Raw genomic sequence first — 55,772 nt, forward strand, 5'->3', positions numbered from 1 at the left:
AAAGTAATAGGTGGATGACTAAATAGGTAGTTTATCCCAAAAATAAGTTAACACAAAATTAATTAATTAATAATACATATGAATTAAAATGGCTTGAACAACTAGGGATGGGCATAGGTCGGGTTCGGGTTTTTGGTCCACCCGACCCGAAAACAAAGGAGCCTCCACCCGAGGCCCGACCCGAAATAAAAAAATATTTTTATTCAATAAAAATAGTGACTTAATTGAAAAAAATTATATATAGAGGGGTATTATTATAATTATTCCTAAATATATAATGTAAAATTATATATTTTTTCGGGTCGGGTCAGATATTTTTCACCTTAAACCCGACCCGAACCCAATTTTTTTTTAAAAAAAATCCAACCCGATCGGGTCGGAACCCGTCGGGTTCGGGTTGAGTGCCCATCCCTATGTACAACTTAAGCTCTACGAATAAATAATTATATAAAAATATCAAGAATACCCAAATGAGTTTACATATACATATTGTTAAAGAAGGATTATAAGTAGGGACGAATGCATGATTTCAAGTTAGGGGAAGTGAACATATAAAATTAAGTATGTGAGAAGTTATAAATTTTTAGGGGGCAAAAACATATATTCAATAATAAATACAAGAAAATATCTAAAATATATAGGAATTTGAAATTTTTAGGGGAACGGCCGCCCCATCCGTCATCCTCTAGGTCCATCACTGGTTCTACGAATAATACATGTCAAATTAAATTGAATTAGTACAATATTTAGAAACAACATTTGTTGGAACTCTAACAAGAATGTTGATCTATGGACTTAAATGGAACAAAAAATCTAATCACATGCGATGAGATAACATCAATAACACAATCATTGTCAATCATTCAAATTCATTTCTTTTTAATTAAAATGATACTGGAAGCTTTTGTGATCAATGTAGATATAATCTTTTTCTCTATAGAGATAATAACACCAAATCTTTAACTTAAAGATCATTGATATGTTAATTTATTGTTAAAATTTTAAACACAAATAATCATTAAAGTATGCTGAAATGATTTTTTATCACTAAAATTTTAAAAATTACAAAATGGTTATTGAACTTTTCAAATAAATATAAAATAGTCATTAAACTTATCAAAATATTACAAAATAGTATTTAAACTTATCCAAATTTATCACTATTTTATAATACACAGTGACCATTTCATAACCTCTAAAACTTTAATGGCTAAAAAATCATTTCAATATACTTTAGTGACCATTTGCATACTTTACCCAATCAAAAATGTGAAGAAATGATAAAACGAATGAAACGTGGACTCCACGCGACAACCATTCAAAAAGGCTCCCATTCTTATCCATTTCGGCGCGAAAATTTCAATTTTCCCAAACCAAAATCGAATCACGAGGGAAACCCAATCGGAAAAACAAATCTAAACTCCCAAATTTTAAAACCATTTGTTGTTTCTTTGATCACCCTATATAAGTCAGGCTTATGGTAACTCTTTTTCTGCAAGCCTGAAACCTGTTCGACGAAATTACTTAGAGAAAAAAGAGAGAAGGATTAACAATGTATGTGATTAAGAGAGACGGGAGGCAAGAGACAGTTCATTTTGATAAGATAACGGCGCGGTTGAAGAAGTTGAGCTATGGACTCAGTATCGACCACTGTGATCCAGTCCTTGTGGCTCAGAAGGTCTGCACTGGTGTTTACAAAGGGGTTACTACCAGCCAGTTTGACGAATTGGCTGTTGAAACCGCCGCCGCCATGACCGCTAACCACCCTGATTATGCTTTCGTAAGTTTTTTTTCTTTGGATTAACAATATTAAAAAAACATGTGGAACTTTTACTAATTAATATGTGTAATCACCATTTTTACTTCTCCATTCCAACAGCTCCACATTGCATTTCCAGCAGCTGCAACAGCCCCTCCACACAGCATTTCCAGTAGCTTCCAGCGACAGTTGCCCATCCACGTTGAAGCTATAGGGTGAGTCACCACCATAGTTTGGTGACTCACCGAACTCCCCCCCTTATTACCCGGTCCATGGAGAGCTTTGTGGTGGCTATAAAAGCCACCACCGAGCCTGCAAAAAAAAAAGGAAGGGAGGAGGAGAATCAACCAAACCTGCGAAAGAGACGAAAAAAATGAGATATCCAACAGCAACCAAACTACCAAAATATCGAAACAAAAAAATACCAGAAGCCTTACCAAAGAAGCTGCGACGCCACCGGAGTCCATACGCAACCGTAGAAACAAAAATACCGAATGTATTTTTTGTAGATCTATGTAAATAAAAGGTGTTTTGTGGGAAAAGGGGTTTAGATTCGGTATTAGATCGTCTCGATCTATGTTTTTAGAGATTTTAGTATTTTCCGACCGCCTTAGTATTTTCTGACCGCCGGTGACGGTGGCCGACGGTAGGGTTGACGACGATGATCAGCGTCGGATTCCCTCCGGCGAGGGAACAGAGAGAATTATCATCTCTCTCAAATATAGAGAGAATGAGAAATTAGAAATGAATAAAATGGACTTAATATCATCTATAATAGGGTTTAAATACCCTCACCAAAACGACGTAGTTTTGGTGAGGGTCTTTGGGTAATTTCAAATATGGTTTAATCCTTCCCGCCACCTTGTAACTTTGTAACCTTACATTTTAGTCACTTAAATAAAACTTCGAACATTTTAAATTAGTCTCTTAATTTTATTTAACTTATAATTTAGTTATTAACATAATATATATATATATTAGACTATTAACCGATTTAGTACTTTAATTTTAATAATTAATATTTTAATCCCAAAAGCATGTTTTAATTTATTTTAATTTAATATTCAAATTTAAGTATATGTTTATTTTAGTCACTAAATTTATAAATAGGTAAAATATCATGTTTAGCCCCTGTATTATTAAATAATTAATTGTGAATTAGGTTATTTAATTTTAATATGTTATAATTTAGCCATTTTCATTTATTTTAATTACAAGTTTTATTACTTTTATGTTTTAATATTATTGTTTTAATTTTATTTATTTTAGTCACTATTTAGTTATATTTTAATTTAAATATTAATTATTAATATTAATATATATTATAAATTATTTTAATCTTGTTTTAATATTTATTTATTTTTCAATATTAAGAAAGGACAGTCTTAAAACAACTGAATGTCCATTTTATGATATTTTTAAATAAATAAATATATTATTTTTATAAATTATATATATATATATATATATATAATTATTATAAAACTGTTTTAATTATTTATTTATGTTTTAATATTGAAGAAAAGAGCTGTCTTAAGGCACCTAGAAGTCCTTTTATGATATTTCTAAATAAATAAATATCTTATTTATAAATATAAATTAATAAATTTTATTAAAATTATAGTATTATTTTTGAAATAACAAGATTATAAATTAAATATATCTTTGAATTTTTAAAATTCTAATAATAGAGACAATTTATAATTAATAAGTACCAATTTTGGGCATTATAGGGGTGCTAATACTTCCCTAAATGTAAACGACCACGAATCCTTTCTTTACTAAAATTTTTGGTTATACGCAGATCAGTTTATCTTTTAAATTATGTTTTCTTAAAAATTATTTTAAAAGATAATTTTTAGGTATTTGATCTACCTAACCCAAAAAGGTCAATGGCGACTCCCAAAACATTTTTAAATCAAAATCATTTTTTATCCACATTATTTTTCCCGCCAAGTAAAAAATTCGTGCCCGGACGAAAACCGGTTACGATAGCTTGGTGACTCCACTGGGGTCTGGTCATGCTTTGAAATTAATTATAAATTGTCTCTATTAATTAGAAAAAAATTCATATATTTAATTTATAATTCTTTCTTTTCAAAATTTTTATATATACTTATTATTTTCATAATATTTATATGTATATTATTTTATTTTCAAGTATTAAATTTTATTTATTTGTTTGTCAGAGGTTTGAACATTTCTCCTCACACACAACACTTGCATTGCATAACATAAGCTTTCTAATCAAGCTTGTCCCTTTTTAAGTGGGAGTGAAAGCGACGTCTTCGTGAGAATTTATTCTCCGTGTCAGACCTAGCAAGTAGCTTTCGGGGTCCATATGCTCTATGTCTTCGTGAGAATTTATTCTCCGTGTCAGGCATAGAGAAATGTGTCCCCTCGAATTGAACTCGATCCGTTTAAAGTCTGTAGTGGACTAGGATTGAGGGTTGGCAACCCAAGGGGGCATCAACAAGGACAGTTCGAGTACCTTTACTCCTAGAACTGAAACTTTGCATATAATAAACCCTAGAAACTCTCCCGATCTGAAACCATGCCGAAATTTTGTCCAAAATAGGTGTACACAAAGGAGAAATAAGTTCTAACTTTTGTTTTTTATTGATTTTTTTTCATGAATAAATGCATGTGAATTGGTAATCATGTGGTTAGGTTAATTTTTCCAAACAAAGCATTGAACTAGAAAACATGAGGTTAGGATTTATATACCATGATAGATAAGATTTTTTCCTCTTTTTATTAATTGGTACTAACCAGTTTATTTTTTTCCTTTCTCATTTTTATTTTACATTACTCTAACCTGTTTACATTGATTTGTTTTGTTTGAATTGCATGATCATGACATAACCAAAAGGTGTTTACTTGAAAGACTGTTCATCAAATTGGAAAGAAATCGTAAATGGACAAAAAGTTTTATGATCAAACAAAATATGATGCGGCCAAGGAAAGACATCCTGAGGAAACTCTGAGGATAAAAGCAAGCAATGCACACAGAGAGCCTGTTATATTAATACCAAAAGTACTCCACAAAGATCCTGCCAGATTGATACCAAAAGCAGTCTATAGTAAGAGTATCAGTCGAGACACGCAGAATAGAGGAGGTTTTTATGAAGCTCAAGCATGTTGTTTAAAGGATCAAAACAAAAAATTGAGCACAAAAATGGAAGCAATGCATGAAGATTTCCAGAAGATCAGTCAAGCCTTTCGAAATACTGGCATAGGAAACACCCCAGAAGAGTGGATCACAGGGGTCACCAAGCTGAAAAAGAACTGCAACATATATGAAGATCTTGTTCAAGAACTTCTTGGATAAAAAGGTTCTCTTACAAGGGAAAATGAGCAACTCCGAGAAATGACACAGAAGATGAAAGAGAATGTCATGGAAGAAGTTGCAGTCTAGACAAATAATATGGTTCTTAAGTGATAGATTTAACTGATTTTACAAGGAGATGAAGCAGACTGAACACTCAACTTTTTGAGCATGAATGGAAACTAACTGGGCTTTGGAAAAGTTAGGAGTGAAAGATATCCTTATATGTAAAGTTTTGTTTGATGTACCGAAACTTTTGTGTTCAATGAAATCTGTTCTAAGATGATCACTCTTGAGTAAACACCTTTTCATACATGCATTTGCATTTTGCATCTTTGCATTTTTCATTGTGCATTTATACTTTTATATTTGCTTTTGTACTATACAATTTGTATTTTTATTGTTACATTCACATATTTATATTTGCATTTACATTTGCATTTTTTACGTTTGTATTTACATTTTCATTTTTACATAATTACATTTGGTTTTAAACTATTTTACATACATTTAAACATGAGAACATGAGAGTAATTCATGGAGGATTCCATGACAGAATTTCTGAAATCAAAGTGGAGCTAACTTGGTCTTCCTAAACAAGGATAAGAACCATGAATGAGATTTTAGCAAGGGTTGGTAGAATTGAGAAACTACAAGAGCAACTTATCAAGCCTCAACAAGAGATGATTGATCAAGTAAAAAAATCCCATAATGATTCAAAAGAGCAAATGACAAAACTGATGGACCTGATAAATGTTGTACTCCATGGAGAGAAACCCTTAAAGGATCCCGCTGTGAAGGCTGTGAATAAGGTTCTGAATGATAATGATGAGTTCGATGTGATAGTGTATGATGATCAAGAACCTATCAGAGAGCATGGTAATTCAAGACAGATTCAAGATTTGGTCCCAAGGGGCAATCTAAGGAGTCTGGTGAACACTACCCCAATTATAGCTGAAATGAGCACCCAGAACCCCCTCGATAACATGAGAGCATTCAGTCGTTCAGAATGATCAAAGAAGGTGATAGCATCGCGAGCGAGAAAAACTCTGAAGGTGTTTCAAGAATCTATCTCAGACATGTACCCTCATTTGGTTAAAGGTCAATATATTACACCAAGATTGGTGAAGGTGTCACCAAAGCCTTATGCCCATTGCTATGATCAAAATAGCTTCTGTAATTTTCACTTGGGGGTATCTGGACATTCAACAGGGAATTGTTGGTCACTGTTAAAGGAAATAGAGACGCTCATCGACAAGGGAGTCTTGACACAAGAAATGATCAAGAAATGGGGGGCAAATAAGGATAAAAATCCTGGGCTAAGTACACACCCAACATTAGAGGAGTAATGATGCAGAAACAAGTGGAAGTGTTATCTACCACTGTAGTACTTTCTATTTTCAGCATCTTGTTTGAACTTGTTTTTTGTTTCTTTTCTCCGCTTTTATGCAATAAATAAATGTGTGTTGCTTTTATGGTTATGAGCAAGGAATCAATTTTTAATCTTTAGATTATTGAGTATCAAGTAGATTAAATATTCTTTTAATTTTTCAAGAATTATATATCTTTGGCAAGTGATAAAATTATACCTTCCATCCAATGCCAATTACTTGATCCTTACTAAAACCAAATTTTGACCGTACATTTATCTGAGACTCTGAAGAAATGTCTCTACCTGTTTTTGAGACACCAACTCTAGATGTTTACCTTCTCGGATAGAGTTGGTTGGTTTATGATATTACCCCTTCCACTATATATATGACCTCAAAAGTCACACATTTGACCTTCCAAATATAATGCCATCATAAAAAAAACCTCAAAAGAACCAAACTTTCAGTTATCCGTGAATTTTCCTGCAAGAAGAGATGAGATGAGGCATCATGGACCAACTTATCGAAAATGATTTCAAGTGATTGGGACATACTCAAAGAATAGGTGATTGATTGAAATAAATATATCATGCATTAATTACATTGTTTTCATGTAAATAAAGTTAATCTTGAATATTCATCCCCCCTGGAGATACCTCTTTTTACAAAGGTTTCTGTGTATGAGATGACAAACGGCATTGTTTCATTTATCCTTTTAAATATATATATATATATATATATATATATATATATATATATATATATATATATATATATATATCCTTTGTTGTCCCCACTTGAGCCTGAATGATTTTTCTTCTAATTCAACCCTAACCAAGGATCACCCTCCACATTGGGGGGAGGGGGCAAGGTAAAGGATATTGGCTCACAAGAATAAAGATTGTCAATACAGTTTTATTACGAAGACAAGTTTCCATGAAGTCAAGAAAGTTTTGAACTACAAGGTATGTCAAATATAAAGTGCTTGAATATCAATCCAATCAAGAATAATGGAAAATTTCCAAAATGCAAGAAGAAAAGGAGGTGCTCGAAGCAATTGAAGTCCTATACTCATTAGGTAAAAAAAAGGAAAAAAGGAAAAAAAAAAGAAAAAGGAAAATTGAATCAAGATGGGTGACTTATTGAGCCTCAAGTTACAAGGTTGATCAAGTACAAAAAAAAGAGCAAGAACTGCTGAAGATATGAGAAAATGGAAATGAATCCAAAATTTGGCAGTCTAGAGGGATCCAGATGATGGAAAAATCCCCAGCAAAGCAGATGCAAGTCAAGCAAGGCAAGATTAAAGGCATCAGAATTGATCCTTGGTTTAATTACCCTTAAACACTTGTTTGTGCCTTTTTATCCCTTTATTTCATAACCATGAACCCTAGCCTACGTTACATACCTGAAAAGTCCATTCTAATCATACATGGATTTCTATGTGAAAGGGACTATCTTCAGATTTCATTCCGCCTCTCAGGATTGATTTTTATTTACAATTTTTTTTAAAAAAATCTTTAATGCATGATATGAAAAATGATAAAAAAGGGGGGGTTCAAGATATAAATTTTTAAATATCATCTTGGAACCAAAGGAGGATTCGAGTTGAAAACCTGAAAAGGTGGCTCGAATATTGAATGGTGCAACAACGACATAAGAGACGATCTTAAGCTCTTAATGAAGCACTGCACATCCCAAAGACGTTCCTGATATTCTGGAATCAAGATGTATCTCTACGAGATGAGCATAACAACCATTTCTTCAAGTTAATGGAAGCCCAAAGAGACATATATGCTGAATTAACTTGAGAGACCTTACTTTACCAGAACTAACCTACACCTTAAATCAGTCAATATTTTTGACACTTGCTATAGGACTATGATTTTTGAATGATTTAAAAGTGTAGTTGATTTATTTGATATTCATTAAACTCATTGTTTATGATTTGATTCTATTGTGAACTTGAGAAGTGCATTACTTTGCAAAATTCTTTCATTCTTCGATAAAGAAAGGAGAAAAAACATTTTCAAACAGGATAGTCTCAAATGAGGAAGGTCTTTGAAGCAATTGTTGCTTATTTTACCTCTGTTGTAGAAAAAGAATGAACGAGGCCAGAATAATGAAGCACTTCACATTTTTGAAGGCAAGTGGTCCAAGAAGCCAGAAAGTCTGGAGAATTGAACTTGTGACATTCTCCTATGACATTATTAGCAGCTCATCAAGAAAGATTGTCGTTTATCTCATGCTGAGGTCGATAAGCATCACCAGACAAATTATTTTCCCCAGTCATCAATCCATGTTCTCTAGAAGATTACATCATAGAGCCATGAACAAGTCACTACCTGCACTCTGGTTATACCGTGATGCTGGCTCAAGTCTTGATACATCATTGCTACTTCTTCCATGCTGATCATTTTCCTTGCCAAGATTATATCCATTATGTTATTCAGAAGATTGCTGAACTTGAATTTGAGAACTTATGGCATTGGAACATATTCTACACTTATAGACCTTTCATACGAGGGTGTGATATATCTTGGAGCAACAGAAGGGACAGTTGCTGTAGTGACCATTGCATGAAAATGCACCAACAAAAATCTTCTAGTTCATCTTGATGATGTTTATTTCTTCCGGTAAGGTTGTTACACTGGATGTCATCGACAACAAGATTGAATCCGCCAAATCTACTCATCAATTGCTCCAACTGATCACTATTCAGTTATTGCTCATCTGTTTTCAAAAGTATTGCAAGACAATAGAAGACAACCTCTGCATCACTGATCTCAGAGAAAAGAGACATGACATAGAAACCTAGAAGTATTTCCACCTCATCTGGTTCAAGTTGAACAAATTTATTCCTTCCAACCCATACCAAATTCCATTTTCGGTATTCATTAAGAACATACTTTTGGACACTCGAAGGTGACTCATCGTCATAAGCTTCAAGAGCCTTATGAATCCTTTCTGTCAATTTGGCACTTCCTGTACATGTTTGTAAACAATTCAATTTTTTTCTCAATTGGCAGATTATGAATATAGCCCCTTTTCCGTGCAGCAGCATGAAAATACTTCGAATCTACAAATTCTGGCTCTACATCAGTACTGTGACATTTCGGTCCAAGTACCAACTGGAGCAAGTGCTAATTTCTCATAATAGAAATAAGGAGGTCCAATAGCATCTTCTGGAAGTGTTCCTTGAGTTATCTGATCGGTTTGGGGTCATTGCATAATGACTTCTTATCTTTTACTGGAAGAAGTGCGTCAGCAGCCTTAGCCATTTGAGCAGCACATATAAAACCTGTCAACTCTGCAATTGATGAATCCGGATGACATCTCTCCATGGTTATTGAAGTCTCAGCCTCTTAGTACCCCGTTTTCGTCGAGTACCAATAGTTTATTCTCCTCATTATAATTAAAATTCAGGATTTCCTCGGTATCAGAAGAACTATCAATACCTGTGAAATCGTCCTGAAAGATCGCTTCATAATCAGAGAAAAGTATATTACAGAACTAGCCTTTACTGAAAACAAGGTTCACTGTGTCAGCCTGAAATGAATTACCAAGTGATTTATACCACTTTGTCCGACCAATATCCCTCCAAATCCAGAAAATGGGCACCTCATTCAGAATGATTGAGCACTTCATAAGTTTGTGACAACATGAAGAGAATTCATCCAGTTACTTGACAACACTGTTGTTTAGTGATACCAAAATGAGAGTATTCAAGATAAACAGATTCGGGGCATGAATAATGCTACAAGTACATACAACAGTGCATTGTCAAAATTAGACCTCGTTCGGATCATGATATTCCAATCAAACCAACATTGAGAGTGAATCAGAAGCAGAATATTGAGGCATCTTGAAAGCCCATTTCAACCAGAAATAGAATATTGGGGCATTTTGAAGGCTCACGTCAGTATGAATATTTGGGCATTTTTGAAGGCTCATCTCAACAAGAATTAATGTTGAGCATACTTTTAACATCTGTATCAGCAAATATTGGGGCATTTTAAAGGTTCCTTCAGACAGATCCATGTGGGGAATTTTGAAGGCTCAGATTAACAAGAAGCAAATGTTGGGGCATGCTGAAAACCCTTTTCAATCAGAATCAAGAATGTTGATGTATCATGAATGTTTATATCAGTAAAATGTTGGGGCATGCTGAAAGCCCCTTTTAATCAGAATGAAGAATGTTGATGTATTTTGAACGTTCGTATCAGTAATTGATGGGGCATGCTGAAAGCCTATTTCAATCAGAATCAAGAATGTTGATGTATTTTGAACGTTCGTATTAGCAATTGTTGGGGTATGCTGAAGGCCCATATCATCATGTGTCAAGATCATTGACTTGAACAAATATTTCCAATGAGACATAAAGATATGAAGAATGAAAATGGTGAAGCAGTAACATTCGAGATGACTATACATAATTGCTTCGTTCATCAGGCAGTTGTATTAGGGTCCTGTTGTTGAACAAATATCTACTCAGCAAGTATGGTTTCAAATACCCAATCTTCTTAACCATGTGTCTTATGACAGTGTGTTCTTTATTAAGCTACACCATGGTTGCATGGATAAAGATGGTCCCCATGTAGACCATTCGATCCAAGGTTCAGTTCTTCAAAATCTCGGGTTTGAATTTTGCATTCTTTGTATCAGTGATGATTGAAAATATTTCTATGAGATTCCTGGCAGTTAGTTTCAACCATACTATTGAGGTTATGCAGCTATTTTTCACATCAGTTTTTGTTTACTTGATGACATTGAATAAAGAGGCTCGACTTATGTATATTGCTCTTTCCCGATATTACTGGGGTTATCATTGCCAGCCAGGCTGAACTGAAGTTTTCATCTATTTTGGTTTTATCACGTGCGATTCATCCCCAACAGCAAGAATTCCATGAACTCCCTTCGGTACATGGCTCCTATAATTGATGAGTTTTTACTTCCTACAACGCTCAGTTATAAAAGAAAACGTGATCGGTATCACATTTGCCCTTACTCGAAATGATATCAAGATCAGTTGGTATCTCCTATTCAATTCGACACTAGCATATTTTGTGAATTTGACCAATTTTTTGGTCAGTAAACACACCAGCATCTCACTTGTATTCCCATTGAGTTTTATTCTCAAGTGGTCTTGTAACGTCATACAAAAAAAATTTTGAACACTATGCAAAGAGCTTCATTGACCAGAAATTCGGGCAGAAACCACAGGAAAGGATGAATGTGTTATCAAATGTTTTATGAACCAGCGATTATGGTGCTGAACCAATGTTGCGATCATACGGTTTCCATTTATTGATCCAAGATGAAGTCTGTCTTCTTCAACCCCAAGATTAGAAGTGATATATGATGAAGATTTCTTTCCACAGAAGGAGAGCTGAAATTTTAACAACAAGAAACTATTTGAGCCAACTAAGATCAAACAATAGGTTGTTGTTAAACATCTCTACATGATATGGTTTGAGTTACTTTGTTCGAGATCTAATTAGATGTGGAGACATGAAAGGAATTAGGATAAATCTTCTTTATGATCTATTTCAAGAGTCAAATCAGAACAGACTCTACTCTCCTAATTAATCTCTGCTGAGTCAGACATATCTACATCTACATTCTTCAAAGATGATAGATTATCTTTTCAAAGATGATAGATTCTCTCTTCAAAGATGATAGATTCTCTTTTTAAAGATGATAGATTCTCTTTTTAAAGATGATAGATTCTCTTTTCAAAGATGAAAGTTTTATCGGATTTCTGCACAAGTCCAAGCAAAGAAAGTTGGTTTTATCCAAGACAAAATGGGGCATCAAAGTCATAATTCTGACTACGGCAAGAGTTCCATAAATGAAACATTTCTTCTGAGACTTTCATGAAGCAAAGAAGACACGAAGATACAAATATGCAGATTGATCAGATGATTTTTCAGAAATGAAAGCTTGATAGCATAAGTTGCTACACTCCAGAGGTAACCATGGAAATAAATGATGAGGTGAAGGAAGACCGAGTTCACCACTTTAAAAGTCAAATGAAGATTCCATCAACATTCATCCATTCATAAGAACATCATTTGCACAATAGACAATGCATTACATTGATACATTTGATTGCATTCAAACATAAGGTTTTTTTCAGATTTTCGTATGAAAAGAAGATTCATGATGGAAAATACCTTACAAGAAGAAGATAGAATTCAAAACCTCAAATGCAAGAATCATGCAAACATCTGAAGGAGAGATGGACGAAATCCACAAGAATGAGCATTATCTTGAGATTGGGGCATGTTACCCAATCAACATGTTATTTTGAAAAATAATGAGAAAACGATTTTCATAGTTTCTCATTCAATCTTTTCTAAAAATGAAATTGTTGAATAATAAGAAAATGATTTTCATAGTTTCTTACTTAGTAAACTATTTCTCACATCTGTAAGTCCTACAGTGCATGATGTTTCCAAAAAGCCTTCGGGAGCTTTTTGATGTTTTCAAAACCTTCGGGTCAGCTGTAAGCCCTACAGTGCAGAATGTTTTTTTCTTAAAACATTTCCAGAAGGGTTCATAATGAGAAGAACACATTTGAAGAAAGAAGAAGAAGTTCATAATGAGAAGAACTTGTTCAACTTTTTGCTCGAATTCATCGCTCGATGGATCAGCATTGACAGGTCGAGTTCATAATAAGAAGAACTCATCTGAAGAAGGAGAAGAAGTTCATAATAAGAAGAACTTGTTCAACTTTTTGCTTGAATTCATCACTCGATGGATCAACATTGCCGGAAGAGTTCATAATGAGAAGAACTCATCTGAAGAGGAAGAAGAAGTTCATAATGAGAAGAACTTGTTCAACTTTTTACTTGAATTCATCATTCGATGGATCAACATTGCCAGGTAGAGTTTATAATGAGAAGAACTCATCTGAAGAAGGAAGAATAAGTTCATAATGAGAAGAACTTATTCAACTTTTTGCTCGAATTCATCATTCGATAGATCAACATTGCCAGGTAGAGTTCATAATGAGAAGAACTCATCTGAAGAATGAAGAATAAGTTCATAATGAGAAAAACTTGTTCAACCTTTTGTTTGACTCCATTTCAGAAAGAGATAGAGCAGTAGAGCCATTTCCAGAAAGAGTTCATAATGAGAAGAACTCATCTGAAGAGGAAGAAGAAGTTCATAATGAGAAGAATTTGTTCGACCTTAGTTTGATTCATCACCTATGGAGTTGAATGAAAGAAGAACCTCACTTGAGGATCAACATTTTCAGAGGAAGTTTATAATGAGAAGAATTCATTTGAAGAGGAAGAAGAAGTTCATAATGAGAAGAACTTGTTCAACATTGCCTTAATTCATCACATATGAAGTTGAATCAACAACACCTCTTTTGAGGGTCAGCATTTCCAGAAGGAGTTCATAATGAGAATAACTCATCTGAAGAGGAAGAAGAAGTTCATAATGAGAAGAACTTGTTCAACTTTTTGCTAGATTTCATCACAGAAGAAGATGAAATATCATTCCCAGTAGAAGAGTTCATAATGAGAAGAACTAGTCCCAAAGAAGAAGAAATTCATAATCTGAAGAACTTATTCAACTTTTTGCTCAACTCATCATAGAGGGAAATATATCAACATCAACATTGTTCAACCATTTGTCAAATCCATCACAGAAGGAGGTGGATCGTCATTCCCAGTAGAAGAGTTCATAATGAGAAGAACTCGTCCGAAGTGAGCAAAAAGTTCATAATGAGAAGAACTTATAGCTCAGGAGTTTAAACATTTCAAGCTAAAAATGGTGTTTTTATGTCTTTGCTCCATTCCTGTTCCACAGCAACGAGCAAAGAGGGGAAGCTGTAATCACCATTTTTACCTCTCCATTCCAGCAGCTCCACGTTGCATTTCCAGCAATTTCCAGCAGCTGCAACAGCCCCTCCACACAGTATTTCCAGTAGCTTCCAGCGACAGCAGCCCATCCACGTTGAAGCTATAGGGTGAGTCACCACCATAGTTTGGTGACTCACCAAACTCCCCCCTTATTACCCGGTCCATGGAGAGCTTTGTGGTGGCTATAAAAGCCACCACCGAGCCTGCAAAAAAAAGGAAGGGAGGAGGATAATCGACCGAACTGCGAAAGAGACGAAAAAAGGAGACATCCAACAGCAACCAAACTACCAAAATATCGAAACAAAAAAAATACCAGAAGCCTTACCAAAGAAGCTGCGACGCCACCGGAGTCCATACACCACCGTAGAAACAAAAATACCGAAGGTATTTTTTTGTAGATCTATGTAAATAAAAGGTGTTTTGTGGGAAAAGGGGTTTAGATTCGGTATTAGATCGTCTCGATCTATGTTTTGAGAGATTTTAGTATTTTCCGATCGCCGGTGACGGTGGCCGGCGGTAGGGTTGATGGCGGTGATCGACGTCGGATTCCCTCCGGTGAGGGAATCCTAGAGAGGGAACAGAGAGAATTCTCATCTCTCTCAAATAGAGAGAGAATGAGAAATTAGAAATGAATAAAATGGACTTAATACCATCTGAAATAGAGTTTAAATACCCTCACCAAAACAATGTAGTTTTAGTGAGGGTCTTTGGGTAATTTTGAATATGGTTTAATTCTTCCCGCCACCTTGTAACTTTGTAACCTTATATTTTAATCACTTAAATAAAACTTCGAACATTTTAAATTAGTCTCTTAATTTTATTTAACTTATAATTTAGTCATTAACATAATATATATATATATATATAAAACTATTAACCGATTTAGTGCTTTAATTTTAATAATTAATATTTTAATCCCAAAAGCATGTTTTAATTTATTTTAATTTAATATTCGAATTTAAATATATGTTTATTTTAGTCACTAAATTTATAAATAGGTAAAATATCATGTTTAGCCCCTGTATCATTAAATAATTAATTGTGAATTAGGTTATTTAATTTTAATATGTTATAATTTAGCCATTTTCATTTATTTTAATTACAAGTTTTATTACTTTTATGTTTTAATATTATAGTTTTAATTTTATTTATTTTAGTCACTATTTAGTTATATTTTAATTTAAATATTAATTATTATTATTAATATATATTATAAATTATTTTAATCTTGTTTTAATATTTATTTATTTTTCAATATTAAGAAAGGACAGTCTTAAAACAACTGGATGTTCATTTTCTGATATTTTTAAATAAATAAATATATTATTTTTATAAATTATATATATATATATATTAATTATTATAAAACTCTTTTAATTATTTATTTATTTTTTAATATTGAAGAAAAGAGCTGTCTTAAAGCACCTAGAAGTCTTTTTCTGATATTTCTAAATAAATAAATATCTTATTTATAAATATAAATTAATAAAATTTATTAAATTTATAGTATTATTTTTGAAATAACAAGATTATAAATTTAATATATCTTTGAATTTTTAAAATTCTAATAATAGAGACAATTTATAATTAATAAGTACCAATTTTGGGCATTATAGGGGTGCTAATCCTTCCCTAAATGTAAACGACCACGAATCATTTCTTTACTAAAATTTTTGGTTATACGCAGATCAGTTTATCTTTTAAATTAGGTTTTCTTAAAAATTATTTTAAAAGATAATTTTTAGGTATTTGATCTACCTAACCCAAAAAGGTCAATGGCGACTCTCAAAATATTTTTAAATCAAAATCATTTTTTATCCACATTATTTTTCCCGTCAAGTAAAAAATTCGTGCCGGGACGAAAATCAGTTACGATAATATGTGTGATTGCAGTTGGCGGCAAGAATTGTCGTTTCAAATTTACATAAAAATACTAGGAAGTCATTCTCTGAGACGTAAGTTCTTTCCATTTCATTTAATTATCCTTATTTCTTTGTTGAAAGGGAGGCAATTGGTGTTTAGAGACTGTGGTTTATAAATGTAGGGTTAAAATCATGTACAATCATTTCAATGAGAGATCTGGACTGAAGGCTCCTTTGATTGCTGATGATGTTTGTGAAATCATCATGAAGGTAATATGGGGTATATATGTTCTTTGGGCTCGTGATCTATTTTATGCTCTTTGGGTGCCTGATCTTTTTATGCAAAGGGTTCAAAGTAATGGACAATGGTCATTATTTTGTCCTAATGAAGCTCCAGGACTGGCAGATTGCTGGGGTGAAGAATTTGAGAAGCTTTATATTCATTATGAAAGAGAGGTTAATACTGTCTTTTCTCTCATTAATGCTGTTATATTTTTTTCTACCAAGTAGATTTCATTTCTAAATGTTTTAAATATTTAGGGCAAGTCAAAGAAGGGTTGTCCAAGCACAAAAATTGTGGTTTGAGATCCTGAAATCCCAGATAGAAACTGGGACCCCTTGCATGTTATTTAAGGTGATTTGTCCAAGCAAGCTTTATATTATATGGGGTATATATGTTCCTAGTTGAGTATTGTGTTCTTAGCCCTTTGTTTCCCACACTTTTGTTACAGGATACTTGCAATAGAAAAAGCAACCAGCAAAATCTTGGCACCATTAAGTCTTCAAATTTGTGTACTGAGATAATTGAGTACACAAGTCCAACAGAAACTGCTGTTTGCAATCTGGCATCTATTGCACTACCAAGATATGTGAGGGAAAAGGTAGGTTGCATATGGTTCTTATTTTGTACATAGTTGCTCTATTTGAGTCTGCGTGTTAATTTAGTTAACCGGTTGACCTTTTATCTGCTTCAGGTGGTTCCACTGGAGTCTCATCCATCAAGGCTTGTTGGTAGTAGAGGTTCCCATAATAGATATTTTGACTTTGACAAGCTGGCAGAGGCTTGATTCTTTACCTTGCTAGTCACTCATTCATCTATTGCTAGATGATGTCTCATCCATCTTTGCGTATCACTTTGATTCTTTGTGTATCTATTGCTAGATGATGTCTCTGTTGGTGCTTGATATCACTGATATTATTTGTTAACAATGATTGTGATGCCCTTTTTTTGGGCTGTTGTGACAGGTTACTGAGATTGTTACAAGAAATCTTAACAAAATAATTGATGTAAATTACTACCCAGTTGAAACTGCCAAAAGATCAAACTTACGTCATAGGCCTATTGGTATTGGAGTTCAGGGGCTTGCAGATACTTTCATCTTACTAGGCATGACCTTTGATTCACCTGAGGTATTTTGAACACAAATCTGATATACCTTTCGAACTGAATTTGTTGTCTGATAGTTTAGTGGTTTTGAATTTCAGGCTCAGCAACTGAACAAGGACATATTTGAGACCATATATTATCATGCTCTAAAAGCTTCTTCTACTATAGCTGAGAAAGAGGGAACCTATGAGACATATAATGGGAGTCCTGTGAGTAAGGTATGTGATATTAGTATCTTTAAATGCATGCAAGTATTTTGGTTATTCCATTTCAACGTGATTGCAATATCTTGCTTACCTGTTTTGCTCGCTTTTGTTAAATTGTAGGGTATTCTTCAGCCAGATATGTGGGGTGTTACTCCTTCAAATCGGTGGGACTGGAATGCTCTTAGGGACAGCATAGCTAAGAATGGAGTGAGAAATTCACTTTTGGTAGCACCTATGTCAACTGCTTCAACTAGCCAGATCCTTGGAAACAATGAATGCTTTGAACCATATACTTCCAATATCTACAGCCGTAGAGTTCTGAGGTATATCCTGGCTTCCTCTTTACATATCTTACCATTTATTTGTTGTCCACTGCTTAAAATTATTTCTTGTTTTCATTCAGTGGGGAGTTTGTGGTGGTGAATAAGCATCTTCTTAATGACTTAACCGAGATGGGTCTTTGGACGCCTGTCATTAAGAACAAGATCATACATGCCGACGGTTCAGTTCAAAATATTCCAGAAATACCTCATGAACTGAAAGCAATATACAGGTTTGAATTTATGTTTTTCTCTTGATCTTCCTTTCAATCCTAACTCCCATTTTGCTTCCTTTCATCGTCTCTTTAGTGTGAAGTTAACATCTCTTTCTGGTTTACTAGGACTGTTTGGGAAATCAAGCAAAAAACCTTGGTTGACATGGCCGTCGATCGGGGATGCTACATAGATCAGAGCCAAAGTTTAAATATACATATGGACCAACCAAAGTTTAAATATGCCTGGTCCAAGGTATTAAAACTTGATGTTTATTTTGATTAAACAAATGTAAATGGCAGTAGTTGAATAATGGTTGCCGATTCATTGTTTTTGCTAATGCTCTTCACTCTATATATAGGGTCTCAAGACAGGAATGTATTATTTAAGATCCCGTGCTGCAGCTGATGCAATTAAATTCACCTGTTGATACATCAATGCTTACGGTAACGTGTACTTATCCATGTTGAAGTTGCATTAGCATCAAGAAAATCACTAAGTTTATGAGTTCTACTGATATTAAATTGTGCTATTTTCTGGTAATAATATAGGAAAAGCCAAAAGTAGAAGATGATGAAACAAAAATGGCACAAATGGTATGTTCCCTTACTAACCGAGAAGAGTGCATGGCTTGTGGGAGTTAGGAGTGTAGTGGTTCCTTTTTGAAGCTTGCAATAAAGGGAATTTGGTGCTCAGGATTTGGATTTTTATAATCGTAGCAATATCTAAGTCACGTGATTTCGTTGTGTAGCTTTAATTTTGATGTGTACCAATGGCAGGTTATGCATGGAAACCTACTTATTCTCATTAATTATTTTATCTAATAATAACCAATGAATTCCAAGCCTTTCTCTCTAAATGTGGGCAAAGGTTTAACAAAGCCTGAATCCTTTTACTGAAATTCTGCCTTTCAGAAATGGGCTTAGCCCATAAATCCTATTTGCTTTGAAATAGTGATTTGTTTATATATTTTTGGGTTTAATGCTATAGGAGGTTTTTAATTTAAAATAAATTAATATGGTCATCGAATTATTTTTTTTATTCAAAGTGATAAACTCAAGGAAAAGTCCAATGTGTTTAAAAAATGTATGCAAAAAATTACAAAAAAATATTTTAAAAGATTAATTTATTTGAGTTCAAAATTGAAAAGAATTTAAAGTTTTATAAGGGAGTTGATAAATAAATTAGAAAAGGTAGATTCCGAATTTAATTATTTTTCTTTAAAAAATGGAAACTAGTTTGGAGGCATTGTGGAAGTCAACTTAAAATTGAGTCATTAACATCTTTCTCATAGTGTCAATATCATTTTCTGGGCTATATATAGTTAACAGGCTATATGAGCATGGGGATATCCTACGGTACTGACTCTACTCTTGGGAAAATGGGACCAATTGTTAAAAGGGTTTCGATTTATTTATTTTTTTAGATTTATGTAATAATCAACGATGAATTAAAGTTAATGATCGAGTATTAATTTAATTAATGTCATTGTTGTTATTTTTTAGATATATGTAATAATCAACGATGAATTAAAGTTAATGATCGAGTATTAATTTAATTAATGTCATTGTTGTAATATTCAAGACGGTGTGAGTTTGAGTGTATTGTAAGATAATTACTTTCTACTTAAGAATTGGGGTCGATTCAAACTTTATGCCGACATTTAATTGAGAACAAATTACAATACTTAAATTACTTTTATTGTTCATATAAAATAAATTAGTTTTAAGATTTTTATTTTTCATATAAAAAACTTTATGCCGACATTTTTTTTGTTAAAGGAACCAACTTCAAAAATTTTAAGAAGAGATAACTTTAAAATTCTAAGCGACTAAAATAAATTATCAATTGAAAATACATTAAAAAGTTAATAATTTAACTTTTTAACATTAAACCTCTTGCAAAATTGAAGGAAAAAGGATATAAATATTAATATAACCCATCAAATTTAATATAAATTTATTATAAAAGCAATCTTTTTAATCTAATTTGATTTATTTAAAATGTTATAATTCAAATTTTAAGTGACGTATAAGAATCTAACATTTTATTAAATAAATACGTTCGTTGCGCACCGAGTATGGACATAGAATTGATATTCTTTTGTCTAATGATTTTAGGACTCGATGCGCAAACAACTTGAACCGTACTTACTACCATTATTTAATCACAGTACCCATCTTAAAAATACCATAATTTAGTATTCTTTTTCATCTGGACAAAAAGAATCTTACATGTATTTGCAAATTGCAGGTTGGTGGGATTGGATCGACTTCTTTTTTAATATATATATATATATATATATATTGGGGTTAATGTGGTCTGAAACTGAGTTGTAACATTTCTTATTGTACCGACTTCCATGAATTTTTTGGGCACACAAGTGATGAATGCCCCTAGACATTATCATCATCATACGTTTTCACTGTTCAAATTTCGGTGCAGAGTAAATTACAATTCCATTCATGTTCTCACATAAAATAATTGCATGCTAAGTCCATATGTTTGATAAACTTGAAATTTAGCACTAATAGATTGTTAGAAACGCAACACATTGATTGCTAAAATCATTATATAATAATTAATACTTGATTCAAGCACCTTAACTCTTACGTACATATATCATCTAATGATTTATTTAATAAATGATGCATTTTGTTTTGGGTTGGAACAATAAAATAATGATTATAGACGATGACATAGCTTTAAAAAAGTAGCGTTCTTGTTTAATCTAACAATTTATTCCATTTTATCCAAATTCCAAATTATAATAATGTGTTCCACTCACATTTGGTTATTTGCACAAGGAACCCCCCACTAGTTGTTCTTTTCAAAGCAACCCTCCAGTTTTAATTAATGACAATTAATTTCTTCCACTTGTTAATTATATACGGGCATACCTTCTTATATATATATAAAACTACTATTATATATTATCATAACTGTAAAGAATGGTGTATTTTTAAAATTTCTAGAAATATGATTACAATTATATAATAAGAAATATACATATGATTTTATGTTAAGAGGCATAGTTTTAAAATTTTAAAAGGAACGACTTATAAAATTATAGGAAACAAAAATATATTATCAATAAAAAATATAAAAAAAAAATTAATTATATAGCAACGTAAAATTTTCAGAAAGTAACCGTTCTGAAAGCAACTCTCCATTCATCCCTAATTATAAAATAACAACATGAATAATTATAAACCTCATGATTTTAAATTATATTTATTGGCCCTAAAAGAAGATATCATTTGAACATACATTTTAGTTGATATTAATTGTTTGGAATTTGATTTTGAAATTGAGTGGGCGATCATCCAATAAGATGCCAACAAATAAACATAGATGGTCAAGGGTCGGTTCATGTTCACATATCCATTTTCGAGGGAGTTAATTGAACACTATTCATGAAATGATGGCTTAAAAGAATAAAAACCAAAACAATGTCGACCGAACTCTGTTCAGACAAGTTGATGAAACTGAGGATGGTCCCACAGTCCCCACCTTATCTATTCAACTAATAACCGCGTCTTACTGATTATTATCTTTGACTTGGGTCAACATTTGACAATGCATCCAAGGCCACCACGGCCGTTCTCCCCAATCAGAAAATGCCACATCATCTATCACAAACAGTTGACATTTTTATTTTTTAAAGAACCAAAAGAGAGTGCTGAAAAACTCACTATACATTTTCCGACTCCTTTATGCTTATTTGTACTGCCAAGTTTTTTCTCCTTCAAGAAATAGGATTTGAGCACGCGGGGTTTATTGGAATTGAATAATTGGACCAAATTGAAAGGATCTAGGAATCAGTTTAACAATAATGCGAATATTTTTGCACCGAAAAATAAAGCCTTTTGCAAGTGTTCGATCTACTTAATACGAATAGAAGAAACCAAATTTCAACTTTTTCGTTTTAAAAGTTGCATTCCCATCAGAATTAAGATATATTTCTCCTCACTTAATTTATAACCCTCTAAACATCATAAATAAAAAAGTTCGAACAACAATATCCATAACATATGTGTATGTTGAACATATATTATCTTATAATTATCTCGTACTGTTCAAAAAAAGTTTTCAACTAATCAAACTTAACCTTAATAATCTAAAATAAATTCTTATTAGGCCCCAAACTCAATAAGATCCAGTGGACTTCATAGTTTCCTTTCATGTCCGCTAAAATAATAAATTCTTTTAGGAAAAAAAATCACATGACCAAAACCGGCCGGTTCAAATGTTCACTTTCACACTTAAATAAAAACTAATTTGACTTGCCTTACTCAATTTGGCCACTTGCCCTATTGTTATTTGTTTTCAAAGGAACAAAATTCGAATATTTCTTTCTTTCTTTTTTTATATAAAATTATCTGTAAGCCTATAAAAGAAGCAGCTTTTATATTACAACGGATTGTCCTTTGTTTCATGGCCAGTGTCCGACACACTTTCTCGTATAGCCTTTATAAAGACTCTTTTCTTGGTGTTGAACTGTAGGAAAAGAAAAATGGATTTGTAAATTACTGTTTTTACATTCTTTCATGTGTGAGATAAACAAAAAGGTGGCGAACAAGAAAGGGAGAGTCATCGACCAAGACAATAAAGGATTCTATATGTATCAGACGATGATGATGGGAGAAGAAGATTCGTCGTCTTCATTGATGCCATCGGAGGTTTGTAGGGAAAGGGAGATGTCGGTTATGGTATCAGCTTTGACTCGTGTCGTGGCAGGCGATGTGCCTGCAGATGATGAGGAGATTTCAGGAAATAAAAACTCGGATGGTTTTGGTTCAAGTAATATCGGACGGTGGTCTAATAATATCAATCCTTCAGTCGGATTTGGTGGGCAAAAGAGAGGAAGGGAAGAAGAGGTAGGTGGTGCTACCGGTGGTAGTGGCGGAGGGGTGGCGGTTGCGTCTGTTGCTAAATTTTGCACGCAGTTTGGCAACTTCCCACATGGAGGCTCATCTGCTGCAGCACAATTGGTCCCAACCTACGAATACAGCAGCAACGACAATTACAAAGAAGAGCCGAGGAGGAGATACAGGGGAGTGAGACAGAGGCCATGGGGCAAGTGGGCAGCTGAGATACGTGACCCTTTCAAAGCAGCTAGAGTTTGGTTAGGCACATTCGACACGGCGGAGGATGCAGCCAGGGCCTACGATGAAGCAGCTCTCCGGTTCAGAGGCAACAAAGCCAAGCTCAACTTCCCTGAAAACGTCAAACTCATAACACCTCCTCCACCCCATCAAACAACGACAAATTTCCCTATTTCTAATCCCTCAAACACCCATTTCTCCGTTCCAACAGCAACCGACCCAATCGTTCACTCTCAGTCTCATTACAAGGTCCCCAATCCTCGAGCTGCCGGAGGATACCCGGACTATTCTCAGCTTATCTTGGGTCCTTTCAACACTGATTTTCCAATACAGCAACGGCAGCAAAACCATCCCATGTATCCATACGACCAAATAATTTTGTCAGGTTCTCATGCACAATCGTCATCATTGTCTTCTTCTTCAGCACCGCCATCATATCCAATTGTTTTTCCCATCCAAACTACGGGTTATCAGCTCAACTTGGGTAACAATATCGGAGATTTGTCAGTGAATTCTTGGTCACTAGATTCTACTCATCACACTTCAACCTCTAAATAGTACATTGTCATAATTTTATTTTTGGCGTTTTTAGTCATTTTATTGCGCTATAATTGTAATTATTGTTTTTTTACTCTACTTTATTAGGGGTTCGATAGCTTATTGCGAACTTAATTGTTTTAGGAATTAGCGGTTTTCTTCTTGTTATGAAGAAGTTTCATGTCGGATGTATAAGCACATTCTACATATTAAGAAAACAGTTTAATGAAATACATTTAAAAGATACCTTCTTGATTTTGATCCCAAAGAGTTTGTCAATCAAATACAAATTTTAATTAAATTAACTTTAAAAATATATTATTAATTAAAAATATTATTTTTATGGTCGTGAGATCGAGTCACACGGTGGACAATTCATAATTGCTGGAGGTATTCCACGAAAGTTGCTCTCAACCTATCATTAGGGGCAGCCTACTACCCTACCTCCCCTTACCCCATTACATATAGGAATATGGCCAGCCAATTTATTTAAGTTTGTAGTGTTATAACAAAATGTATCACTTTATTTTTAATTGATATTAAATTTTAGATTGGATTTTAAATAATCTTTTCTTTTTGAGTTTCATACAATCTAGAAATTAGAAAACTTGAACTTTAGAGTTTAGACTGATTCTTATGAAGGAGAGTCAACTGGACCTTGGATTGTTTAGAGGGACATTGACAGGTTTCAGATCATTGTTTTTTCTTTTTGTCTACTGTGCCACGTGCGTCTAATGAAACAGTAGACAGTGTTGTGTTCCGACTATGGAGCATTGCTACAAAGCAATTGTACTTTTTTAGGCAGGGTTTTCATAATCGGATCGGTTAGCGAACCGATCATATTATCGGTTGGTTGAATCGGTCGAATCGGTCTGATCGGTCGAAAGAACGGGACGACTTCATAATTATTTAAAAAATTAAATAAAAATACTAAAAATATTTAATAAAAAATAATTTTGTATATCACAAGTCATTCAAAGCAAGTCATAATATATAAGAGTTAAAAACCATAAAATCAAGTGAAACAAAATGATTCAAATTAACTATAATATAATATTTAAGATAAAACATATTAAATAATAAATATAATTATATAACTATAATTAAAAAATAAATTTGAGGCTAAAAAAATCATAACAAAATGATATTGTTTGGTTTAATTTTTTTAAAAACAATCTCACATGGCTAAGAAACATAGAAGAACATCCCAAAAGTCTAAAAAATAAAAATATGAGAACAAAACAATCCACATGGCTAAGAAACATAGAAGAGCATCCCAACTAACTTCTATAAATAATAGAGGTAATTTGACATTCAAAATCATGGAGCCTTTTGGTGAGCATAGAGTGAACTATTCTTTCACTTCAATCAAGCTCGAATTTTAGGCTTCAATCGAGCTTCTAATTTTTTTTTGAGTTCAAGCCTTTTCGAGTTCAAGTTTCAATATTATATTTCGAGTTCGAGTTGAACTTGATAATTTTTAGTTAGTGAGTTTGAGTCGAGTTGAGCTTACTTTTAAAGTTTGAGTCAAGCTCAGCAATACTCGAGTTCGACTTGGCTCGTTTAACAAACGACGTCGTTTGGTTTAATTTTTAAAAAAAAAAACAAAATTGGCGGTTTTTTCCGGTTTTCAGCCGGTCCGGTTCGAACGGTTCAACGGTTCCGACCAGTTCACTAATAACGGTTCAACCGGTTTAGTTTGAACCGGACTAGACAACGGTTCCCGGTTGAACCGGTTGAACCGGCTGGTCCGGTCCGATTTTCAAAACAATGTTTTTAGGCATAATGAAAAAATTACATTCAACGTTTATATAAATTATTATTTTATCTTTATTTTTTAAGTATTTTATTTTTAATATTTTAATTTTTTGTCAAAATAAATCCTATTAAATGAAAATTATTAATTGTATAACGATCAATTAATGTTACTTACGTAACATTTTCATATGTATTTTATTGTGCCACATCATCTATTTAAGTGATGTACTACGTGTTACACTATTACTTTGGATAATCTATGGTATGTCACGTAATATACTATATTATCACTTTGAGTGACGTAACATATATTACATCATTAATTGAACATGTAAAAATGCCACGTTAACAATATGAGTTAATCGTTAGTTAACTGATGATTTTCATCTAACATGATATGTTTTGACCAAAATTTAAAATGACGAGATAATATACCCTACAAAATTAATAAAGACAAACAGTGACGGATCTAGAAATATTTTTGAATGTGGACACATATATACTAATAATAAAAAGTTTACATATGGAGTAGGACAAATAAAATTTCAGGGTGAACTCTATCAGTAAAATTAACAACTAATATAAAGAACTTCATATTTTTCAGGTTTGGCACTTGCCCATCCTAGCTTCCATGTACATCCACCACTATAGATAAATGATCATTTATATAAACGTGGAGGGCAACTTTTTTTTTCATTTTGCCTTTTTTTTATTAAATGTGGAGTGTGAAAGAGAGTTATTATTGCTAGAGATATTCAATCCACCGGTTTGATTAATCATTGAACGGAATTACTTAAAATTAACCATATTAATAATTTTTTTTGGAAAATAGTATAAAAATAAATACAATATTTTTATAACATTCGGTGAATCAGAAGTTATTGCAAAATCACACAGGCCCGTAAAAGAAGGTACAAATCTAATAAGCCCAAAATGATCGGGTGACCTAAGTTTTACACCAATCCCTCAAATCTTAACCGTCCATACTCTACACCCGTAAATGCGAAACCCTATCTCATAGAAACGGCTACAAACCCTAACTGCAGTCCTCTTTATAAACCCTTGTACTGCCCTTTTCGTCTCATCAGCCTCCCCATAACAAATCGCTGCTCAATGTTTTTCTCTTCTTATTCTTTCAAATTGTTGACTTGTTTGTATTTCTGTAAATTGTCTTGATTTGTTTGGTTGTAACGAAATTTGTCTATGATGATAAATCCGAAAGGCTTGTTTCTCAGAAATATTCGCAGTGGCCGCCTGAGAGCTTTCGCCTTCCGCCGGGCTTGATAGCTTCTGCTGTTTAGCTCATTCCTTGGATGTCTGAGACTCTTTTTTATCAACTCCTTGTTATTTCCATGTTTAATTTTCAAAATGACAATTCATTGTTGATGATGACAAATCTACAGGCTTGTTTCTCAAAGCATTCGCAGTGGCCGCCTAAGAGCTTTCGCCTTTCGCCGGGCTTGAGAGCTTCTGCTGCTTTAATCCTTGGATGTCTGAAACTTTAAAAAAGTTTTTTTTTTCAGAAAATAATTTTAGTTGCTTTAATCCTTAACAATATCTGAATCTTAAATCTGAGTTAAAAACATTGTAGTTTCTCCCCCAAGTAGAATTGTTAAATAAAAGTACCTATTTTGACCGTAATAATTTAATCTCTTTTAGACTCAAAAGCTATATTTTCGTGTCTTTTTTCTCCCGTTTTATGATTACATGAATCTTTGGTTGTGATTGTCGTAATATTTTTTTGTTATACAATGAGATGTACTAACAGTCCCAATTGGCTAGATAAGCTTCGCATCTCTTCTTTAACACCTTTTCTAGATCAATTGCAAAAGAGAAAATAATCTCAGTGACCGAAAATGTCTTGTAATATACGATTTTGACAAATTTTTTTTTGGATTTGCCAAAATGACCAAGTAAATCGCAATGCGATCGATAATTCGCAACGCGATCTCCGGTATCGCAAATCAGTTTCCAGATTCGCAACGATTCATTCCAAATTGTTGCGATAGTCGAAGTTCGCGTTGCGATTTATTCCAAATCGTTGCGATAGGCAAAGTTCGCGTTGCGATTCATTCCAATTCGTTGTGATAGGCGAAGTTCGCGTTGCGATTCATTCTAATTCGTTGCGATAGGCGAAGTTCGCGTTGCGATTCATTCCAAATTCGTTGCGATAGGTGAAGTTCGCGTTGTGATTCATTCAAAATTCGTTGTGATAGGCGAAGTTCGCGTTGCGATTCATTCAAAATTCGTTGCGATAGTTCAAATATTGCATTTGTTTCTTAAGATTTTTCCCTAAAAAGATAGAATTCGCGCGGACGTGTCGAAGACACGTATTACCACGACCACGACCCCGACCCGACCCGAGACGGGATGGGACGGCGGCGGCGGCGCGCGAGAGTCCCCCTTGTTCTCTATCACTCAACAAGGAAGTGGGAAAACCAAGCCTTAAATATCATTCCCAATAGTGTTTCCAATATTATGTGGGATTGCGCATTACCAACACTTGTTTCCAATACCATTATCTTCATTGTCTGTAAGAGTTTAATTTTGAAACTAAAAAAATATTTATTCGAATAAATAACTTACCCTTTGAAGACTTTGATGGAAGAAAAATATTAACCAAACAAATGCAAAGGAGACAATGATGGAAGTTTTCAACTGGGGATGCTACGAAAACTAGCTGATAATGACACAAAGGAAACATATCGAGTTGTTTGGTCATCATCTACTCTTTGCAAGTAAGTCATTTGAACACTATAAGAACCCGAATCAGAGTTAGTTTTAGCAATTACTTCATTTATGATCAAAGTCCTCAAAGGGTAAGTTATTTATTCGAATAAATATTTTTTTAGTTTCAAAATTAAACTCTTACAACAATGAAGGTAATGGTATTGGAAACAAGTGTTGGTAATGCTCAATCCCACATAGTATTGGAAACACTATTGGGAATGGTATTTAAGGCTTGGCTTTCCCACTTCCTTGTTGAGTGATAGAGAACAAGAGGGACTCGCGCGCCGTCGCCGCCGCCGCCGCCGCCGTCCCGTCCCGTCCCGTCCCGTCCCGTCCCGTCCCGTCTCTGGTCGTGGTCGTGGTCGTGGTCGTGGTAATACGTGTCTTCGACACGTCCGCGCGAATTCTATCTTTTTAAAGAAAATTCTTAAGAAGCAAATGCAATATTTGGACTATCGCAACGAATTTGGAATGAATCGCAACGCGAACTTCGCCTGTCGCAACGAATTTGGAATGAATCGCAACGCGAACTTCGCCTGTCGCAACGAATTGGAATGAATCGCAATGCGAACTTCGCCTGTCGCAACGAATTTGGAATGAATCGCAACGCGAATTTCGCCTGTCGCAACGAATTGGAATGAATCGCAATGCGAACTTCGCCTGTCGCAACGAATTGGAATGAATCGCAATGCGAACTTCGCCTGTCGCAACGAATTGGAATGAATCGCAATGCGAACTTCGCCTGTCGCAACGAATTGGAATGAATCGCAACGCGAACTTCGCCTATCGCAACGATTTGGAATGAATCGCAACGCGAACTTCGACTATCGCGTTGCGAATCTGGAAACTGATTTGCGATACCGGAGATCGCGTTGCGAATTATCGATCGGATTGCGATTTACTTAGTCATTTTGGCAAATCCAAAAAAAATTAGTCAAAATCGTATATTACAAGGCATTTTCGGTCACTGAGGTTATTTTCTCATTGCAAAAACCATATTAGATAACTTTCCCTAACAACAACAAGCTCCAAACCATGTTGATATCACAAAGTAACACTTCAGCTCAAAATCTACGTGAACCTTATGCTCGGTCGACCGATCCATTTCCAATATTACATTAAAATTGTGAAATGAAAATTTCATCAACTAGCAAATTGTATGAGTGCAATGTATCAATCAAAAAAAAAAAATAATGAAAATTTATATAAGGTAAATGTATCTACAATCGAATCGGTTGAAACTTGATCATGTGGCTCTTTGAATGCATGTGCCCCTGCTAGTTTCGGTTTGAGTAGTTATAGTATGTACATCCTCTGATTTTGGAAATGCCTTCGATAACTCAAATAAAGTCACTCCCAACCTTTGATTCAACTAAAAGCTAAAGAATTATGTTTTTTTTAAATGCTAAAGAATATCATTATAAACACTCTTGAACTTAACGTTTCTTAAAAAATTGTTGTTGACTTGTTAAAAATTTTCAAATACATCTTAATATGATTTAAAAACCATAAATAAATTGAATTGTAAAATTGTAAATTATATTTCATCATTTTCATGGTGATTTTCATTTAGAATTAAAAATCTTAATTAGATGGATCAAAATTCAATTCAAAAAGCAAAATCACAAGAATTCAATATATGAAATGAAGCTTTGAAGAAAAACATAATTGGATGAAGAAATTTTAAAAGTGGTTTAGTTTAATCTTGTAAAAGAAGCGAAGAAGATGAGAGAAAATGGAGAGGTTTTCTAGAAATTTATAGAGAATAAAATGTGTTTCGAAGATTTAGAAGTCTAGATGGTTGTCACGGCCGTCTTTCGGTTGGGTCCGGAATTGGACTTCGACTTGAATGAATTGAGTTAGAGTCGCTATCGATCTTTTTTTAAAATATTCAGGCTGATTGAACACCATCTTACCTGATCTGCGTTGTATCATAAACGTGTCGGATTCGGAAGTCGATTACGGTCAAGGAAGGATTAGCACCTTGAACCTCCCTTTCGGTACCAATTAATTTATCGGTTGTCGTTAATTGCGAAAATTGAAAATTTAAATTTAAATTCAAAAATCCGATTCGAGTTACTTACCTTTAATTGATTAAAAATTCCCCTAAAAAGTCAAGAATATTGTTAGATTACAAAAAATAACTATGAAAAAAAAATCTTTCAAAACCTATATGAATATATATATATATAATTCTGGACAAATCTACACTAAAAAATCCCAGATTCTTCACCGTATTACTGATTCATAACATTAGAAAGAAAAAAAACTAAAGCTCAACAGTTGCGAAACATGTAATTAAAAACATAAAAGACAACCTTGATCCAAGCTCTGCATGTGCATGCTATCCTCGGCCGACACATGTTCCTTAAGATCCTGCCATGAAGCTGAAGATGGCAATCCAGTGACTAACACGCGATATTCAGAACGTTTGGATGGTCCACGCCCACGACCACCACCATAACTGCCGTGACGATTTGAGGATGAACGCCCACGACCACCATGTGCAAGTTCAACCCACAAACGCTGTCCTCCAAAATCATAGCCATCACGACCACGAATAACATCTTCAGCATCTCAAGCCTCTTCAAACTCAACAAAAGCATAACCTGGAGGTCTTGGTGTAATCTTCAGGTCAATATGGACTACGGGACCATGTTTGTAAAACAAATCTTCCACTTCCCTCTCGCGAACATCAGCAGGTAGATTCCCAACATAGAGAGTTCTGCTCGAACTGCTACTCATTTTCCTTCTTTCTCTTCTCTGCGAGAGTAATGTTTCTTTTCCGGGATGGAGATCTTCGGAAATGAGATTGTTTAGGGTTTTCAAATGTAGTATTGAGCCCATTCGCACACTTACAGGCCAAGTTTCTCCTCAGACTCCATTATCCATCGGAGGGTTACTAGCTTCAAGTTCACAACAACTCCTTCCTCTCTTCCTCTATGATTATTCTCCTTTATCGAAGAATTCGTCGTTCTCCGTGGTGCTAGGAACTAAGGAGTGGTTCAGTATTGAAGGTCTGGAGTGAAAGAATGGTGGGCACTTGAGGTGTGGTTAGGGGTGTGCGATGGTGAAGAGTCACGGTGGTAGGGCGGTGGTACAATGTTATGTTGCTCGATGATTTCGAGCTATCACAGAAAAGCCATGGTCACTCTTTTTTCAATTTCTTTTTCTTTGTTTTTCATTTGTCCCCCCACTGTGCAGTAGCCAAATCCCCATTTTAAATGAAAAAAAATATGGGAAATGCTCCCTGTTTTTTCGGCATTTGTTGTACGTGGAAGAGAACCTTTGGAACGTGGGAAGTTAACCACCAGGTGATGTGATGTTGTTGGGATAGTTGGGGTTGAACATGGGCCTACAAAAATAAATAAATAAATAATAATAATAATAATAATAATAATAATAATAATAATAATAATAATAATAATAATAATAAAAATAACTAAATAATATAATAATTTTTTTTTGTAGACCCGGACAAAAACGGGTGTCTACATCTGCCCCTCTTTGCACATTTTTGTGTTAACAAGAATAGAACAAAGACAAAAAAAGATAATCAGTTTTTGTATATGATTGAGCTTCCTGGAATTGGGCCTTTGTCTTCTTCTCGGTTTAAAGATTTCGACTTGAAAATTCTTCCAGAAAGTAGTTCATTGCTGTCATCGAGCTGAATGAAATCGAACTCGATAATTTTATTGACAGATAGCCTTTCTTGCCTTGAGCTATACTGTAAATTTGATTTGTCTCTGAGTTGAATGTAATCGAACTCGAAGGTCTTTGGCAGATAACCCTTCTCGCCTTGAGTTATGTTGTAAATGATGTGCCTTGGAGCTGAGCTTAGTCGAACTCGAAGGTCTTTGGCAGATAACCCTTCTTGCCTTGAGCTATACTACAAATGATGGTGCCTTTGAGCTGAGTGGAATCAAACTCGAAGGTTTTTGATTGGGGGAAACGACGCGACTCATACGTGATAAAGAGTTCTGGTCGACTAATAGGAAGGCTGATAACACAGTTCAGATGATGCTTCAAGAGAAGTTGTCTCAAAAGAGTTAAAATTTGTTTAAAGTGAAACGATCTCAAAGATATTTGTTGTTTCATGAGAAACAGTCTCAATGGAAACAAAAATTGTTTTAAGAGAAATAAATTCAAAGATTTTGTGTTTCAAGAGAAACTGTCTCAAGGGAGACAAATTTTGTTTCAAGGGAAACAATTTCAAAGGTTTTTGTTGACAGATAACCTTTCTAGCCTTGAGTTATGCTATAAATGAGGTGCCCTCGGAGCTGAGTGTAATCGAACTCGGGGGTATTTGGTAGATAACCCTTCTCTACTTAAGTTATGCTGCAAATGATGTGCCTTTGAGTTGAGTGTAATCGAACTCAAAGGTCTTTGTTGACAGATAACCCTTTTAGCCTTGAGTTATGCTGTAAATGATGTGCCCTTGAAGCTGAATGTAATCGAACTCGAGGGTCTTTGGCAGATAACCCGTCTCAAATTAAGTTATGCTTCAAATGATGCGCCTTGGAGCTGAGCGGAGTCAAACTCGAAGGTATTTGGTTGGCAGATAACCCTTCTCGACTTAAATTATGTTGCAAATGATGTGCCTCGGAGCTGAGCGTAGTCGAACTCGAAGGTCTTTGGTGGGCACGGTTCCCTTCGTCATGAAGCTGAAACCGTGGATGGCCCAATTGGATATCCTTCGTCGTGAAGTTGAAATCCAAATATTTTTGCTGTTTCGAGGCCAATATCTTTCGCTGTGAAGTTGAAATTGACTCTGAAACTGGAAAGTTGTTTATTGACAGCCAGCCGCCCCTTCGTTGTGAAGTTGAGTTTGTGTTGTCTCGAGTCCAATATCCTTCGATGTGAAGTTGAAATTGACTCTGAATGAAACTGAAATGTTGTTTGTTGACAGTCAGTCGCCTCTTCGCTGTGAAGTTGAGCTTGTGTTATCTCGAGTCTAATATCATTTGTTGTGAAGTTGAAATTGACTCTGAATGAAACTGAAAAGTTGTTTGTTGACAGTCAGTCGCCCCTTCGCTGTGAAGTTGAGCTTGTTTTGTCTCGAGTCCAATATCCTTCGCTGTGAAGTTGAAATTGACTCTGAATGAAACTGAAAAGTTGTTTGTTGACAGTCAGTCGCCCCTTTGCTGTGAAGTTGAGTTTGTATTGTCTCGAGTCCAATATCCTTCGCCGTGAAGTTAAAATTGACTCTGAATGAAATTGAAAAGTTGTTTGTTGACAGTCAGTCGCCCATTCACTGTGAAGTTGAGCTTGTGTTGTCTCGAGTCCAATATCCTTCGTTGTGAAGTTGAAATTGACTCTGAATGAAATTGAAAAATTGTTTTTTGACAGTTGTCCCTTCGCTGTGAAGTTGAGCAACCACCATCAATTTTCTGAATGCACTTTTGAATCGAGTATCTTTCATCTTGAAGTTGAAATTTGACTCTAAAAGCTGTAAAAAATTATGTATGCTAAAAATGTGATGCTCTTAAGTATGTCTAAGATGCATTCAACATGAATGAGTTATGTTTTATCTCTTGGATTGAGTCTCGTGCTTTGTCTTCTAATATGGTCCTTGGAATCGATCGTGCCCCATTTGCTTCTCGAGCTTTGGCTTTACAGACTTTCATGTCTGAGTCTGTTCTGTTTGAAAAATGTTTTTCTCATTTTTCTCGTTTTAGGAGGGAAAATAATGAAAATTCTGTAAAATATTGTTCGCAATTGAATCAAATTGTGAACATGAGTTCAAAGTATACCAAAGGAATCAATAGCTCTTTTAATGCTTTCAGAGTTATAGCTCTTTGACAAATAATCAAGTGGGTGAGTTGGCTTTACGTTGAGCTAAGGTTTCAGCCATAAAAAATATCATTTTTTGGTTATTGCAACATGTTTTTTCTTCGGATTGGCGTTTTAATTGGAGACGGACAAAATGACGCAACTAGCATAATCAATTACTATACTTTATATTTCGGTTCTATGAAATCTTTCATTTGTTTAAGTTTTTTAAGCTGCTCTAACAAAGGTAGTGCATAAATATCGGTCTAAAAATGAAATTTCTGAGTGCTCGTGTGAAATTGACTATAACAGGTGTTCCATAACTCCCTTAGTCCATCATTACCGAAAATCTCTTGTTTAGATAAATTTGATTTAACTTGCCGTTATCTGGCTAGCTGAATCCATAAAGCTAGGGTGCTTAACCAATTGCTTTAGAGGGACAGCTTAACATTATAATCACTTTTATCAAGTTAACTAAAGGGTTCATCTCATCACAAAGTCTTCAGCCAGACAATAGCAGTGGAGCAAACACCGAATTGTCAAGTGTTCGAGCAATGTCATGGTTTGAATGTAATCTATTCATAAGGCCAGGGCTTTCAAGTTTCCTCTATAACCAATTGCCTTAGTGGAATAGCTCAGCTTTACGGTTCTAATTTCTTAAGATTGTCAAGAAGAACCTGCTATAGTCTAGGTGTTTTTGAAAGTTAAGGAATCTCATCTTTAGAGCTCAATTTCCAAACAACTGACCTAAACTGGATTTGATTACTCTACTATTCCATCTGTGAAGATCATTATTGTCATTGAATGTCTTAAACAAAAAGTATAGAAATGTCATATGCAAAAGATGCCCCATGTTGTCCGCACCTATGCACATCTAAATACCAAGCCTTTTTTCATTCTTTTATGAGAGGAGAAGGCTGTATCGACTATTGTAAGGGAAAGGTATGATGTTCAGGCTTTTCGGGGTAAAGTCCTTGTTTTAAATCATGTTACTTTGTCAAAGATCTGTAACTTTGAACCATTTATAGAGTTTCTTAATTCAGTTGATATTCAAAGAATTGCAAGTTTGCAGATGTGATTCATTGCTCGTCATCATTAAAGTAACATAAATTTATTCAAATGTCTTTACAAAAACTTGAGAAAAGATGAAAAAGAAAAAAAATGCCTCAAATGATGAAATGATCGTCTTCACTTGGATGCCCCCGCGTTGCTGAAGTCAATCTGATTCTTGTTACGCATCTTCTGTACGATTCTCTTGAATGTGAAGCAGTTCTTCATAGTGTGCCCTGGGACACCACCATGATATTTGCAATGAGCATTCTCATCATACTGTCTGGGGTATTGGGCTTCACCGGGTATGGAGACACTACGTGAGTGTCAAAAAGTTGTTGGTAAAGTTCCTTGTAAGTCATGGGAATAGGATCAAAATGTTCTCATTTTTTATGAGACATGTGAATAAAAAAGAGAAAAATAATGCGAATGTAAAGAAATGAAAATAACAAAATGCAAAATATGTTTAAATGCATAATGCATGCAATGTTCGAGGCATTGATCCAAAAAATGTGTTTGTTATTATAAATAATCCTTATTGGGGAAAAATGTTTTATCTTTTAAGAGACAAAAATATCCTGACAGCTTCTGACATGTTGACTAGTCTTCTACTTTCGTCTGTCATCGGTTGAATAACCTGTCGAACTTCTCCAGCTTCTCTGGATGAACCGTGCAAATATTGAGTTGCTTTTTGTACTGGCCCAAGAAATCTCGAATGACTGCATCTCTGGCATTTATCTTTTGTTGAACCTGTTCCCAACGAATACGTCATTGGAGCCCTCAATTGATAGGAATTATGTGAAGTTCATTTGTCTGTTTCTTGAATTCGTCAGTAATGGTCTGCAATTTCAGCTATCATTTTGCCATTGTTGTCTTTGGAGGGACTCTCAAGACCAGTAATCTTCATCTTGCCCCTGTAACCTCTGCCAGTCAGTTCTTCAAAGATAGGCTTTTATTGTGCTTGATGCAGACCCGGTTTATTCTGAGTCCTTTATAATGCAGCAGAGTGATATACTCTTCAATTGTAGGCACCACGTCTTCTGGATTGAATGTGACGCATAGTCTCCTTGTAGACTATCCTCTTCATTTTCATCTCTTGTATTACAACCCCTTTTTCATTAATGCAGATTATTCATGTTTAACAAACACGTTTTTGGTGGATCAACACCTCTTTTGAATGATGCAAATGATAAAAATAAAATGAAAGGAAACAAAAAATGAAAGGAAAAAGTTAGTGAGATAAGGATAATAATCAAAACAATAATGAAAATAAAAAACAAATCCTACTCCACATGATATCTACCCGAACATGCTTAGTATTCCTACCCGTACATGATCTCTATCTCGCAAGTTGATTTTGAACAAGTCCTAACCGCATAAATTTCTAGTTCACATGCTTTGAACATGAAATAGAGCAGGAAATAATATCGAAGCAGCCTAGGGTTTGAAATGAGGTTTTGGGGTGGGCTCTAATTCCATTTAGTCTCCCGGTTTAGGTTCTAAAAAAAGGTACCCGAATTATCCTTACTGGTGCCCCCTTGGGCTTGCCATACCCTTAGTCTTAAGCCCATTATAAGCTTATGTGGACTAAGTTAAACTCGAAAGGATACATTCCCTTATGTCTGTGCGGTGAATAAATTCACACGAAGACATAAGGTATATGAATCCCGAAGGTTAGTTGCTAGGCCTGTGCGGAAAATAAATTCTCACGAAGGGGTCACTTTCATCCCCACTTAAAAGGGTTTGGAGCTCGGGTGAATAAATTTTGAAAATATGAAATCATTAAGAAAAACGCCAGTACAACTATTTATTTGAAAATAATCAAAGGTAAATAATTGGAATTGAATAAATAAATAAAATTAAAATTTACCATTTTCGCATAAAAGACAACCGAAAAATAATTCTATCCTGACTCACTTACATGTCCTCAGTGGAGTCGCCAAGATGTCGCGGTAGTCTTTCGGTTGGGCCCGGAATTGGGCTTTGACTTGAATGAATTGGGTTAGAGTCGCCACCGATTATTTTTAAAAATATTCAGACTGATCGGACACCATCTTACCTGATCTGCGTTGTACCAGAAACGTGTCAGGTTCGGGAGTCGATTACGGTCAAGGAAAGATTAGCACCCTTGAACCGCCCTTTCGGTACTAATTAATTTATCAGTTGTCTTTAATTGCGAAAATTAAAAATTTAAATTTAAATTCAAAAATTCGATTCGAGTTACTTACCTTTAATTGATTAAAAATTCCCCTAAAAAGTCGAGAATATTATTATATTACGAAAAAAAACTATGAAAAAAAAATCTTTCAAAACCTATATGATAATATATATATATATATATATATATACATATATATATATATAATTCTGGACAAATCTACACTACAAAATCCCAGATTCTTCACCGTATTACTGATTCATAACATTAGAAAGAAAAAAACTAAAGCTCAACAGTTGCGAAACATGTAATTAAAAACATAAAAGACAACCTTGATCCACTCTTTGCATGTGCATGCTATCCTCAGCCGACACATGTTCCTTAAGATCCTGCCATGAAGCTGAAGATGGCAATCCAGTGACTAACACGGGATATTCAGAACGTTTGGATGGTCCACGCCCACGACCACCACCATAACTGCCGTGACGATCTGAGGATGAACGCCCACGACCACCATGTACAAGTTCAACCCGCAAACGCTGTCCTCCAAAATCATAGCCATCACGACCACGAATAACATCTTCAGCATCTCGAGCGTAATCTTCAGGTCAATATGGACTACGTGACCATGTTTGTAAAACAAATCTTCCACTTCCCTCTCGCGAACATCAGCAGGTAGATTCCCAAAACAGAGAGTTCTGCTCGAACCGCTACTCATTTTCCTTCTTTCTCTTCTCTGCGAGAGTAATGTTTCTTTTCCGGGATGGAGATCTTCGGAAATGAGATTGTTTAGGGTTTTTAAATGTAGTATTGAGCCCATTCGCACACTCACAGGCCAAGCTTCTCCTCAGACTCCATTATCCATCGGAGGGTTACTAGCTTCAAGTTCACAACAACTCATTCCTCTCTTCCTCTATGATTATTCTCCTTTATCGAAGAATTCGTCGTTCTCCGTGGTGCTAGGAACTAAGGAGTGGTTCAGTATTGAAGGTATGGGGTGAAAGAATGGTGTGCACTTGAGGTGTGGCTATGGGTGTGCAATGGTGAAGAGTCACGGTGGTAGGGCAGTGATACAACGTTATGTTGCTCGATGATTTCGAGCTATCACAGAAAAGCCATGGTCACTCTCTTTTAAATCTCTTTTTCTTTGTTTTTCATTTGTCCCCCACTGTGCAGTAGCCAAATCCCCATTTTAAATGAAAAAAATATGGGAAATTCTCCTTGCTTTTTCGACGTTTGTTGTACGTGTAAGAGAGCCTTTGGAACGTGGGAAGTTAACAATCACCTGATGTGGTGTTGTTGGGATAGTTGAGGTTAAACATGGGCCTGCAAAAATAAATAATAATAATAATAAATAACTAAATAATATAATAATTTTTTTAGACCCAGACAAAAATGAGTGTCTACAATTGTTAGTTAAATATTAAAGGAAAAAGAGGAGTGTTAACTAAAATTAGCTATGGACATTGGTTGAACACAAATAAAGACTTAAAAAATGAAAATGTGTGTTATAACATAACAACCTTTATTTTTTTTTGATTTAATTGCCTTTGAAGACTTAGAGTTTTTAATTTTATTTATTTATTCATATTTTTCTTGGTTAAAATACTCTCTTTTAAATTCACCAAAAATTTCATTTTGATAAAATCCACTTATTTAAAAATAGTCAATTAATACATAAAAATAATAATAAATTTTTGACTTAATTTCTATATCAATTTTTATTATATTTTTCAAAAATTAATTTTAAATTAAAAAATTTATCCGAAGAACAACCCAATACTTTAATTTTAAGATATTACATATACGGTGCATTTATGTCGTGCTTTAATTTTTAGTAAGCATGCCAAAAGTTTCTATGATCATGCATTTTCTTGCTAACTAGGTTTCAACTTATGTTATGAGCTTAGAAATTTAAGAGATTAGAAAACATGTTGAAAAAGTATGACATAATTGGAGACTGTTTGGCATTCTAGTTGCATAATTTACTTATTATGCCAAATGTAACCACCATTTTTCATACCCCAACAGAACCCTAACCTAACTATACCCTAGAGATATCATGCCTTCAGCTGTCACCGCCATTTCTCAAGCCTCCTGCAGAGATATCAACAAAACCCCGTAATATCCGGGGTATTAAAAGCATACCATCATCAACACAGTAGCACCACAATAGATCTAGGATTGTTTTTATTTGTTTTTTTAAACCTATGTAAATCGGTTATAAGAACCAAACCATGTAACAAGAGCAGGGGGCTGGCTCTCGGTTATTCAGACCAAAAATAGAAAAAAAAATATCAAATCAATACAACTAGATTTTTCAGCAATCAAACGGGTGAAGGTATTCTTATGTTAATGTGTGTTTTTTTCTTTGTTCGTTCCTAGTTCTGTGCTTAAAAAAAACGTAAATAAAATAGATATAAGGGTTGAAATTTACCTTGCTACTGGTGTTAGTCGGAGTATTTTGTCATTGGAGAGGGGAGTGTGTCGTCGGTTTTTGGTTAGGGTAGAAGAACCACCGTATATGGTGGTTGTTTGTGGTTGGGTAGTGGTCGAATAAGTTGAGAGAGGAGAGGAAAATTGGGGGTTTAAAGTTTTCTTTAGATGTTTAGTACTTCGATCGGTCGGAGTTAGGATCTTGGGGTCTCGGTCGAACTAGAACTACCACCCATGTAGGGTGGCCGAGGCAGTGAAGGCTTGAGGGTAACCACCATTTTTCATAACCCAACAGAACCCTAACCTAACTATACCCTAGAGATATCATGCCTTCAGCTGTCACCGTCATTTCCCAAGCCTCCTGCAGAGATATCAACAAAACCCCGTAATATCCGGGGTATTAAAAGCATACGATCATCAACACAATAGCACCACAGTAGATATAGGATTGTTTTTATTTGTTTTTTTATACCTATGTAAATCGGTTATAAGAACCAAACCATGTAACAAGAGCAGGGGTCTGGCTCTCAGTTATTCAGACCAAAAATAGAAAAAAAATATCAAATCAATATAACTAGATTTTTCAGCAATCAAACGGGTGAATGTATTCTTATGTTAATGTGTGTTTTTTTCTTTGTTTGTTCTTAGTTCTGTGCTTAAAAAACGTAAATAAAATAGATATAAGGGTTGAAATTTACCTTGCTACTGGTGTTAGTCGGAGTATTTTGTCATTGGAGAGGGGAGTGTGTCGTCGGTTTTTGGTTAGGGTAGAAGAACAATCGTATATGGTGGTTGTTTGTGGTTGGGTAGTGGTCGAATAAGTTGAGAGAGGAGAGGAAAATCAGGGGTTTAAAGTTTTCTTTAGATGTTTAGTACTCCGATCGGTCGGAGTTAGGATCTTGGGGTCTCGGTCGAACTAGAACGACCACCTATGTAGGGTGGCCGAGGCAGTGAAGGCTTGAGGGTGAGGGACTGTTGCCGTGGGTTGAGAGGAGAAGAAAAGGAAGAGGAGATTTAGGATTAAAAACCATGGGCAAAATGATTCTGGAAAGGGGGAAGGAATTGATATTTAAGGTTTTTTGGGTAAACCACGCTAAGGTCCCTAGACCTTTAGCGTGTTTCACGTTCTGGATACCAATTTAGGGTTAAATCATCATTTTGGTCCCTTTTGTGTAATATGATCAGCGTGTTAGTCATTTTTAGGGTTAATCATGCCTCAGGTCCTCCTAGTTTTAGCATTTTTTGCGATTTAGTCACCATTTCCTTTTATATTATTTTAATTTAGTCCACCTTTGGATGTATTATTTTTTGTTCGAGATTGGCTACTGATGTTGATGTTTTTATATTTTAGTCATATGTTTATGGTTTTATTATGATTCTGGTGCTTCTATTTGTTATTTTCTTGTTTAATGCTATAATATTTGTTTTATTAATGTTTAGGATATCAAAGTTACTTTATAATTATTTTATCACTATGTTATGAATGAATCCAAGTGTATATTATTTATTTTTACCATTAAAGTATGTTTTATGTTTTATGTTCTAGGTATTTATTTTACTTGTATTATACATTATTTTATGTACATAAGATTATATGTAGAGCTTGGTATAAATTGTTTTTTCATTTTTATTATATTTTAGAATAAATATTATGTTCTATGTTTAATATAATAATTAGAAAATATTTATATATTTATAAATTAAAATAAAGTTAAAAATAGTCTTAAAATTGTTTTTAGTCCATATGTGTATTTATATATATATATATATATATATATATATATATATATATAAATGCTTCAATGTATAATTTTTATTTCATTTAAAAGCCTCATTAGCATAACTTAACTGATTACATAATTGGATTAAGGGCAATATTTATGTATTTTAAAATATTAAGAAGGGACAGTCTTAAGACAACTAGATGTCTTTTTCCGATATTTTAAAATAAATAAATATCCCACTAGAAAAACCTAAAAAAATTGATTGCATTTAAAATTAATTAATTTTGAAGGGAAAAATGAAATATTCACTATTTTAAACTTGTCGAGACAATTCGTCTAATTTTATTAGGGATTTAGTCTCAGTATTTTTAAATAATTAAATTCCCTTATCTTTTCTAATAATATAATCATGATTAATGGGTTTAATTTATTTCTTTGGTAGAATAAAAATGATTTTAATATTGGATTCTTAGGAAAAATTATTATATTACTTTTATTTCAGTTGGAACAAGAAATATCCGTCCTAAAGTATTTTAGGGAGTATTTTCTCTTCAATTGAAAATATGAGAATATTTTTATTTTTCCTTAGAATTTTTGTATGGTTGAATTCGGAATAATGAAATCGTAATTTAAATATGTATTCGAACTCTTAGATTTCTACTATTTAGAGACAATATATAATCGATGGGTACCAATTTTGGGCATTGTGGGGGTGATTATCCTTCCCCACACGTAATCGACCCCCGAACCCTTTTTATTACTAAAAAATTGAATTTCTAGTTACACGTAGATCAGTGCATCTTTTAAAATGACATTTTTCTTTAAAACAAACTTTTTTAAAAGAAGATTTTTGGGTATTCGGCCTACCTAATCCAAAAGATCGATGGCGACTCCGAAACATTTCTTTTACAAAATCGAGTTTTCACAAAATGAGTCGAGACTCGTCGTATCGCCGAAAATCGGTTTCGATAGCTTGGCGACTCTGCTGGGAACTTAGAGGGTCAAGCCTTAAATCAATTATATATTGTCTCTATAATTAGGAATTGAGAATTCGATTTTATTTAATTTATGATTCCTTTGATTCCTTTCAATCGTTATTTAATTTTATATCTTTATATACTGTGTGTATTTGATTGATTTTCAGATGTTAAAGTCTCAGATTCGCTTTAGTTCATTTTTGTGTGGTTGTTTGTCAAAGGTTTGATAATTTCTCCTCACACATGACACTTGCATTGCATAACATAAGCTCTATACCCGAGCTCTTCCTTTTAAGTGGGAGTGAAAGCGACGTCTTCGTGAGAATTTATTCTCCGTGTCAGACCTAGCAATTAGCTTCTGAGGTTCATATGTCTTATGTCTTCGTGAGGATTTATTCTCCGTGTTAGGCATAGGGAAATGTGCCCCCTCGAATTGAACTCGATCCGCTTAAGCCTATAATGTGTGAGGATTGAGGGTCTGGCCCGCCCAAGGGGGCACCGACAAGGACAATTCGAGTACCTTTACTCTTAGAACCGAAACTCTACATGTAATAAACCGTAGAAACCCACCCGATCTAAGACCAGACCGAAACTCTGTCCATTAGTACCCAAATAAGTGTACACAAAGGAGAAATGAACTCTAACCTTTATTTTTTAAAATAATTATTTTTTATTTATTTTTATAAATGCATGTGAATTAGAAAATTATACAGTTTAAGGTTTATCTTATCTTAAGTATATGGGTTAGAAAACATGTTTGAGTAGCTATCATGATGGGTAGGTATTTTTCCAAAATTTTATTAACTCATTACTTGTACTAACTCATTTTTTTCTTTTATTTTTGCTATTTGTATTGCATAATTCAAGATTGAGGGTGTTGATCTTTAGTTAATCGTCAAATTGGAAAGCTTTCAGTAATGGAAAAAAGTATTTGAGTCAAATTGTTCAAAACTCTGAGGTACGACAATGGTCTGAAGCACTGCAAAGACTTATTGGGTTATGCTCCTGTTTCTCTTAAAAGAAATGACATCCAAGACTTATGAGACATTTGGGAAAAATGGGAGTCAAGCAAGAAACTGCAGTTTTATCAGTGTTATGGGGACATTTCTTATCTGTTGTATGTCGACATAGATGATGAGCTGCTCCGAGCCTTGATTCAATTTTGGAATCCAGGATACAATTGTTTCACTTTTAATCAAGAAGATATGGTTCCTACCATCGAAGAATATATTGCCTTGTTGCACATAGAAGAGGCTCAAGAGAATCAGATTTATTCCAAGTTCATCAAAACTCAACCCTTCAGAATCAAATTAGCAAAAATTGCAGGAGTGCGCGAGGAATGAGTGGTTGCTCGTACTAAACAAAAAGGTGAAAGCGAAGGTGTTTCTTAGACTGCTATTAAAGAAATCATTCAAATTTATCTTGACGAGAAGATACGATTTAATCTCTTTGCACTGGGTATTTATGGCTTATTCATCTTCCCGAAGGCATTGGGATATATTGAGGCTGCAGTTGTGGATTTATTTGAATAGTTTCCAAAAAAGATCAACCCTGCTCCTATGATTTTAGTAGAGACCTTCCGATCCTTGAATGCTTGTCGAAGGCTTAGAGGTGGTCGATTTTCAGGATGTGCACAACTATTATATGTCCGGATACGTAGTCATTTTTGGAAAATTGAAAAGATTTCATATCATCGGTTTAGTACCAGCTACTCGCCTTTGAGAGAATTCCTTGAGCAAGATTGACCAAAAGGAGTAACTAAAGATATGTGGATAGATGCCTTTAGAAATATGCAAGACAAAGACATCGTTTGGCTCGCTCCTTGGCAAATACAAAGTGAGCTCCTCTATAAATATGGTGACTATAATTGGGTGATGCTACATGGTTTATGGGGGAGGAATTGGGTACGCACCCCTTTTGGTTTTGAGGCAATATGATGGCCGTCAATTTGTCCTAGTCGCTGCTAGATTACACTCATCTGAGTTCGAGTTTCACGAAAACAATTATAAGAAAAACATCCTTGAGGCAGTTAGAGCATGGAAGAAGACTTTCCGTACTAGAGCTGAGGCATACAAGGTGATGTTGACGCCAGATTATGATGAGTGGAGGTATGTTAGAAAGAATGAAAATATTCCTCTACCTGACCAAAAATGAGGATGTCCATATGGAGGAAATAATTAAGATAGTCCCATCAGAGGTAGAGATCTTGAGAGTAGAGTTCAAAGCCGAGAAAGAAGGTTGGTCGAAAGAACTGGAACAGATGCGATGAGAGAAATACATGTTGAGTATTGATGAAGACTTTCATGCTGCACAATTTGTAATGGTAAAAGTGAGAAAAGAAAAAATAGAATCGGATTTAAAAGATCTAAAGAAGGATTACTACAAGCTGTAAAAATCTAGGTCCACAGTTGGGTCAAGCAGAGCGTCAGTATAATTAACCAAAGAGTTAAACGCAGAGAAAAAATTGAGTCAAAAATTTAAAGGCAAGAAACGATCGTCTACTCAAGTGCTTAGAGAAAGGGAAGCAAAAAATAGAAGAGCTTGAGCTTGATAAGAGGGAGCGGATCATAAAATATAAAACTGAGAGCCGCGAAGCTATGGAAGAATTAAAAAGGGAAAAAGATCGTGTCAAAGAACTGGAAGACGAAAAGAATAGCATTCTCAAGGGGTTCGAGGCTGAGAAGACCATCATGTTCAGAGGATTTGAACCCGAAATGAATAACATGCTTGCCGAACTTGATGTTAGAGGACAAAGAATCGAAGAGTTTGATACTGAAAGGAAGAGATGAGAATTAGAAAAGCAACACTTCAATACTACGCTTGAAGCAAGGCAAGAAATAACCAAAGGCTGGATAAAAAGGTGTGGAAACAAAAATACAGAAGTACAGAGTCTCAATCGAAGGATGCAGGAAACACATACAAGACTTGAAATGGATCTGGCTCAGTGTTGGGCTAAAAACACAGAATTCAGTGATTACATCCTACAACTTGAAGAATCCTTGTTCTGAGAAAATGTTCTCCGGGGACCAAGTGATCTTCAGGAAAGTCTTGAAGAGAATGCCTTGCTGCTAAAGTGAGTTCAACATCTGGAAAGTGCACTGCATAGTTGTCAAGTACGAATTAATAAGTTGGAGTGAAATCTTCAAGGAACTACTGAACAGTGGAAAAAGTCAAATGATTTCTATGAAGAACAAAATGCAGCCAGAAGCAACATGGTAGCCGAGGCCATAATACAGATGAGTGAAGTTGACAGATACATTGGAGAACTAGTTGTCGAATCAAAGGTCATCGAGTACCATATCAATCCAGCTTCTAAGTGTGGGAAGAAGATACTGTGGCCGATTAGTGAAATTATGGTGCTTAATAGAAGAGCTAGGTTGTATCTGTGAACTATTATATAATGAAACTTTTGTTTCAATGGAAGTTAGACTAAGCCATATCTGTAGAAATGAACTATTATGTAATGAAAACTTTTTGTTATAATGGAAGTTGTTATATGCAATTAACTTTTTGGGATCAATTCCTCTTGCATACATTCATTATTCATTGTATTTATTTATGTATGAATTTTAAATATCTTGCATTAAGACATGCATTCATTAATTAAAAACACCAAAATAATACAATAAGGTTTCCAATTGCAGTTACCTTGTCCCCTGTTAGCAACAAAGAAACACAACATCCTTACTATAATAGGAACGTGAGTAAGAAGATGGATGACAAATTGGACCGTCTCAAGCAAGAGCAGAAAGTCATGCAGGCAGAAATGAGAAGTAAATTTGAAAAGATTGAGGCCGACATTGCCAGTTCACAACTGAATATGCTGCATAAATTAGAGGACCTATTCAATAAGCATGTTGAAAAGAGTCATGCTGGAAATCCCGTCTCCTCTAAACAAGATTCCATACCCCCTCCAGGGATCACAATAGAATCTGGTCCTCCTCCTGGTTTCACACCTATACATATCTCTGCTCGCTTTTTGGTACCTCAAGAAGCTTGATCTCATGCATATGTCAGCAATGAGAATGAACAACACTAAACGGGATCCATATTCCCAAACAACTATCAGCATGTCCCAAATGTAAGGCTAGGATAATTTAATACTGAGCACCTAATCCCAGATTTGAATGAGTTAGCCGAAAAGGAGAAAGCCAATAAAGAAATAACTCAACAATTGAAGAATTTAGAAGAAAGGGTAAAATCGGTAGAAGTGGTTGAACCATTCTATGGGTCTGATGCCAGAGAGCTGAGTTTGGTCCCAGACTTGATCATCCCTATGAAGTTCAAGGTTCCTGAATTTGAAAAATACGATGGAACCATAAGCCCTTCATCTCATATCACCATGTTTTACCGAAGGATGACCGGTCATGTGCAAGATGAAAAGCTATTGATTCACTGTTTCAAGACAGTCTGAAAGGATCTGCAACCAAGTGGTACAATCAATTAACTAGGGCTCACATTAAATCATGGATAGACTTGGCAAAGGCATTTCTAGAATAGTATCATCATGTCATAGATATGGTTCCTGATTGTTGGACTCTTCATAATATGGAAAAGAGAAATAATGAGACTTTTCGACAATATGCCAAGAGATAACGTGACGTAGCCGCACATGTCCAACCCCCTTTACTCAAAAAGAAGCTGCTGTAATTTTTGTCAACACCTTGAAGGCTTCGTACTTAGGGCATTTGCTTGGAAATACCACAAAAACTTTTCTGATTTGGTTATCTCGGGGGAGCTCATTGAGAACGCTATAAAAAGTGGCAAGATCGAGGTAGTGGATGGGTCCAGTTCGAAAAAACCAGTATACTGGAAAAAAGAAAATGAGGTTAATAATACAAGTGTCTACAACAAAAATACTTCAAAAAATGTCACAATAACCAAACCAATAGCTGAAAGGAATGACACAAACATCACCATAAATGATTCTAGTGGACCTTGGAAAGAGAATAAGAGAATGTCCTTCACACCACTACCCGTACCATACTCTAAGATATACACCTCGTTATTAAAGGCGGATGTGGTGCGCCCCTATCGTTTGAATCCTCTGCAATTTCCGTACCCTCATTGGTATGACATAAATACATATTGTGATTACTACGATGGAATTGCTGGTCACTCTATTGAGAACTGTTTGGCCTTCAAAAAGGTTATACAAAATCTGATTAATACTAGGGGATTGCAATTTGACTCACCAGATGTATCGACACACCCACTACCGAATCATGGAGGTAAAGGTGTGGATGCAGTCCATGAGGATAATAGGAGAAAAGTGAAGACTGTTGTTGATGAAATCAAATCTCCTTTCAGTTGGGTATTCCAACAACTTTATCAGGCCGATATGATTCGACAAGATCCTAAGCCAAAGCTCCATGAATGTGGAAATTATTGTGAATATCACCAAGAAGAAGGACACATAATTCAACTTTACCCTGAATTTAGGGGGTTACTACAAAAGTTGATGGACAACAAGGAAATAGAATTCTTTGAGAAAGATGAGAAAAAAAGAGAAGAAGATGTTTGCACAACAGAAAATTCCAAGCCAATGCATAGAACAATCAAGCCTGTGGTCATCACTGTTATACCATCTGCAATGAATTCCGTGTCAGTGAAGCCAAAAGTTGTTATCACGACCCCTTCACCATTTCTGTTCAAAGATACCCGTAAGGTGCCTTGGAATTACACTACAAATGTTTAAATGATAAGGGAATCTGGTTCGCTAGAGGAAACAAAAGTAGCTGAAGAAAACAATAAAACACCAGGAAGCAGCTTGATGAATGAAATAGTGAGTGAAGTAGGCTACTTTACAAAAAGTGGGAGGTGCTACTCTCCCGAAACATCAAAAGAAATAGACAACGTGAAAGCAAAAGGAAAGGCTACAGCGGTACCACAAAAGATATTTGATGACGAGCCCCCACCACTAATTAATGACCCGGTAATTAAAGCACAAACACAAGAATTCTTGAAATTCTTAATACATAGTGATTACAGTGTAGTAGATCAGCTACACAAGCAACAAGCACGGATTTTGATTCTGGATCTGTTAATAAATTCATATATACATCGGAATGCTCTACTTAGAGTGCTCAATCAAACATTTGTTCCTGAGGATATAACAGTGAACAAGTTGGATCAAATTGTGGGGCATATAGCTGCGGACAATTACATAACTTTCACTGATGATGAAATTCCTGATGGTGGAATGAGATCGGTAAAATCCCTCAATATCACAACTTACTGCCATGATCATGTCTTACTAGGTGTTTTGATTTACAATGAGTCAACTCTCAATGTTATGCCTATGACCATATTACGAAGATTACCAGTGGACAGCTCACATATGAGGGCCTACCAAAATGTTGTTAGAGCCTTTGATAGAACCCTACGGGATGTGCTTGGAAAGATTGAGGTACCACTGTTGATTGGACCAACTGTCTACAATATTGATTTTGTGGTAATGGACATCAACCCATCATATAACTGCTTGCTTGGGAGACCATGGATTCATTTTGCAGGGGCAGTCCCTTCGTCCTTACATCAAAAATTGAAATTTGTGATAGATGGCCAGTTGATCAGTATTGGGGCAGAGGAAGAGATCATTGCTTCCCTGACGACTGACACCCCATACGTTGAGACCAATGAGAATGCCCTAGAGTGTTCCTTCAGAGCCTTAGAATTTGTCAATACTACTTTCATTGTTGAAGTAAACAAGATTCCTCGTCCTCGTTTATCTGATTGCACTAAGATGACTGTGCGAGAGACTCTAGGAAAAGGAGCTAAAATTGGAAAGGGTCTCGATAGATTGTTGCAGGGGACTTTACATCCCAAATTTGTCATGATGAAGAGAGACCGCTTTGGGCTGGGATTTGAGCCTGATTTTCAGCAAAGAAAGAAAGAATTAAAGAAGAGATGTGAAGTAAGAAGAGCTAGACTTAAAGAATAGAACATTCCATGGGATCATATGTATTTCTCTCCCCTAAAGAGCTCATTCAAGTTTGGAGGAGTGTACGATATGGAGCAACAGTTAGCTAGAGCAATTGATGAAGGAGAGAAGATGAAAGACAAAGACTTGTTTGACGAAGCCATGGAAGGTTTGATCATCAACATGATAACTGGGGACAACAAAGCGGGAAAATATTTGGCTAAAATCCGTCCTTGTTTCCTAGGAGAAACACTGAAAAATTGGAATGTAGAGGATCTCCATGTAGTGTTTAAGATTAATTCAGAGTAACACCCAGAACTAATCCTTATACTTGTGCCCGCGAGTATTAAGGAATCTTTTTGTAAGGGCATCTATGTTAACTCTACTTGCTTTCAATGAAAGACATATTTTTTGTTTCTCAAATGGCCATTGTTATTTACATTTTCATTCTTCATTCTTTACATTCATTTCATAAATTTTCTCTCTTCCCAAATATATATTCGATTCAATTTTTCCCTTTGTAGGTGTCATAATATCAATAGCATAAATGTTTCTGAATTTAATACTGAGATAAATTTGGAGCGGCCCATATGTCTGGAAGAAATCAATGAGTGTTAGGATGAGGTAGAATGTGATGTTCCTAACAAACTATTAAGACTGGTAGAAAATGAGGACAAACAGATCTTACCTCACCAGGAGGAGACTGAGATTATAAACTTGGGAACTGATGATGAAAAAAGAGAAGTAAAGATCGACAATGCACTTTCAGTTGAAATAAGACGAGACCTAATAGATCTACTCTGAGAATTCAAAGACATCTTTGTGTGGTCCTACCAAGATATGCCAGGGTTGAGTACAAACATAGTGGTGCACAAGCTTTCGATAAAGCCTGAGTGTAAACCAGTTCAACAAAAGCTCAGAAGAATAAGGCCAGAAATGTTGTTAAAAATTAAAGAGGAAGTGATGAAACAGATTGATGCAGGGTTTCTTCAGGTAGTAAAGTATCCAGAATGGGTCGCTAACATAGTCCCAATGCCAAAGAAAAATGGAAAAGTCTGCATGTGCGTGGATTATAGAAATCTAAACAGAGCAAGCCCAAAGGACTATTTTCCGTTGTCTCATATAGATACTCTAGTGGATAACAATGCTGGGTATTCATGGTTTTTTTTATGGATGGCTTCACTGGCTATAACCAAATCAAAATGAATACTGAAGACATGGAAAAAACCACCTTTGTGACTATATGGGACACATTTTTCTATAAAGTGATGCCATTTGGTTTGAAAAACACTGGGGTGACTTACCAAAGAGCTATGGTGACTCTTTTCCATGACATGATGCACAAAGAGATTGAAGTGTATGTGGATGACATGATTTCTAAATCCAAGACTGAAGAAGAACACATTCAAAACTTGAGGAAGCTTTTCCAAAGATTGAGAAAATATCAATTGAAACTCAATCCAACTAAATGTACCTTCGGGGTAATGTCAGGGAAACTATTGGGCTTCGTGGTTAGTCAAAGAGGAATTGAGATCGATCCGGACAAAGTAAAGGACATTCAAGATCTTTTGCCACCTCATACATAAAAAGAAGTTTGAGGTTTCCTGGGAAGGTTAAATTATATATCTCGATTCATTTCGTAATTAACTGAGAAATACGACCTAATTTTCAAATTGCTTTGAAAGAATAACCCCGAAGTTTGGAATGACGAGTGCCAAAAAACTTTTAAGATAATCAAGAAATATTTATCCAATGCTCCAATTCTGGTATCACCAGTCCCTGGTAGACCATTAATCCTTTACCTAACGGTCTTTGAGAATTCGATGGGGTGTTGCTGGGGCAGCATGACGAATCTGGAAGGAAAGAGAGAGCCATTTATTATCTGAGCAAAAAGTTCACCGATTGCGAGATTAGATACCCGCCAATTCAAAATCTATGTTGTGCTTTAGTATGGGCTACCCGGAGGCTCAGGCAATACATGATGTACCATACTACTTGGTTGATATCTAAACTTGACCATTGAAATATTTGATGGAATCACCATCTCTAACTGGTAGATTGACTAGGTGGTAGATGTTGTTATCAGAATTTGACATTGTGTATGTAAACCAAAAAGCAATCAAAGGGAGTGCTATAGCGGATTTCCTTGCAAGTCGTGCCTTGGATGATTATGAGTCCTTAAACTTTAATTTCCCGATGAAAATCTGATGTGTGTAACAACCGAGGATGAAAAAAATTTCAGATGATAAGTCTTGGAGGTTGTATTTTGATGGGGCATCCAATGCTTTAGGGCGAGGAATTGGAGTGGTACTGATTTCCCCAGAAAATGTCTATTATCCTTTTACAAGCATATTGGAGTTCTTTTGCACCAATAATATGGCAGAATATGAGCCATGGAAAGAAAAATTAAAGTGCTCAAAGTATATGGAGATTCCTCACTGGTGGTGTACCAATTGCGAGGAGAATGAGAGGCAAAGGATCCGAAATTAGTGGAATACAAAAGATTGATCCTTGAATTGGTAAAAGAATTTGAAGATGTAACTTTCAATTATCTCTCTAGAGAAGATAACCAAATGGCAGATGATTTGGCCACACTGGCTGTAATGTTTCAAGCAAGTAGAAAAGATGACATGATGCCAATTAAAATGCAAATATATAAAACCCCGACACACTGTTATAGCCTAGAAGAAGAGGTAGATAGTCGTCCATGGTATTGTGACATCTTGCAATACATCAAGCATCAAACTTACCCATAACAGGCGTCTGAGATTGATAAAAAGACAATAAGGAGAATGGTTGCTAGATATATCTTGGATGGAGAAGTTTTGTATAGAAAGGGTAGTGATCAAGTTTTGATGAGATGCGTGGATGCCCAAGAAGCAAGAAGTATACTTGAAGAGGTACATGAAGGGATATGTGGAACACATGCAAATGGGTTTTCTATGGCCAGGAAGATCATGAGATAAGCATACTATTGGGCTACTATGCATTCAGACTGCGTTGATTATGCAAGAAGATGTCACAAATGTCAAATCTATGGAGATAAGATCCATACACCTCCGTCACCTTTGCACATGATAACTGTACCATGGCCGTTTTCTATGTGGGGCATGGATGTCATTGGGGCAATTACACCAAAGGCTTCGAATAAACATCGCTTCATACTTGTGGTAATTGATTAATTCACTAAGTGGGTTGAGGCCACCTCGTATGCCAATATCACGAGATCGAAAGTTTGCAAATTCATAAAAAAAAGATAATTTGTCGGTATGGGTTGCCAGAAAGAATCATCACAGATAACGTCACCAATCTAAATAACAAAATGATGGTAGAACTTTGTGCACAATTCAAGATAAAACATTCTAATTCAGTGACCTACCGTCCAAATATGAATGGAGCAGTGTAAGCAGAAAATAAAAATATTAAGAGGATCATTACAAAGACCACTGATACTTACAGAGATTGGTACGACAAATTAGCCTTTGCTTTGTATGCATATTGAACTATAGTGCGAATATCACACCCTAATTTGTGGGATTAAAACTTTTTAGTTGAATATGGGGTTTAATGTATCAATCAAATTTTGTATTATCCTCAACCACCCCATCCTAGTCTACACCTCAACCTTCACAAACCATATTTTGTAGTATCTATTTCAATAATTATAGGAAAATGAATAACCACAAGTGGGAAAAGTTATTCAACCAGTGCAATTATTATTATTATTTTTATAATATGTATAATAAAGAACAACAAGTGGCTAAGAGCTATCCCGAATTGTGCTTTCCTTCTTAACCTGCGCCACCAAAACGCACCCGCCTACACCCTCTTATAATTCTGCACTCCGATGGTGTGCATGGAGATAATCTACTCATCACCCAATTCCCGCGACTTGCTTCGTTCTTCTACCACTGCTTCAGGATCCACCATGTCGGTTCACCCCTTCAAAATCATCCCTCTCTAGCATCCCGACACGACGTCGTGTGGTAGCCAGGTGGCTTCGACAATTATTCTTCTTCGTCTTTGTTTTGGTCGAACTCCTTATTTTCTGGAGTTCGGGGGAAGATTAAACGGATGGCGCTTATTGATTAGGTCAAGATGTTTCTTCTTTGTTATCGTTGGATTCAGACGTACAAATGGCGGGAGTATTTCCAGGTTGATCTCATGGAAAGTACCACGTATCATGCTTGTTCCTCAGGCAATATCAAAGCCGGCGAACCCATTCACACGAACAAGCGCGCCAGAGCTGTTGAGATTTTCTGTAACAAGTAGGTGGTAGATGAAGTACCATGGAAATCAGAACTACAACTACAAAAAAAACATCAACTTCTTCTTCATTAACAGCTGCTTCTGTTGTTGGCCTTAACTCTCTTGAATCTGCCATTTCCAAGAAAGGCAATGATGCGTAAAAAAAAGAAATGGTTGAAAGTTGCGTGGGAAATGAAACTTGAAATTGAGTTGAATTTGTAATAAATCACGTGGGTGGTAGATAATGAAAAGGAAGATGGGAAAACCACAATTTCAGTCATCCATTTTTGGTAATGTTTTGAACTTGTCCTGTAGTTATGATGTAGTATTGATCAAGCCATGATAATTTAAGTTAATTCAATTTAGTCCCTAATTTTAGTAATTAGATATTATATTGGCTCCACAAGTTTTTAGATTTACCAATTGTGTCCTGAAATTATTATTATTTAGATTCTAATAAATTATTTTTATGGCGAGGAAAATATTTGGAATCGATTTTGTATATTTGATGGTCTGGGTACGTGAGAGAAAAATTGAAAACTCGAAATCAAATATAATGAGTTCAGATTTGAGAAAAATGAGGTTCTGGTAGTGTATTATATTATACCTGAAAAAGGCATATTTTGGATTCTCTTCGACGTCTTGGGTCCTAATCCGAAGTTCGTTTTGCCAAATTCGCACCCAATAAGTCATTTTCCATATTTTACCTTCAGATTCAAGTTAGATTTACAATTAAGTTCATTTTTGACGTAAATTTGGTTACTTTGTATCCGAGGAATTATTGGAAGTTGATTTCAAGATCGAGGGCGTTCGAATAGATTTTAAATGATCGATCAATATTGCACAGAAATCGAGGTAATACTTTACTACCTCTTTATGCTTATTGGAATATGTTGATATTAATAAATGCATGAATAAGATAATATTGATATCATATGTGTAGTTAATTAATTTCTACACTCGATCTGAATACGATAAAAATTCGGTAACTGATTATGGTTCAGATGATTTTTATAAGAAATTGAGAGATTGTTAGAATTAAAATTACAAGTTCTGTATTTAGTAATAAATGTATCATCTTGGATCTGTAACATATAATTTATTTCATCAAAAGTATTTGGATGGCAAATTTTGAGAATACTACGGTAAGGTAAAATTACGAAAATACCTTTATGTTGTAAGATGACAAGAATTGTCCCTGGAAGTTGGTTAATAACTCTGAAAAGACATATTGATCCAGTAAAATTTCAGGTGTGCATAAGAAATGCTAGTTTTGCTTAGAAGATTTGGATAACTGGTTTTTAACCCCATAAGGGTTTGTGCAAGATGCTAGAAGTCTGTTAAGAGAATCATTTCAAGATCAGAGAATGTTCGGGAATACAATTAATCATAAGATCTCTAAATTATATTTATTTTCATTAAGAGCTAATACCAAATTTATCTGGTTAAGAAATTACGAAAATGCCCTTGAGAGGTAAAAATAGTTCGAGTTAACCCTGAATGAGAAAGTAATTTGAGGATTCATACTTAACTCGATAAATTACGGATTTAATTGTTAATATCCTATCTTTGTATAGAAAATTCCTGATAACATGTTGGTAACTTCTGAGAAGACAATTGACCTGAAAATCTCCGAGTTAAGAATAATTTATCGATAGCGCTCTTTTGACAGAATTGTACGAAATGATTGAAATAAATGATAAGTTTAAATTCGATAATAAGATCGGACAGAAGGAAATTATTGTAATACACTGAATATGTAAAATGACCAGAATATCCCTAGAATGGAAATGACCCAAGAATATCAACAAGCTGAAGAATGATTGGGTATCCTCGAGCTCTGTAATGAATGGAAAAAAACTAAAAACCAAAATGACCAAAATACCCTTATGGCCTAGACTAAGTAAATGTTTTGGATTAATTAAGGAATCTAAGTAAGTATGGGTGTTGTACTACCCTTAAAAGTTATGGAACACAACTTAAGTAAGTTGATCAACCTTAATGATATGTCAGTACCTGATATGCTCAGATAT

General features: G+C 34.9%; 3 protein-coding genes, 2 non-coding genes and 1 pseudogene across 5 annotated transcripts; 5 read left to right on the forward strand and 1 right to left on the reverse strand.

Annotated features, from left to right (window-relative positions):
* The first annotated feature begins 16,551 nt into the window (after positions 1 to 16,551).
* Positions 16,552 to 19,087, forward strand: LOC120184586 (ribonucleoside-diphosphate reductase large subunit-like). The gene is made up of 11 exons (XM_039189009.1): positions 16,552 to 16,649; positions 16,734 to 16,827; positions 16,925 to 17,074; positions 17,168 to 17,254; positions 17,439 to 17,603; positions 17,679 to 17,798; positions 17,907 to 18,109; positions 18,190 to 18,339; positions 18,448 to 18,574; positions 18,681 to 18,765; positions 18,871 to 19,087. The coding sequence occupies exons 1-10, from the start codon at positions 16,552 to 16,554 to the stop codon at positions 18,747 to 18,749; spliced, it is 1,263 nt and encodes a 420-aa protein (XP_039044940.1). The 3' UTR covers positions 18,750 to 18,765; positions 18,871 to 19,087.
* A 1,885-nt stretch (positions 19,088 to 20,972) lies between these two features.
* LOC120184587 (ethylene-responsive transcription factor ABR1-like) lies at positions 20,973 to 23,985 on the forward strand. The gene is made up of 2 exons (XM_039189010.1): positions 20,973 to 20,976; positions 22,973 to 23,985. Exon 2 carries the CDS (start codon positions 22,990 to 22,992, stop codon positions 23,983 to 23,985), a length of 996 nt encoding a protein of 331 aa, XP_039044941.1. The 5' UTR covers positions 20,973 to 20,976; positions 22,973 to 22,989.
* Positions 23,986 to 24,104: 119 nt separating this feature from the next.
* LOC120184588 lies at positions 24,105 to 31,277 on the reverse strand (annotated as a pseudogene).
* On the forward strand, positions 26,921 to 27,047 carry LOC120184682. The gene has a single exon (XR_005522064.1). It is a non-coding gene; the product is annotated as a small nucleolar RNA SNORD14 (small nucleolar RNA).
* Positions 27,103 to 27,223, forward strand: LOC120184681. The gene has a single exon (XR_005522063.1). It is a non-coding gene; the product is annotated as a small nucleolar RNA SNORD14 (small nucleolar RNA).
* A 15,004-nt stretch (positions 31,278 to 46,281) lies between the features above and the next one.
* Positions 46,282 to 49,512, forward strand: LOC120184589. Its single transcript, XM_039189011.1, has 4 exons — positions 46,282 to 46,516; positions 47,240 to 48,014; positions 48,276 to 48,978; positions 49,138 to 49,512. The coding sequence occupies exons 1-4, from the start codon at positions 46,282 to 46,284 to the stop codon at positions 49,510 to 49,512; spliced, it is 2,088 nt and encodes a 695-aa protein (XP_039044942.1).
* Positions 49,513 to 55,772: the final 6,260 nt, after the last annotated feature.

Source organism: Hibiscus syriacus, unplaced genomic scaffold (genome assembly GCF_006381635.1).
Source record: "Hibiscus syriacus cultivar Baekdansim isolate YM2019G1 unplaced genomic scaffold, ASM638163v2 tig00112925_pilon, whole genome shotgun sequence".
NCBI lineage: Eukaryota > Viridiplantae > Streptophyta > Magnoliopsida > Malvales > Malvaceae > Hibiscus > Hibiscus syriacus.

Bases quoted from the DNA above. Each gene is read 5' to 3' on its own strand.
- LOC120184586 (XM_039189009.1), top strand. From the start codon at position 16,552: ATGGACAATGGTCATTATTTTGTCCTAATGAAGCTCCAGGACTGGCAG. The intron at 18,340-18,447 runs GTTTGAATTTAT...CTGGTTTACTAG, and splicing joins GAACTGAAAGCAATATACAG to GACTGTTTGGGAAATCAAGC. The intron at 18,575-18,680 runs GTATTAAAACTT...CTCTATATATAG, and splicing joins TTAAATATGCCTGGTCCAAG to GGTCTCAAGACAGGAATGTA.
- LOC120184587 (XM_039189010.1), top strand. From the start codon at position 22,990: ATGCCATCGGAGGTTTGTAGGGAAAGGGAGATGTCGGTTATGGTATCA.
- LOC120184589 (XM_039189011.1), top strand. From the start codon at position 46,282: ATGGATGACAAATTGGACCGTCTCAAGCAAGAGCAGAAAGTCATGCAG. The intron at 48,015-48,275 runs GTTACTACAAAA...TTAAATGATAAG, and splicing joins CTTTACCCTGAATTTAGGGG to GGAATCTGGTTCGCTAGAGG. The intron at 48,979-49,137 runs GTACCACTGTTG...ATAGATGGCCAG, and splicing joins ATGTGCTTGGAAAGATTGAG to TTGATCAGTATTGGGGCAGA.